This window comes from Cydia strobilella, chromosome 13 (genome assembly GCF_947568885.1).
Source record: "Cydia strobilella chromosome 13, ilCydStro3.1, whole genome shotgun sequence".
Classification (NCBI taxonomy): Eukaryota; Metazoa; Arthropoda; class Insecta; order Lepidoptera; family Tortricidae; genus Cydia; species Cydia strobilella.
In genome coordinates this window covers 16,305,701-16,377,789 of record NC_086053.1, presented here as the reverse complement: position 1 = coordinate 16,377,789, position 72,089 = coordinate 16,305,701, and the positions used below count along the sequence as shown (strand labels likewise).

The 72,089-nt window shown below is 37.6% G+C and overlaps 2 protein-coding genes, 1 long non-coding RNA gene and 1 other non-coding gene across 4 annotated transcripts; 2 read left to right on the top strand and 2 right to left on the bottom strand.

The window, feature by feature from the left end:
* Positions 1-37,776: 37,776 nt before the first annotated feature.
* On the bottom strand, positions 37,777-64,754 carry LOC134746938 (uncharacterized). Its single transcript, XM_063681510.1, has 8 exons — positions 64,603-64,754; positions 63,645-63,809; positions 60,816-61,049; positions 58,423-58,492; positions 57,840-57,926; positions 40,370-40,521; positions 38,796-38,891; positions 37,777-37,861 (listed from the first exon to the last, which is right to left on the bottom strand). Exons 1-8 carry the CDS (start codon positions 64,731-64,733, stop codon positions 37,789-37,791), a joined length of 1,008 nt encoding a protein of 335 aa, XP_063537580.1. The 5' UTR covers positions 64,734-64,754; the 3' UTR covers positions 37,777-37,788.
* On the top strand, positions 40,639-40,711 carry Trnae-uuc (transfer RNA glutamic acid (anticodon UUC)). The gene has a single exon. It is a non-coding gene; the product is annotated as a tRNA-Glu (tRNA).
* On the bottom strand, positions 46,131-55,865 carry LOC134746767 (uncharacterized). The gene is made up of 3 exons (XR_010128265.1): positions 55,535-55,865; positions 52,890-53,067; positions 46,131-46,880 (listed from the first exon to the last, which is right to left on the bottom strand). It is a non-coding gene; the product is annotated as an uncharacterized LOC134746767 (long non-coding RNA).
* A 510-nt stretch (positions 64,755-65,264) lies between the features above and the next one.
* LOC134746823 (uncharacterized) lies at positions 65,265-71,842 on the top strand. Its single transcript, XM_063681386.1, has 4 exons — positions 65,265-65,674; positions 65,881-66,501; positions 67,379-67,600; positions 68,944-71,842. The coding sequence occupies exons 1-4, from the start codon at positions 65,641-65,643 to the stop codon at positions 69,102-69,104; spliced, it is 1,038 nt and encodes a 345-aa protein (XP_063537456.1). The 5' UTR covers positions 65,265-65,640; the 3' UTR covers positions 69,105-71,842.
* The last annotated feature ends 247 nt before the right edge of the window (positions 71,843-72,089 follow it).

The window sequence follows — 72,089 nt, the reverse complement described above, 5'->3', positions numbered from 1 at the left end:
TAAATACCTCATTCGGAGCAGCGGTGCGAGTGAAAGAAAACGGCGACGTGATATTGACAGCCATCAGACTCATATCTGACGAATGTGGCGATGCTGTACAATTTAGATACGTCAGTAGGTACAGTAAGTAATATAAATACCTCATTCGGAGCAGCGGTGCGAGGGAAGCATAATGGTGACGTAATATTGGCAGCCGTCAGACTCATATCTGACGAATGTGGCGACGCTGTACAATTTAGATACGTCAGTAGGTACAGTAAGTAATATAAATACCTCATTCGGAGCAGCGGTGCGAGGGAAGCATAATGGTGACGTAATATTGGCAGCCGTCAGACTCATATCTGACGAATGTGGCAACGCTGTACAATTTAGACACGTCAGTAGGTAGAGTAAGTAATATAAATACCTCATTCGGAGCAGCGGTGCGAGGGAAGCAAAATGGTGACGTAATATTGGCAGCCGTCAGACTCATATCTGACGAATGTGGCAATGCTGTACAATTTAGATACGTCAATAAGTACACAAATAGACAGAAACGTAAATAGAAATAAAAGAAAAGTAGAGAAATTCACTGTCACGACTGTGGTTCGAACTCACGACTCGGAGATGGGATACCAGTTCTCCCATCTTTTTACAGGCGTTTCTAAGGCGCTGCTGAATTTCCAAAATGAAGCATACCATATAGATGAAACTAAAAATAGTCAAATCGGATTACCGTTTATCGAACTTTTTTATATTTAAAAGTTAGGATACTGAAGCCTCTTGGTAAAGTTAAATCGCTCAAAAACAGTCCCATCTAACAATACACCAAAGAGAATTTTAACAAATTACAAAATTTTCATGGAAAATTCTCGGTATTTTATCTGATTGTTTATTGCCAATATAGTCTCGATTGTGTAAGATGTTCCTTAATATTTATTTGAAACACTTGAAACAGACGCTACTGTATGGATGGTATAGAAAGGATGCCAATCTCTTATGGCAGAATTGTTGCAAAAGTGACCGCTTTTAGCTTTAAATAATAGTTCCTAATCTCTCCGGTGGCGCTAGTTAGGCTCTGGGACATGAGTATAACATGAACCAACAAATAACCCGACCAAATTACGTAGGTTATTTTTGGTAGTATTTCGGTGTATGGTGGCGCCGCCTAATTACTGTTTTTTGATGGACACTTTCCATACATAGAGATTCGGCTCCTTTATATAGTCTCCATGCGCTACTGTATAACGTAAATATCAGTTTTTTTTTCTAAGTGGAAACTGGCATAAGACCTTTCTCATGAAAGTTTCTAGGAATTTTAGGCAATTCTGAGAATGTCTGCAAGTGGCACATTGGCATTGCTTAGTCCCGTCGTATTTTTTTAGTCTGAAGTAGATACAAAATTGTGATAATTTATTTAATTGATACTTAGTTCATACTTTTTAGTTAAGACAAATTATATTAGATCTTAAATCTTATATGACTTTTTTATAGCTTGATAGATGGATAGATAGATAGATAAACTGTTTATTTGTTTGCCACAATACACACAAAATATTCAAATACAGAAATGACATAGGTACACAGAACAATCCAGTTTTTTTTTTTAATTTTCTTTTTATCCCGTATCTGTCATCTACGCCATCTACAGGAATGCGTACAAAAATATTGCTAGGTTTACGACAAGGCTTCTCTTGGCGTGACCGGAATTACCGACGGGAACTAACCGCGTGATAATGTGTGTGTGCTTATTCCTTTGGCAGAGAGGCTATTATTGCTTGTCTTAGTGGGAATGGGGTTCCTACCGCTAACACCGAAGTTCGTAGATTGCGGGCATCTTTCTCTGTCACTCTAATTACGCCTTAATTGGAGTAAAAGTGAAAGATACCCGCAACTTGCGAATTTCGGTATTCGCGGTAGGCTCTCAGGGTGAATGGATAAGGTAATTCAGTTCTTTTTCGGTTGAAACAAAGATAAGATAAAGCTTAAACCTGAAGCGATTATTTAGTTATTTTAAATTCACCAAAGGCATCCGGTTCTTTTAAAATTTCATATGAGTATGAATAGATTTTAAATTTTGCGTCTAGGTATGTTCGCTAGTTAAGGGGCCCACTGACTATCAGTCCGCCTGACGATATCGGCCGGTCAGTTGTTCGGACCTGTCAAATTTTTGTTCTAAAGGGGCCCACTGACTATCAGTCCGCCGGACGATATCGGCCTGTCAGTTGTTCGGAACTGTAAATTTTTTGATCTAACTGACAGGCCGATATCGTCCGACGGACTGATAGTCAGTGGGCCCCTTTAGGTTAGCTAGCATAGATAAAACTGCAAGTTAATACTAAACACAAGGAAAACAAAAATTAAAAATAACGATGGCTTACCTTATATTTCATGATAAGCGCTATATTGAGAATTAGATAGGTAGTGGAGGTATTCCCATACGCGTAAATATTATGTCAAATGCTTCAGAATGCTATATGGAGTCCATAAACGTAATATCAGTATGATATTGCACACAAAAGCAAACATAAAGCACATAATAACTTCAGTATGCTATCAAAAGACCCACAACGGGAAATGTTACAAAACATACATAATTGTTATTAAAATTTCCGCATAATCTTGTGTAATTAGGACGAAATGTTAAAATATTTAAAGGTCCTTACGTAAAACTCAATTAAAACTCTTGAGTAACACGAAATTTCCGGGTTAAAAACAAACAAAATTACTTCAAGCGTGAAATGGAGCAAATTATTTTTTACATAACTTTACGAAACCCATATAAATCTGTAATGTTTCATTAAAAATTAAACTTTGCACGCTCTGCACAACGGTTTATTTTAGTTTATCAAAATAATAAAAATACGAGTTTCCTACAATTATTTTCAGTAATATGTGTGTCAAGGAGTGTGTCAACTTATGCTTTACGTATCAACCTGAAATGATCTTAAACTCAATGTTATAAGGTATCATATCTAGACACACAAGTTGTGCGGTACAATATGACACATGAAGTACTAATACGGCGCAATTTGGCGGGCAAATTACACTCGGGTGCAAAGAAATCGGACCACCCGGGCATTTCTAACATTTTTTCAATTTCTATAAAAACTATAAGTAAGTAAGTACAAGTAGGTAAGCTCTTTATTTGCGTTAAATGCGATTAACAAAAGGTCTTAAAAATTATAAATTAAAAAAAGTATCACACATTTAGTTGAATTGCAGCATGCAAAATATACGCCTAAATCTAAAATCTCTCACAACATGCAACTTGTACACAAGTTATATACAATTAACATATCTAAGAGTTGAGAGCAAGAAAAACAGAATTTCAATCATTAATAATTTGGCTATTTTGAAATGTAAATTTATATGAATTGTAAAAATAAGGCAATAATTAATACTAAATGTCAGAATACTCAGAATACGTAATAAATATTAAATATGTCAATTGCTAAGAATTATTATGATTAAATATTTTTTTTTAATGAATAGTAACATTCTTCAATTAACCATGTCTTGTATAAAATTTGTGTCTAAGTAAACTAGTAAGTAATAGATTTCGGCACAGTATTATAAATTTTGCTAAGCATATAATAGGAGTTCTTTTTAAATAGGCTCAAATTTATTAAGCTCGATCATGATAATTTAAACCCCACGTGATAGATAATTATCTGCCCTATCAAATGACATCGAAAGAAATGCGATCGAAGAAGAATGGGCGGGCATCCCTCAAAGATACTGTGAAAAAATTCATAAATTCAGGTAGATGAATACCCCAATGAATGCCTATCGTAGTGCTAGAAGAGGCAAAACACAATATTGAAAATCTGAAATTTGCTTTAATTATCCCTAAATTTCCTTAGAAACACAGTTTTCCCAGTAGGCATTAGATAAAAAAAAATTACTGTTTATTTCGAAAAAAAAAAAAATCTACTCTCAGGCTTAGCCTAATTTACACTATAATAGATTGTTGTAGTTTTATTCCAGTACGCATTTTTAGGGCGATAACGTTACAAGCCCTGAAAATCTGAAAGTATTAAAAGAAAACTTTTGAAAAGCACATCAATTTATAGAGTAAAAGCCTACCTTTCATAATATATATATATAATATACCACGGTCACACGGTTAACAGTTTTTACAGAAATTAAAAAAATTATAAAAATGCTGAGGCGGTCCGTTTTATTTGCAACCGAGTGTATTTTCAAAATGGCGACCGCGTAGCACAGCCGTTTCAGATGGCTGCGTAGCGCCTACGGCGTAGCGGTTCGTAGCATATTTTAATTAATGCTATACTGTAGACGCTATGCTAAAAAGTAGGTGTTCCCTTATTTTACCGACTAACTTTTTGCCGAATTTTGTCTTAACGAAAATTAAGTATTCCTAGAATGAAGGAATCCTAGATTTATCTTAGAATTTTGAAATTAAATTGTTTCTTTGAATATTCATTTCATAGAAACATACTCGTATGAAGCTTATGAAAGTAAGTGATGATCCGAATGTTTTTGCATTGATTTTTAAATTAAATAGATATAGTTGATTGTAGAATTATTATTAATCGAGTATTATTTGTACGACACCACAGTTCACGAAATATTTTATACCAATATGTTTATTTTACAAAATTAATTATCATTCATAAAGTATCCATTTCAATAAAAGCCGTCAACAAAAACGATATATTCATAAAACCGAGCTGTGTAAGCAAGTTTCAAGCGACCATATTTGTAGTAACTGCGATCAGGTGGCCGTGGTAAAAAAACCGGCCAAGTGCGAGTCGGACTCGCACACCGAGGGTTCCGTACTTTTTAGTATTTGTTGTTATAGCGGCAACAGAAATACATCATCTGTGAAAATTTCAACTGTCTAGCTATATCACGATTCATGAGATACAGCCTGGTGAGAGACAGACGGCGGAGTCTTAGTAATATCCCCGTAGTAGTAAGATCCCCGTCATATCTCTTCGAGAAGTTGTCATGGATGTCCACTCGTAGGTCACTTGGAGCACGCAATTGCAGTGTACAATTGATGACACCTCAACATGCGTCGGCGGCTTTTCGTGGGAGCTTTAGGTATGTAGCGACCAAGTGCTGGAACATTATCCCCCCTCCAATCAGGAACCTACAAAGTTTAACAAGTTTTAAAACTAAACTTAAAATACTTATACTTCAACACCAGCAGTCACAGGAGGCATTACGACATGACACAAGTTGCTTTTAATATAATTTTAATAGAATATAATGTAATATAATTTTAGTCATAGTTACGTATTTTACATATAGCCAAGTCAATAATAATGTATACCTGTTTTTTCTGTCCTTTATACACGGTCACCCAACGCGTCTGTATATAGTTGTTGTTGTAATGAATTTCTTTGCTGTCCCACATTACAATTGCCCGTGTGGTTATATTTTTGTAGCTATCTCGTTATTTATTTTCCTTAATACGAGTATATGTAATTCCCTTAGTGCACAGTATAAACTCCCAACTATATCACTCCATGGTCAACTGCTGAAACTTTCACCTCGACAAAGTAAATATCACCACTTTTGTTCTGTTGTACTTGTTTTATCTCTTTTGTTAATTGTACATTTAAACGTATGAAAGGCAAAATATATTTTATCGCGTTGTACGGCATAGCCATTTCTTATTCTCATACACATGTTGTCAATAATGACATTGTCAAGTACTGCCATAGACAGTAGACAAGATGGCGCTGGTCGCTGCTGCAAAGGCTGCGTTCAGCTTATGGTTGGGCCGTGTCGTACGGCTGCGATCGTGACCCAAAATGGTCCCGCCGGAAGATCAGCGCTGACCTTCGGTTCAGCATTATGCTGAGGCGAGACCATTTCGTGGTAAACTTCAACTCCTACCTATTTTATAAGTTTCCATAGCTTTAGTATACTTTTGTATGTAATTTTAGTTTTAAGTTTATCATGAATAAAACATTTGAATTTGAATTTGAATTTAATAGGGTCCCGTTTTTACCCTCTGGGTACGGAACCCTAAATACTGCTTACTCGTGCATGTGACCTAAATATTAACTTCCACAAGTGCCATGCCATGTCAGAAGTAAGTTACAAGATACAACTAACCCACAACACGAGACCCAAAGGCCCTCATATTTCCCTTTATGAATGGGACACTTAATGACGCACTAATTATATATCTCATATCTTTTCCATTTCGAAAAGACGTAAGCTACATAAACGTGTCATTACCTATAAAAAGGAACCTTATGCTAGTTCGCACTTACGTCATTCGTAAAAGATACTTTCATAATAATACTACAGTATTTGACATAAGCGCCAATTTCAGTAATGTCCCTTTTCATAAGGAATGACACGACGTAATATTTATATGATATTTTGGTACAGAAAAGGTTTTCTATGTGCGTGATATGCCAACGTTAAGTTTTGCTAAAACAAAACTTCATGCGGTCACGTAAATGTATGTAACTTCCTACTACGTTCATGGACAAATTTAGAGGAACGTAAAAAACCTTTTTTTTGCGTTCCTGTAAATTCGTCCATAAGTATAACAAAATCGCAATTTTACTTATTTTCTATACATTCAAGATAGGCTCTCAGTGACCGTGACGTCACGTTCACTTATCGTTTTGTTAGGAGCGTTTCGCGAGTGAAGTACGACTATCGGACTTTGACTATCATTTCTGACTTCTGTAAACTACTTGTTACGAGTGTCACGCATGTCGACACAAAGGGTGCGAAATTGAAATGACTTGCTGGCTCAGTTTTTGGCCCTTTTCATATTCTCCCTGTATGTGCCTGTATGATCTGACGTGTGAGAACGGTGTGCGAACAACGTTCTGGCAGGTGTATTTGGAGGTAGGCGGATAGTTTTATTGTAACTTTTGTGGAAACCCGAAAAATGGGACCCTCAAACCCTTTCCCCCGCGGCTCAAGGGCTACGGCCGGGGACTTTTGATTATTCACCTCCGAACTAGTCCAAACCAAGTTACGAAGTCAAAAATTGTGTTCCAAGCATTTCCCTCTATAACTTCTTTTGAGCATTATTATTTTTATCTGACCTAAATTTGATTTGTTCCCTAAGTTTTATAGATAAGGTTTAGATAAGTCTTTATCGTAAAAACGGGTTACAGAGGTGCTATAAAAATAAAAATCATTTATTTCGGACCACTATAAAATCCATATACTTGAGGTTAGTTCGCAAGTACATATTAGTCCCTGCAAGTACTTAAAACTATGTTAGTTACTTAGCTTAACACTAAAAACTATGTAACTACACGTGTAAGTTACGACGGTAACCCAATTCAAGTATACAGTATACACTTAAAGCAGACTAGTGGAGCAAAAATAAAAATGTATACTCCTACATCATAAAAAACCGGCCAAGTGCGAGTCGGACTCGCGTTCCCAGGGTTCCCTACATAACACAATTTAAACAATGTATTTTTATGTGAAATGTCTTTAAAAACCCCGTAGGGGTCGGATCAAAAAGTAATTAAGTCCGACTCACGCTTGACTGCACATTTCTAATAGGTTTTCCGATGATCTATAGGTAAAGATCTATTTTGTGTATTTTTTTCAACATTTTTGACCCAGTAGTTTCGGAGATAAATGGGGGGGAATGGTAATTTTTTGCCTATTTTCTTGAATAACTTCTAAACTATTTATCTTACAATTATAAAAAATATATTTGAAATTCTCACAATGAGCTCTTTCATTTGATATGTAATACGATATAGTTTGACAAACTTTATTTTTTAATTTTCTCATTTACCCCCCAAAAGTGGCCCCCGTGGGTAAAATCAATTTGTTTACGTTACATGTCCATCTTTGGGTCACAAACTTACATATGTGTACCAAATATCAACTTATTGGTCTAGTAGTTTCGGAGAAAATAGGCTGTGACAGACGGACAGACAGACAGACAGACAGACAGACGGACGGACGCACGAATGATCCTATAAGGGTTCCGTTTTTTCCTTTTGAGGTACGGAACCCTAAAAAGTGAAATTTTCTATGAAGGACAACCTGACGGTACCGATTTAAACTTCCAACTGAATATTAATCTCAATTAGACACGACTTATATTTAGACTGGGAGCTCTAATTGGTGTACCGGGACTATTGTGTTAGCCATTTTATTTTGCGGACGAAGTCGCGGTCAAAGACTAATGTTGGAATATGGAATATATTAAAAAAATAGTGCGTAGAGACCCTCCGCACGAAAGAAGTGAAACTAGCATCAATACTACTTTCGAGAAATTACCCTTTTCAACTTACTGGTCACACTCTTGTTTCGAAGTTTGATAATTTATAAAAATTTGAGCGTAAACCTCCTTCATAGTTATGTTCACCTGGTACATATTGTATGTATATTCAAACAGGTATACACAGAGAGAGAGAGAGAGAGAGAGAGAGATAAAAGACACCGTGCTGGTCGAGCGAAAGTTAACTTTAGTGAGTTAATAATAGAGTATAAAATTAAATTATCTATGGTAGCGTTAAACGTTTAACGCAACCTAGTTGGAAGTCGCATTAGAAGTTTCACTTCAATATTTCAACTAAACCAAAGTAATCATACCCGAACATTAGTTTGTTGATAGCGTACAATCAATTCACGTCTCCACCTTTTGTCGAAGCCATTGATTTCAATGAGTTTCATTTTTACATCACCCAGCCTTGCCCCATTCCCAATTCCCAATGCAGAAGTCAAACGAAAGAAAGACGAAAGCTCGTACCTTGCGCCCGATTCAGATGTAACCATTTTTTACGGTTTTGGTCTTACAATACAATATAGAATAGAATAGAATAGAAATCATTTATTCAGACAACACATCAATACAACACATATATAGCAAATACAAGACAAAGATAAACAAAACAGTAGAAATAGAGATGTGAAGCCGAAATGGTCTCCACTCAGCAATGCAGCTGGCACGACTAGCGTGGTCAACGGCGCTGGTTTTCTGTGGAGCCAGCGGAGTGTGCGCGACAGCATAGTTCTGGACGGGACACGTTGTGGACGACGTGACATAATAACATAGAGTACTACTAATATAAATATATACATCTAATTTATATATATATATATATATACAAATATACATAACTTAACTGGTGAATAACTACAATACAATCATTTATTAATAAAATTACAATTTTATGATATTCTTATTTTGATATGAGCTTGAGGGCGCGTGCTAGACGCAAGCGGCGCGCGGCGCGGCGAGCGGAAAATCCAGACAGTTCATACATGTCGAGCGCAATGTATGATTCGCCTTGATTTACCGCTTGCCGCGCCACGCGCATTTTGCGTTCTGTACATGTACTGAAGATTGCTCAAGCTGATTGCTGCATGCGAAATGAAGTGAAAGTCGTGCGTTGAATGCGCGCCTATTATCGTATGAATTTTCTCAAATGATTTTTACGCCTCACACCCTAATCTGTTAAACAAAAGCCTTTGTTTCTTTTGTTCAGCGGTTACTAATGCTACCGCTACTGACTGAACGGGAACAAACACGTTTAAAAAGAAATTTTACCATCCTATTTATATGGTTCAAATTTATGTAACTGCTCATTCTGAGGCACACACATGCAACCGAACGTCCTTCATTACACAAACTCGTTATCTCAGAATGAGCTGTTACATTTTGAACCTTAATACTATCACGATAGTTGCTTTTTAACGACATGGTTGCTTTGGCACGCGCTCGGCACGCGACTAAGGCGCCTCTCCATAAAAGAAACAAAGGCTTTTGTTTAACGGATTAGGATCTGAGGCCTAAAACTCATTTGAGAAAATTCATACCATACCAAAACGATTGTCACGGTCGTATCAAAACCAGTTCAATCAAACCCATAACAAATCGACCTCCAATACTTAATATGACTTAGAAGATTAGTCTTTACTTTACCAATATTTGTCCCAGTTTATTCGAAGACTCTTAAGGCGGTTCCCTGAGCCAGAAGGCGAAAAATCTCCTTATATGATCATGTTTTTCTAAGAGGCGTTGATATACGTAGACGTGGAAAAAATATATGTAGTTCTTGACTATATTATCTTTAACAACATAGCTTCCGATACACGAATTATGACACTTCGCTCGATACAATTAATTCCCAAAGTAACCTCTAACTCGGACTTTTAATCGTACTTTACTGGGTTATTTATTATGTGATATTATAAACAAAAAAAGAAGAAAAAACAATCTTAACTTAAATAGTAACTTCATAGCTTTCGAATTTCGATATTGTAAGGTAACATTTTTAAAATAAATAAAAATCGACAAAATTCGATCAAAATGTACACTTGGCGCGTATGATCTTTTCCGTTCTTTCTTGCGAAATGTGACAGTGACAGCGGCAAACCGATGGAACGGCCTTAACGAGTAAATCTTACTTATTTCTGGTCCACTAGAAAGTTTGACTCATACAGTGACAATAACAACACGCCTTGGCTTCATAACAAATGGCGCCCTTTGTGTTTCTAACCCGTGAGGGCTCCATACAAATTATTAGGGCACAATGGGGAAAAAATTGAATTGGGCCCAAGCCGCTCAAGTCCAGCAATCACTTTGATGGGAAATCCTATTTAAATAAAAGGACCAATTTTTATTCATCGCTTTTGTATGAGGAAAATATGAAATGAGTATTTCACGGACTTTGATGTTACTTTGGCTTTGGTTGTTGAAATGCTTAGGGATTGCTAAGACTTTATGAATATAGGGCGTGTGTTGTTTTGTACAATATCAGTGGCAATATATGCTACATTTGATGGTAAACAGAATCTTAAATGCTAGATATCAATTGGCACTTACAATTCCAGAGATGTTAGTTTTAACGTGCGTTGCCAGCACTTTAAAAACTTACTGAAGATTGTTTCATCCAACCGCCGGAGCATGGAGACTATATAAAGGAGCCAAATCTCTATGTATGAAAAGTGTCCATCAAAAAACAGTAATTAGGCGGCGCCACCATACACCGAAATACTACCAAAAACGACCTACGTAATTTGGTCGGGTTATTTGTTGCCTTATATGGTTCATGTTATACTCATGTCCCAGAGCCTAACTAGCGCCATCGGAGAGATTAGGAACTATTATTTAAAGCTGAAAGCGGTCACTTTTGCAACAATTCTGCCATAAGAGATTGGCATCCTTTCTATACCATCCATACGCCGGAGCGTTTGATTTAATAACAACAGATATATTAATTTCTTAGGGTTATGTTCCAAAAAAGGTAAAACTAAAAACCTTATGGTGCGTCTGTCCGTCCATCCGTCCGTCACGTCTCTAAATACCTCGAGAACTACGTACTGAAGATATCATTATGAAATTTAGAATAAGTTATTTTTTATTAAAACTAAAAACCGGCCCAGTGCGAGTCGGACTCGCGCACAAAGGGCGTACCATTACGCAAAAAACGGCAAAAAAATCATGTTTGTTGTATGGGAGCTTCACTTAAATATTTATTTTATTCTGTTTAAAATACATCATCTGTGAAAATTTCAACATTCATGGTTCATGAGATACAGCCTGGTGACAGACAGATGGACAGACAGACAGACAGACGGACAGCGGAGTCTTAGTAATAGGGTCCCGTTTTCACGGAACCCTAAAAAGGTCAAATTATCTAACACAATGATCCCCATTTCTACCTCAGAAAATACGAGTACAACACTTGAGAAAATTTTAAAGTGGAAAAAATACTGCCTTGGGTGAGACTTGAACTTAATAGCATCGTCAGCAGACGTTTCTGCTTGTTAAAAATTAATTTACTACACTTTTGAAGATACTGAACGCATTGTTATTTGTTATTATTACAATCATTAGATAGAATAGTCCCCTCGGGGAGTGGCAGGAACAATAAAGTTATAATTATGCAAGTTTCCAAGTAATTTCAACGTTCATTGAGCGACCCATGCCGAAATTTCATCAACGGAAAGCCGCGGCCATTAATTTACTTAAAAAACTGGCAGTATTAAGTCGTTAATTTAGTCGTAAAACTGACAGTACGATACGAGTATCAAGTTTGCTTATCATTCTAAAGAAAAATAGCCTCTATCCGCCCAGAGGCCTATAAAAAGGACTCCCATTTCATTATTTAAGACTGCGTCGAGCAAAATCAACGAAAAAGGCAGTCAACGTTTAGTTACTAGCGTTCACATCTCTTAATAAAAACCGGACAAGTGCGAGTCGGACTCGCTCACCGAGGGTTTCGTACTTTTTAGTATTTGTTGTTGTAGCGACAACAGAAATACATCATCTGTGAAAATTTCAACTGTCTTAGCTATCACGGTTCATGAGATACAGCCTGGTGACAGACAGACGGACAGACGAACAGCGGAGTCTTAGTATATAATAGGGTCCTTGGGTACGGAACCCTAAAAAAATATAATAAATGTAATTATTATCCTAAAGAGTGTATTTAGATTCAATCACTCTTGAAAATCCTAAATCTTTTACTATAATAAATACACTTATGCAAAGTTGTACCTAAAATGAGATGAACGAGTGTCAGTCAGCGTTTAGTAAAATTTGTATAGAAAAATCGATATAATCGTATGATTTTGAAAGCCAGATAACTAGACTTCAAACAATTAGCCTTTTCTTATTTTTCCTCTTAAAGGCAACAGAGAAATTCAATCGTAAATGTCAACTTTCGTAAAAAACGTAAAATTTCCGTAGCTACATCATTATTTTGAAAAATCAAAATTGCATTTTGTTTTGGCAAGTTGCAATATTTAGGCGGGTAAACTCTTTAGGCTAGGTTAGGATACCACGATATCTAGTACTGTGACTAGTTACTTAGTTAGGTACCTACTTAAAAAAGCATATCAAAATGAGTAATAAAATAATTGGATTTAGTTCCAAACTTGTAAGAAAAATATACGCCAATAGTAGATTGTTAACCGAGGGATGAAAGGCACTCATTTCTGCCGAGGTATTTTGGCGCTCGAACGCAGTGAGAGCGCCAATAGTCCGAGGCTGAAATGATGCCTTTCACCCGAGTTAAACACTCTACTTTTCATTTCGAATACGAGGAAAGTAAAATGCATGTGTTTTCTTTAAGACATGACTAAGTATACATTTTTATGGTATGGTATGGTATGGTATGGTGGTGGTTTTTTTAAGGGTACTTTCAATTAACAATTTATGCAAAAGTATCGTTATTTATGGAATGGACAGTCTAATATCAGAATGGAAATTGTATAACAAATCCATTTAAACTCAAATTTCAATTGCTTATCTTAAAAAAATCGTACTTCGAACGTAAAATGCTCTAGTGCAGACACGTATCATTTTCTGCACACCTTTTAGAACAACAACGACCCTCTTTCAGAGCATGAGAAATGAAAAAATACTAAGCGCCTGTATTCGACATTGTGTCAACTGACCTCCGTTTCAATCTCTCCCGACCTCGCCGAAAGAGCTGTCTATTTCCTGCCCCTAGCAACAGAATACAACCTTTGTACATTCCCAACATTATAATAAACATCCTTCCTACAAATGGAATTTATATAAAACGTACATTTCTACTACCTTTCTTAACCTCGTACCTTTTAAAACGTTCACACCCAAAATGCAACCTTAACAAAATTAATGAAGGTTTGGAATCCCTTGGCGGCGATGCGAGATACGATTTTTGAAGAGATTATAGTGTTTCGGGACCGAAAATACATTATTATCCTCGGAAATTGTGCGTATCCGTCAGGGCCCTTTTTGGGCCTTTTTTCAATCGCAACTTTCCTCTAAAGATGCGCACTTGACGATTCCTAGAGGTAGGAATAAGAATTTATATTTCTTATCGTTTTTCGTTATTTTCGTACAATATTCTGATGGAATTTTGATTTAAGTCTTATCTTCAAAGGTTTACATTTTTGAGCCAAAATACTTTTACTTTTCAAACGAAATCTAAAATATAGCTTAAGCGTCAATTTAACTTTAGGTGTATTTTATTCCTTTGTTCTTTAAAATTGCTGAGAAAATTTATTTAAGTATTCAAATACTGTTAAAAGCAATTATAAAAGTTAGACGTGCTCTAGTTAATCTTTGATAACTAGACTGAGAAAAAATTTACAATTAAACGAGGGTTGTCTTTTGAGGTTTAATTTGGCCGTCCCCACGTAACGCTGTTTAACATTGTTTAAATAAAAATAATTTCTAAGAATGAATTCCGAGAATTACGGAAATTTTACTTGACTATCAGGAGGCTAGCCAAGATGACATTGGTTGATAGAAATCGAAACTTAATGTATGGAAATAGTCACGTGTCTTTTCGTAGCATCTGTACCCCTAGTGTTTACATTCGATAGCGTGACGTACGTTGCGTTAAGTGTCATTTTGTAAGGGATCTTGAGTTTCCAAAACATCCCGCTTGGAGCGCTATTCAAAATCCCGTACAAAAATAGACATAACGCAAACGCGGACGCTCTTCACGCTATCACTTCACTTCACTCCTTTGTCTATGGCCTATGGCTACCGCGCAGTTAAGCACAATTCTGTCAAAAACGAGTATCGAGCTTCACACGGCTGACATAACAGTAGATAATAAATAATCCGATCGAGAGATGGCATTAATATGTATCTGAAACAAAATAGAACGGACACAATATAACATCAACCACCACCAATTTTGTACCATTTGTCCAAAAAATGAGACATTAAAAGCACATGAAGGATTAACAGAGATGCACATAAAGTATAGATTAATTAGAATATACTCGTACATATGTATATTTATAGTTTTATGTTGTTTTTAGTCATGAATTTGCTTAGGGCACAAACTTTTTTGGTATCAGATATCTATCGAATGACTAGGTATTCTGTCATCGCGATACATGTTTTCGTTTGGCGTTTGTGATCTTGTCTTAGGTTAGTAGATAATGGCTTCGCAATAATGATAAGCGTGGACGGTATTTGGCCTAACACCACTAACCCTCTCGATACGAGTAAGTAGACAAAGACATTAAGATATCGAACAAGATGGATGATGTTTGCCGCCTTGATAGATGGCGATGGAGACACCTTGTGTTGACAGGGTTTAGTGTAATAGATGTCGGTAACCTTAGGATAAACTAGGGAAAGCCTTAGCAATATCATGTTTTATGATTTATATTTTGGAGATAAATAAGGGCATTCCAGAAAACTACTTACACTACATTACACTGCCTTAATAACATGCAGAAATCTGTAGTATTAGGTGTAATCGTTGACTTGAAGCTATCAGAATCAGACGTTATCATGCCAAATGTCGTAATATTAAATAATTATGTCTTGCCCATCATGGAACAATGGTGTTCCGAATCTTTGGGAGGCGTGCACGGAGCCGAAGCCAACACGTAGATGCCCTTTTTTTTCTTACCAACAAGTTTATTAAACTTCATTATGACTATATTCCAACAAATGTCTCGTAACCCGTTCCACTTTCCCTTCTGCATCCCTCAAAACTACCTCATCCAGTTCCATAGCCCTCTGATACAGGGCATAAGTCTCCCTCGTAGAATTCTGTAGCTCCCTGACACTGTCAACGAGTTCTTTCAAGTCGGGTTTGCCGTCGAGAAACTCAATGTCTTCCTTTGTCATTATGCTGTAGTTGATTGGGTTTATTTTGGATTTCTTTGGCAATTTTAGTTGTAATTCAGTATCACGTAGAATGGCTCATCTATCCTGAACCTGAACCTCCTTTTTCCATTGATCCTTCTCACTTCGCAACTGTTTGTAGCATTGATTTAAATAGTCCTGTTCTGTTCGTTCCGTTTCATCACCATCACCGCCCGCTTGATCATTTCCATCAGCATCAGTGACACAATAAATCGACACAAAAAAATTCAGTCACAATAAATCGACGCTCGAAGAAGCTGGACCGACGCGGGCGCGGCAGCGGCTCCGAATCCGCGGAATTCTCTGTGTTACAATTTTCCACATTGTCTGCTGTTAATGCATTCATATTGTAATTGTTTCTTTTATTTCACCACTGAATAAAATGATTGATAAAACAACAATGTTCGACGTTCGCTGACCGTTGTCGTTTTGATACTTTAATGAAATGTATGACTTTGTTCCGACAAATGTATCATAACCCGTTCCACTTTCTCTTCTGCATCCCTCAAAACTACCTCATCCAGTTCCATAGCCCTCTGATACAGGGCATAAGTCTCCCTCGTAGAATTCTGTAGCTCCCTGAATCTGTCAACGAGTTCTTTCAAGTCGGGTTTGCCGTCGAGAAACTCAGTGTCTTCCTTTGTCAGTATGCTGTAGTTGATTGGGTTTATTTTGGAACTTAACAATGTTCGACGTTCGCTGACCGTTGTCGTTTTGATACTTTAATGAAATGTAAGGGGTACACCGTGCGGACTATTGAGAGTTGAATAAACTAGGTTATTTAATGAAAGCGTTGGACTAAGTACTGAGCTATGAGATAGAAAACCGGACGCCTGCCTAATAAAACGGTATGCAATTAAATAATTTATTAATAAATTAAATAATTTTGTGGGTAGTCTTTTATTTTTAGTCTTAGGCTCTTAGGTTTAAATGAGAAACATGATTCGAAAATGTAAATTTTTTATAAATACTTAGTTTAAATAAAATTTTATTTGGATTTTATTTTTATTGTTAATGTTTTAAATGTAATGACTGTGTTTTAGCCCTTTCAAATGATATTCAACATCCGGCCTTCACCACTGGAGGGCTTCGTCACTTTTTCTTTAATATATGACATCTATTACAGTTTTTAATTTATATATAGTAGTGTGACTACTTTAAAAAAAAAACACAAATCAAAATATTTAATAAAATAATTGTATTTGTTCTCAAACTTGTTTCGATATTCAACACGTCATTATTACTTTTTTTTTTTGGTTCGTGACTTTATGACCTCTAGAGGGCGCTGTGTTCAATTTTATGGGACGTCATATAGCCTATAGCCAGCGGACAATGAATACGATTTGTAAAAATAATGTATTTTAATTGTAATTTTATATTATGTGAATAAAAATCTAACTGAAGGTAATCTTCAAATGTTTTAGTATTAGTATGAAAAAAGAATTTTTAAAATTGTATCCTTGGGGTGAAAACGGTATTAACGACCCCTACGCGGCCTAAGTCCATTATAAATTTTCTAATATGCAAACATCAATAACAAAAGTCCAACCTACGTACTTTCATAACAAGCTACTTATATCACTAACGAGAATTTGCCGAAACTTCCCACTGAAGAAAATGCTCAAGGAAAATAATAAACTACGAATTACTCCAAAACGGCGTAACTACATATAAGCTTAAGGTGATATAATTCTTTATTAACTTTCGTAGCCAAAAGTTTTTACAGGAAAAATCAAGTAAGCCGTAAGAAAAAGTATTTGTTAGGTTATTTATTATTTCTTGGCGCAGGAAAAACATTTATTGAACAAAATTCACTATTTTAGTGCAAAGTCTTTATTCAGCTTGGGATTGCCTATTTTCTCTTATTATTATATTTTTTTACCTGCCAGTGTAAACAGACTTTTTTAGAAAGAACCCGACAGCTGGGATGTTATTAGAAAATATAGAAATAGATTATGATAGGATTGACAGGCTAGCTTACCTAAATCGAAACACATTGCAGTAGTTATAGTTTGTCAAAGTACTGTCTCATTTAAAACATAGACAGAGATAATCATACTATCTTTATCTTACACTAGTACTAGCACCCAAAACAAAAAGGATGAGTATTTTTTTTGTTCTAATATATACTGACAATTTGGTTTGACCAACTATAGTAATGAAAATCATCGAGGGATATATATATACGTGTCGAAACTGTCGGAAGCCGGTGTTGCTCGAAGGATAATTATGACTATTGGAATTGATCTGAAAGTCGTAATTTTTTTCTCACTATATAACCAACGGCAGCCTGAGAAATCTAAGAATTTCAAAGAAATACATAATAAGATTCAAAATCAAAATTTAATAGTCAATCGATGTAAATGTTGCACAGTAACACGGTAAACAAACTATCGGAATACATTTAAATTTTCCATATCGTTTAGCCGGTGCTTGACTTGTATCCTTGGGCTCTCTTTAACTCACAAATGTGCTTAGAACACTGTCAACAACATTATAATGGCTGCTACATGGATTTAAACTTTAAATCTCTGTAAAAGAGGTGGAATTCTATTATTTTCAAGTAAATAACTTCAGGGTTCTTGTTGCAAGTGTTTTAAGAGGGGGCTAACGTATTTTTTTTTTTTTCACGTAATCAATGGCAAAATTAACACGGAAGCTATTTACATTTACTAGGGCAGACTCCAGAGCCAGATTCTTAATACATTTAAGTTGGCTTGGTAGTAAAAAGATAAGTAAGATTTTTTTACACAACTTCGGAAACAAATCAAGATATTTACAAGTGCGCCTGCAACCCTGTAATGCATAGACATAGTATATACAAGTAGTTATAGACGCGCCACCGAGAGACCAGGGGTAAGAGACAGAAAATTCATACAAAATTTGGGCAGCATAGGATTTTTTCTCTTTCACTTTTCGCCATCGCCTCCTATGATGCCACCCGGTCGGTGATAAGGACAAAGCATGGCACTATTTTCTCTTTCCTTTTATAGGAATTGCAATAAGAATATCCTTCTCTATCAAAGAGTGTCAGGCCCTTGCTGTAATGCGAAGGAAATCGCGGTGAACGAAAAATGGCGATGATACTTTCACGAGCCACCCTACTTATCTCAGAAACAAATAGTCATGTTATTGATAATGCCTGTGGAAGTCCACTCAGCTCTTCACCACATTACAAATGGAAGAAACGGGGAAAGCTCTTGGAGACAATCCTATTCAACCGCATACTCCTCTCCAGTACCGTAAAATTGGGTGAGTAGGTTTCGCGGGGAGAGGTTATGAATGGGGAGAGGTTTGAAAGGGGGGTGAGATGGGTTTTTAGGGCTACAGCTATAAAAACAATGTATTCCAATTTAAAATCGAGCTATAGTTAAACACTCATTAAAAAAAATGATCCAACAATCTTCCAAAATCACCTTTGTATGAAAACCCATCTCACCCCAATTACGAGGGACTACGGGGTGAGGTGGTTTTTCCTGTTTATCGTCAAAGTTATGAAATGGAACTACTCAATATAAAATAAAAACTAAAATACAAACGTCCGGAACACTTATTATACACACCGTTCAGTTTACATATGTGAAAATAAAATGTTATCGAGGTTTGAATGTCAGTTTTGCTCCTACTCACCATTTTACGGTACCGTTCATAACCAAGTCTCCATTGGTGCTAGCTAACAGCTAGTTTTAATATAATAAGCTATTAATATAACCGAGGGAAATGACGAGCAACATTTTAAACAGAAAAGTATTTTCAGTAAATGAGAAAAAACGTTAAAACCCGCATTGCCTTATTTTCCGTCGCAAATTTCGCGCACATCATCATGTCTCTATTTTTCTTCGGATTTCCTGCCTTTACGCCCTCTTAAATTTAACATTTAATTTGTGATATTTATAAGGAAAATTGTTGTATAAACAAACAATAACACTCTTAACTGCCCATAGATGGACCTTATGTCACTGAAATAAGGTATATAATGTCAACTGGTCAACTGACAGATTGTACACAGACTGTGACAGACAGCTAGTGAACTGTTTTTCTGGGTTTTCTCTAGAAAACTTCCGGATTCGGGAAAACTCCTACGCAAATGTTATTGTTACATTGATGTAAAAACAAAGAACTAAAGATAAATTTGATTTAATCAATTAAATCCGATATCAGATAAGTAAGAACAACATTGTTCCTATAGGAACGCGAAAACTTGTTTATATTAAGTTGTTGCCAAGTTTCGTGTAATAGGGCGTATTACTGCAATATTCTGCCGCCAGAGTGCAGCACTAGTGCACATACTAAACCATAGACTAATTTATACATACTAGGCCTTAAACAGTTTTTTGACAAGTTTTCAATATGACATTGATGCATCAAGGCGGTTTGTTTACAGGTGGCCTACCGCGAAACACGAAAATCGAAATTTCGTTATCTGCCTCTCTATCGATCGAATAGACAAGAGTGATAGAGAGGCAGAAACCGAACTTTAGATTTTCGTGTTTCGCGGTAGGCCCTGTGAACAATAACGCTAGTGACGCCCTCTACGCAGTTTTGCATAATATTATATAAAATGAGTTTATCTTATCCGTATTTTCTAATTCCTAGTTTTCCTAACTTTTAATTCCTTCACAACCTGACATTGGCTAACCAAACAAAAGCCATAACAAGAAAAAAAATAGTTTAACTTCGATTGTATAGCGGCGGCTAGTTAGTGACGTATCGTACAGAACCAAGGGCCTGACACTCTTTGATAGAGAAAGATAGTCTTATTGCGATTCCTATAAGAGGAAAGAGAAAATAGTGCCATGCTTTGTCCTTATCACCGACCGGTTGGCATCATAGGTAGGAGGCGATGGCGAAATACTGAAATGTATAAGAGTGAAAGAAAAAAAATCCTATGCTGCCTAAATTTTATATGAATATACTTTCTCTTACCCCCGGTCGCTCGGTGGCGCGTCTACAACTACAGCCGGGCTAGCACATGATTGGCGCGAGAGTATGTCCGCGACATAGACTACCCGTCCCCCTTTAATTCATACAGTTAGTAAGAGACGGGTAGTCTATCTCGCGGCGAGATACTGTCGCGTCAATCATGTGCTCGGCCTACTGGTATATATTATGTCTATGTACAGAACCCAGTTTAGTAACATTTAGGAATAAACGTATACAAAAACCGCCACCAGGTTTCAGGGTCTTGTATAATCAGGATAGTGACCCGCTGAAGGTGACTCTACAATAAGATGATTTGCCTTGCTATGTCAAACAATAGTACCTGAGATATTTTTAACGTGAGACAAAAACACGTAGAAAAACCGGCGAGTGCGAGTCGTATTCGCGGACGAAGGGTTCCGTACAATTACGCAAAAAACGGCAAAATAATTACATTTTTGTTATATTCCCATATAACAAATGTAACCCCCACTTAAATTTGCTGCCATTCCTCAACCCACCAACGGAGCGGCAGCTGACGTTCACGAGGGTTCATCATACATAGCCGTTAACCGCTATACCAGTTTTCGCCCGGGAGGCGATGACTGACGAAATTTGCGCCTGGCTCGCGGTCTATTCGACTCCTGCCGGCCAGTGAGCTTTGTGAGTCAACTTAGACATAGAAAGTGCCTCTTATTTTTTAATTTGTGTGAAAGGGTTTTATTTTAATTTGCAGTTGGTTCTTAAGCGTTTGCTTATTCCTGGTCAATTACCAGCATACATTAGTACGTTGGGTGGACGACATTCGGAAGAATGCGGGTCATTTCTGGATGAGATTAGCTCAGAACCGGAGCAAGTGGCGTACTAGAAAAGAGGATAGGCCTAGCTCTAGCTAGGCTCAGCAGTGGGCGATAAAGGGCTGATATGATGATGATTAGTAGGAAAAGACCCCATTTTGGGGGAAAAAGGGAAGACTACATTGATGCAGAAATCTGTGCCTGTGATACAGAACCCAGTTTGACAGGGTCTCGCAATCAATAAATGTGGACATACACTCCAGGCTCCAGGGTCTTGCTGGCTGCTGACCTGCTTAATAACGACGATAATTGTAGTTACCTAATCATAGTAATCGTATTCTCTCTTTCCCTATGTCAACTTAAAATTAAATTAACTTAATAAGCATGTTTAATTGTGTTACTATTAATGTTAATTCTGAGCAACAGAGATGTATTTATTTATTCATTCGTGGTAACTGTGTGGCTTGTGAATGTGCATTCTGATTTTACTATGTGTGTTGTATTTTCCTGTTTGTTCCCAAAGGTTTAAATAAATAAAGATCTACAAAAAGATGTTATGTACAGTTTTTTACTGTGCAAAGTTAAAATAAATAAATGCTAGGCAAATCGTCTCATTCTGGATTCAACTTCGGCGGGTCAGCACCCCCATTATGCGAGACCTTGGAGTCTGACGGTGGTTTTGTACACATTTATTGATAGCGAGACGTTGCTATGTCGGGTTCTGTAACAATCAATCTATGTATTGGACCAGGGCAAATGAAAAAAGTACACTCGTGCGAAAAATCGCTACTTTAGGTATGTATATATGTACCTTGGCATAGCTAGCAAATCATCTTATCGTAGTCACTTTCAGTGGGTCAGCACCCTCATTATACAGCGAGATGAAATAGATTCCACAATCTACTATCATTATTTTGTTCCGATGGTATCAAAAGACGAAATCGTATCATAAGTAATGAAACTGAAACAACGACGTGAATAATTTTAAATTAAAAAACTTGATCCCGACTAACTGCCTTTTATATTTTGTTATCGTATGAGGAGGCAAACAATTTTTAGGAATACTTGTTAACTTAGGTTACTCATGAAATAAAACTATGAAAACGGATTATATCGCGTATATTGAATTTATAATACACCCCGCCACCCGTTGACCACGAACGCTGTAAAGTGTTCGAAACGTCGGGATGTATTATAAATTCAATGTACGCGATATAATCCGTTTTCATAGTTTTATTTCATTAACTAGATACACTATCTTTTACAAAATATAATCGGTTAAGTACAAGAAAACTTCTTTCTAAATATTCTCCTTTAGTTTTGATACAAAACCGCCAATTTTAGATAAAAATGGAAGCTTGAAATTTGCATTTAGTAGATAAGTCTATTAACCTATGTATATTAGGCAGTAAGCATCCCGAATAAAATAAAAACAATATCATCATTATGCACAGTAAAAAAACTTTGTCAACGCATTTTTGGCCACCCTGAATTATTATTTTTAAAAACTGTAATAGATGTCATATATTAAAGAAAAAGTGACGAAGCCCTCCAGCGGTAAAGGCCGGATTCGAACCGGCGTCTTTAGCTATCGCGGCTAACGCCATGAACCCCTAGGCCACCCCCGCCACTTTAAAAAAAAATACAAATCAAAATATTTAATAAAGTAATTGTATTTGTTCTCAAACTTGTTTATTTTTACCTACTTTTAATCTGCTGCTCCATATAACAAAAATCATCGAACAGACTATAAATGACACATATAACATATAAATAATGACACATATAAAATATAAATCAAAAGCGTATATGTATTGTGCGTAAAACGTGTAACCCTCACCAATCGTCGACACATTAAGACAGACGGACAAACCAGGCTAATGGCTTGTTAATCTAATAACACGGCGCGCCTATTCCGGATGTTCAACAATAGGTGGAAAGATAATAAAACTGTATCGCTTCCTTGGCTGGAATAAACTCCTAAAAGAGGCATTAAAAATCTAGAAAACATACTTCTCAAAGATCTTGACAGTTATCTTGAACTCTTCAAGCTGACACAAATGGTATATTTGCTACAGCAAAAGGCGCCCAAAATACTCAGCCAAAGGCTGTAAATTAGCTGGATAAACGCTAAAAGCGGCGCCATTAGGCTATATAAGTGTATAAACGGTGCTGATGTTGTTCCTAATCCTTTTATAGCTCCTCCTCCTTACAGAGCTTCTTATAGAGAATTTGAGATTAATTAAAATTAAATTAAATAAGCCTTTTATTTTTCTCATTTTTGTACATGCATAACATTTTTTTCATTTACATGCAACAAACAAATAAATATTCACTTAAAACGTTTCAATTTACAGTGACATTATTATTATTTTTTTATTTGAATTTATTATTATATTAATTTGATGTTAATAGTTTTTAATCCAGATGCTAAAAAATGGACACATTTTTATGCAAAAGTTTGCTTCCATTACGTCACCCCCATACAATTATTTAGTCGTATTTAAATAATTTAACTCTACAAATTCACCACTTACTAGGTATCTAGGTCCTTCATTAAATTAGGGATATTTACATGCATAGAAACAAAATTTTTGAGAACGAAAGAAATACATAAGGCATCTTATAAATTCAGTAAATCTTCTTTCATCCCCCGGCTTGAATAACTCAACGTATCAAAACAATAATCCGAATTATCCAGAATAAGGCTCCGGCGAAGGGAGTCGTAAAAAACCACTTGCCATTTATCTTAATTCCGTGTTCCAAGCAATAGCGCTCCATACACTATATACACCGTGTAACTGGTCATTGGGCTGAATGTTCGCTTTTAATGTCCTTGTAAGTCGTAAATTCGATTAGAAACAGCTTTTGTGGATTAGATGGTGATTAAAAGTGGTTTTGGTATGTTATTTTTTTTTATTTACAGTAATTAAACTAATTAGTGTTTAGAGATTTTTTAATGGGAGTGTACTGTCTTAATTAAGAATTTTTCAGGTTGGTATTTGGACTGACTATAATGCGGCCTGATTCGAACTTTACGATACGTCAAAACTTTCCTAAAGATACGATATGGATCGGATGTCAGTGTCAAGAGTGACGTTTTTGTTTGAAGAAGCGTCACTTTTGACCACTGACATATCTGATCCGTTAAAGTTCGAATCAGGCCGATTTTCTTATAGAGATAAGTATCTAACGAGTCCCTAAAATGATACCTGCCTGATACCATTTTAGCTTAATGAGGGCTAACGCGTATGAATTCGCCGCTAGGGGCGCTAGTGTAGATGGTGGTCTTTTCCATAGTTCGAAATGTCAAATGTCACTTGTCACTTCAATGACTGACAGCTGTTCTTTAGTCTTTGGGACCACCATCAACAGAGGCGCCAACTGGTGAGCAAAAAAACGATAGCCCTCATTGTTTTTTTACACACTTTTGTATAGGTAGCTTGCTCTGTTTGATGTTTATTTGTTGATGTTTGGGTCAAATCTTGTAACTTAAATATAAACCATATCCTGGTATCCGATTAAGCTGAAATTTGGAGTACGTCCTTAAAGGATGACTCAAGTTAGACCGGGCCGTGTCCGGACCGGAGCTTCCGGCGCTTACTTTTCTATGACATGACAGGTGATCACGTGATGCTTTCCATAGAAAACGAAGCGTCGGAAGCTCCGGCCCGGACACGGCCCGGTTTAACGTGAGTCATCTTTAATTCGGCACTGTAATAATATGCTAACATGGAGCTAATCTGATGATGCAGTCGGAACTCGGAAGGTGGCAAACGGAACACGTCGGCGTAGACCAGCACGTGGAACAACACAAACACATCGAGTTTAGGTTAATCAGGAAGGTCTCGAGAAGCGCTGGTGGCCTAGTGGTAAAGCGTGCGACTTGCAATCCAGAGGTCGCGGGTTCAAACCCCGGCTCGTACCAATGAGTTTTTCGGAACTTATGTACGAAATATCATTTGATATTTACCAGTCGCTTTTCGGTGAAGGAAAACATCGTGAGGAAACCGGACTAATAATCCCAACAAGAAGACCTAGTTTCTCCTCTGGGTTGGAAGGTCAGATGGCAGTGGCTTTCGTAATAACTAGTGCCAACGCCAATTTCTTGGGATTAGTTGCCAAGCGGACCCCAGGCTCCCATCCCATCCCAAAATGCCGGGACAACGCGAGGAAGATGATGCGGAAGGTCTTGAGAGGTACTTGATAGATGCAAATGAGAATAAATACAGTCAACAATTAAAGTATCACTTTGTTTTTGGCAGTAACTTGTTTTGAATTCTAATCGACTTTAGCTGCATAAATGATTGTAATTTTAACATTTTATTACAGGATGAGTGGGATGACCCAAAAATAGGTTGGCCTTTTTTTACTGTGGCATATTTTTGATAATTATAATTAACATTTGCGTTTGTGTATGTTTGTGTATTTGTGTGTGTGTCTAAAATATAATATTTTGAACATAATACGTTTTGTTAAAGTTAAATGATTGTGATTAATTTTTTTAATAACATTGTAAAAGACGTGTAAGTAAGAGAAATATTCCTAAAAATGCTTAACGTTTTTTGGGCGACTGTAATATAATAAGCCAAAAAAGATAAGTACATAACACGATAACACTAACTGATAAGTATATCGGAGATATCCTTTAACTATCCCCTTCAAACTATTCTCTTCGCCTGTTTAACGGTGTCCTGACTTATTCATCACATTAAACCTGAATGTGGGGAATCTGGTATTAAATGCTATACGTATACATTATCGTCGTCTCGGCATAATCTGGGGACATTATACGGGTCAGGGGTTCGAACCTGGAGTGAGTGACCCCTGACTAGTGCTGACATTTTCTTGAAGTTAACAACTGAGTTTATGTTAAACGTTGGGATGTATTATAGATTCATTATACGCGATATAATCCGTTTTCATAGTTTTATTTAACTGAGTTCTGCTTTGGGATTTAGAAAAGAACTGGACAAGTGCGAGTCGGACTCGCGCACGCAGGATTCCGTACCATTACGCAATAAACGGCAAAAAAATCACGTTTGTTGTATGGGAGCCCCACTTAAATATTTATTTTAATCTGTTTTTAGTATTTGTTGTTATAGCGGCAACAGAAATACATCATCTGTGAAAATTACAACTGTCGAGCTATCACGGTTCGTGAGATACAGCCTGGTGACAGACGGACAGACAGACGGACGGACGAACAGCGGGTCTTAGGAATAGGGTCCTGTTTTTACCCTTTGGGTATGGAACCCTAAAAAGCGACGAATTAGTGCAGTTAAAAAACACAAAAAATGTTTTTTTAGCTATTTCACATAGTGATGATTTGATAGGAACTAGAGTTATTTAAGAACAAATTTGAAGGGCTTGACTCGTTTTTACGAGACTGCGCTAAGAAAAACCGAGTCTTTTAAGTCCCGAGTCAAGTCCTTTATTTATTGTGTCTTTTGCGCAACTCAAAAGGACTGGAGCCTCCAATGAGAGGGAAAACTAGGCCTATTGAGTCCGGTTTTCTCACAATGTTTCCTTCACCGAAAAGCGACTGGTAAATATCAAATGATATTTCGTACATAAGTTCCGAAAAACTCATTGGTACGAGCCGGGGTCTGAACCCGCGACCTCCGGATTGCAAGTCGCACGCTCTTACCGCTAGGCCACCAGCGTTTCAGTAACTCGGTGGTAAAATTGTGGCAAAATTTTATGCAAAATTTAAAGATTTTCCCAATATGAGGACTAATTAACGAACAACATTCGAACCTTTGGGATTTAACTGAAAGTTAATCGAAAAACTCCCCTTCAATGTTTTAAGGGTTCCGTATCTGTAAAACGGAACCCTTATAGGATCAGTCGGGCGGTCGGTCTGTCACAGCTTATTTGCTCTGAAAACACTGGATAATAGGTTGAAATTTGATAAATCTGTGAACCAAAGACGGACATGAAACGTAAATACTTTAATTATAAACAATGAAGTCAGTTTTGGGGGGTAAAAGTTATTCAAGAAAATAGGCAAAAAATTACCATTCCCTTTACCGCTTATCTCCGAAACTACGGGGTCTATGATTTTGAAATACACAGAATGTTATTTACCTGAAGATTACAGGAAAACATAATTAAAAGTCTACTGCCAAGCCTAAGTCGGATTAAAGGAAAAAAAACACATTGATAAAAAATATGCGAAGTACGGAACCCTGGGGTTCGACTCGTACTTGGCCGGTTTTTTCTTTTTATTATTTCACATTCTGCGCAACCCCTCTATTATATAACTGAATAATAAGATTATGCCGAGAATCAGTTGGCGTGAAAATTCCATTTTTAGGGTTCCGTACCTCAAAAGGAAAAAATGGAACCCTTATAGGATCACTCGTGCGTCTGTCTGTCTGTCCGTCTGTCTGTCTGTCTGTCTGTCCGTCTGTCACAGCCTATTTTCTCCGTAACTACTGGACCTATTAAGTTTAGTTAAGTTAGTTTCATGACGTATTGGTTTACTGTAAAGTCGTGTAAACGTATTTATAAAATAAATAAAATAAAAATAAATAAGTTGAAATTTGGTATACATATGTAAGTTTGTGACCCAAAGCCCAAAGACGGACATGTAACGTAAACAAATGAATTATAAACACGGGGGCCACTTTTGGGGGGTAAATGAGAAAGTTAAAAAATAAAGTTTTTCAAACTATATCGTGTTAAGGGGCCCACTGACTATCAGTCCGCCGGACGATATCGGCCAGTCAGTTGTTCGGAACTGTGAAATTTTTGTTCTAACTGACAGCTCTTTCATATCAAATGAAAGAGCTCATTGAGAATCTTAAATATATTTTTTTATAATTTTAGGATAAACAGTTTAGAAGTTATTCAAGAAAATAGGCAAAAAATTACCATTCCCTCATTTATCTCCGAATCTACTAGGTCTAAAATTTTGAAAAAAATACACAAAATAGATCTTTACCTATAGATTACAGGAAAACCTATTACAAATGTGCAGTCAAGCGTGAGTTACTTAGTTTTTGATCCGACCCTTACGGGTTTTTTAAAGACATTTCACTCACGTTTCACATAAAAAATACATTGTTTAAATTGTGTAATGTACGGAACACTTGGAACGCGAGTCCGACTCGCACTTGGCCGGTTTTTATCGTACAGATTTCCATTTCCAATCCTCAATCAACTGGCAAAGGGATTCCCGATTATCCATTTTAGGGTCCGTACCCAAAGGGTAAAAACGGGACCCTATTACTAAGATTCCGCTGTCCATCTCTATGTCACCGGGCTGTATCTCATGAACCGTGATAGGTATAGACAGTTAAAATTTTCACACATGATGTATTTCTGTTGCCGCTTTAACAACAAATACTAAAAATAAAATATTTAAAGTAACAAACGTAATTTTTTACAATCAAATATCTGAACACGCACTCTAGCGCCTTCACAATAGAGGCGTGTTCAGATATTTGTGAGCACCTCGGCCGCTCCGATATATCTGATGGCAACCATATAACTAGTTTCATGAAGCACCTTTTAATTTTGTTTTATTAAAAAGAGAATTTTGGCAATTAAGTACCTACAAGCTACCTATTACCTGTCTTAAATTACGACTCACCTAAATACTATCCCTAATCTATAATAAAGGATATTCATCGAAGCACAATTCCTCCCCAACTGTAATTCCTTCGCCGGGCTGAGGGGGGACAAAAGACAGGAAATTGGAACGCCATTGAATAGACGAGGGGTCTATACTCTATGACGACGTGGAACGCGCTAAGATATTATCTCAATCACTGGGGGTTTTCAACGTCTTGAGAATAGGGGCCTCGCCAAGATGAAAATCATTCATCGACAAAAGAAAACAAAATGTATCGGACGATGCAACGAAAAATCACGACTATTTTCATACACTATTTAGGTTTTGATTAGCATTTTCTATCAAAGTTATCATTTTCTGGGCCCCCTGGTGATGCGAGCGTCTTCTAAAATGGAGGTGGTGCCAACCCCGTGGTAGTGATTTTCCAATTTTGAATATTATCTAATTTTGACTGTTGACCACGAACGCTGTAAGGGTTTCGAAACATCGGGATGTAATTATAAATTCAATATATGCCATATAATCCGTTTTCATAGTTTTATTTCATATCTAATTTTGTTTTGTTTACCAGTTGCTTTTGCGTAAAAAAAAACATTTATTGTTAGGCAACAAAGGCATATAATATATATATATATGTACAGACAAACATACATATAAATGTCATAAACTTAAACATAAAATAGTATTTTGGCAACAGAACATATAAATATTTGGTTTTGACGAATTCAATACAATTATAGTGAATATGAAATTTTTGATAAAAACTTAATAACATTAAAAGGGTCTGAACGAGTTTTGGAAACAAATCAAATTATTTTATTAAATATTTTGATTTGTGTTTTTTTAGTAAGTTTGTTTTTTCACACTACCACCACCACTCCGGCCTTCACCACTGGAGGGCTTCGTCACTATTTCTTTAATATATGACATCTATTAAAGTTTATAATTAAAATAGTCTGACTAAACTAATACGAACAGAGTTCAAATGACATCACCATCAATTCCCCAAAATGTTCTCTATCGAATAAAATTAACCTCAAATCGATCACTTACGTCACAAATTACTTGGACGGATTTTCCTCCACAATCTAGTATCTAAATGTGACGTCACTGGGACTTTTGCGTAAGTTTAAGAAAATGCTGCGATATCTTGTATTTTTACGTGCCATTCGGTACGGCACTACCTTCGGCGTTCATCTTCCTCGCGTCCCGGCATTTTTGCCACGGCTCATGGGAGCCAGGGGTCCGCTTGGCAACTAATCACAAGAATTGGCGTACACACTAGTTTTTACGAAAGCGACTGCCATCTGACCTTTCAACCCAGGGGGTAAACTAGGCCTTATTGGGATTAGTCCGGTTTCCTCACGACGTTTTCCTTCACCGAAAAGCGCCTGGTAAATATCAAATGATATTTCGTACATAAGTTCCGAAAAACTCATTGGTACGAGCCATTGCAATAAGGTGAAAAAATGTATATATATTTATGAACTCGACTGTACATTATTTAAGTTTCGATCGGTGTTTCCCATTAACGATTGTCAACTTGGTTAGCCCCCCTGATACTTACCGTAAATTAAGCTTAGAATACATTTAAAAGCGGAAAAATTTACTGTCTTATTTATTTTTATTTTTTATTTTATTATTTCAAAATAGTTGATGTGGATTGAGACTCACGACCACTAGAAGTGCTCTGCTACCTGAGCTACCAAGACCTCATCCACAGACAGCAAATATTTCCAAAATATGGAACTGGTCTAGTGATCCAGTGGTCGTCAGCTCAAGTATCACCCAAGTAAATTTTTCCTCTTGAATTTACAAAACTGTATTGAATACGGAATTAACGACATGACTGGACAATATGTCAATGTGACAATTAAGTCAATATATACATGGTAATTTTGTAAGCGAGACACATTTCTTGAGTTTGATGCTCTTTCGGACCGGGAAAGAGGTCTAGTCTCATATGTCATATGTGGTATTTTCTACAAAAAGGGACCTTATTGTCGATGGCGCTTACGCCATTATAAACGATACTCCGATATAAATACAATGCCGCGCGACGCTGTGCGGCGTAAGCGCCATCGACAATAAGGTCCCTTTTCATAGAAAACGCCCCATATGATCACCTATTTTGCTCAGTGATACGGTTCAATTTTAACTGGCAAAATAATAAAAGTACATTCGCTTTCGCGACCCGAGAATCCAGCTGATGACGTAGGTACATTTGAATGCACCTTTAAAATGTCAATTGAAAACCAGATGAAGTTCATCGGTCGGTTGTGAACTCGTTTAACATAAAGCTGAACAGATGGCGTTGGGCACGGTCAGGTCAGCGTGACGATGAGGACAGCGACCCGCACGTTTACCCAAGTGATAGGGACGAAATTGAGAGCGAGTTTTTTTTTTTTTTTTACAAGGGGACAAAAACTCTCGTGCCTTGAAACCCTCGCAACGTTCCTTTTCGCACCACTCGCTACGCTCTCTTAGGTCTTTCTTTTCACCATTATAACACGCTCGTGGTTCAGTTTTTCAATCTTTCGCATGCTTGGGTATCAATATGGGGCATTTTCTATGAAAAGGGACCTTATTGTCGATGGCACTTACGCCGCACAGCGTCGTGCGGCATTGTATTTACATCGGACCATCCTTTATAATGGCGTATGCGCCATCGACAATAAGGTCCATTTTAATAGAAAATATCACATTTAGCACTATACCTCTCACGTGGGATGATGATCGGGATGGTCCCTATGGGATGGTTCCTTCAAGTCGGGCTTAATTTAAAATATAATTGAAGAATTTTTTTTACCGTATTTTTATTAATTTAAATTAAATGTTACATTTCTAAATGTGCTTAACCCTTAAATGCAGTGATGGATGCAGCCTACACAACAAAAACAAATAATTTAATGCATAATTAGATAAAATCCATTTGTTCCTGTATTAATCGAATTTAAACTATCGTGAGACATACTAACTTAGCTAACTTAGCGGTTTCACTCACGTATTCAGGCACTGTTAGTGCTTGAAAATGGAGACCTGGTCTCTCCGAAAAGAAGAAAAATACATTTATTTGGCGCCACAACATAGTACATAATAAAGAAGAAAGGCATGCAGACAAAAAACATTTGGACGCCAAAAAGGACGATTTTGATAGTAAATTAATACATTTTCCGTTTTTTTATAGAAATTTGCACAATATTTTAGTGGCACCAGCTAACATGAGGTACCAACTCAAACTTTGCCTCAGATTACTTTGCCAATAGCTAGCCATACACGCACGGATTTGCCCGTCGGATCTGCCTGAAAGATGTGTCTGGCGGACACATCCGTCATTCCGTCAATGTGTGGCGAGAAATAGACACAGATTTGTCCGCCGGATGCCCGTCCGCTGCCCATCTGTGTCTATTTCTCGGCACACATTGACGGATGTGTCCGCCAGACACATCTTTCAGGCAGATCCGACGGGCAAATCCGAGCGTGTATGGCTAGCTATTCTCGTGGACAACATCGAGATGACAGATGCTACGAAAAGTCACGTAGGGTCAAGGAGGGAACAGTGGCTCGGTAAAAAAAAGGCCGAGTGGCTCACTAGCAGTGGCTCACTCAACATTATTTCATCAAGGCGATATTTAGGCGATTGAGCCCTGTTCGAGCTGAGCCACTGTTTCCGCCTTGACCCTAATTATTTCCGAGTTTCGACTGGAGTTTTCTATCAACGATTGTCATCTTAGCTAGACCCCCAGGTTCTGACAAGGAAATCTGTAGACGAGTCGATAAAATCTTTTAAAAGAATCGAGGGAAAAAAACCGGCCAAGTGCAAGTCGGACTTGCGTTCCGAGGGTTCCGTATTTTTTTTTTTAATTTTAGACCTAGTAGTTTCGGAGATAAAAGATCGGGAATGGTAATTTTTTGCCTATTTTCTTGAATAACTTCTAAACTGTTTATCCTAAAATTATAAAAAAAATATATTTAAGATTCTCAATGAGCTCTTTCATTTGATATGTAACACGATATAGTTTGTAAAACTTTATTTTTTAATTTTCCTATTTATCCCCCAAAACTGGCACTGGCACCCATGTTGAAAATTCATTTGTTTACGTTACATGTCCGTCTTTGGGTTACAAACTTACATATGTGTACAAAATTTCAACTTATTTGGTTCAGTAGTTTTGGGGAAAATAGGCTGTGACAGACGGATAGACAGACAGATAGACAGCTAGACGCACGAGTGATCCTATAAGGGTTCCGTTTTTTACTTTTGAGGTACGGAACCCTAAAAACAGGGAGATTTCTTCTATAAAATAATACCAAAGATAGATATAACTCCGTAATAGATGGATACAGTCTAAGGAAAAAACGTGCCTCGAAAATCACGAAAATTTGATTCTCGATCAGAGGGCGCCACTAGTTTTGGCCTAGTCTCGTATAGAGGGCGTTGACAGTTTCGTTTGTTACTTATAATTTTAACGCATATCAGTGAAAGAACATGTTGAAAATTCATTTGTTTACGTTACATGTCCGTCTTTGGGTTACAAACTTACATATGTGTACAAAATTTCAACTTAATTGGTCCAGTAGTTTTGGAGAAAATGGGCTGTGACAGACGGACAGACAGACAGATAGACAGCTAGACGCACGAGTGATCCTATAAGGGTTCCGTTTTTTACTTTTGAGGTACGGAACCCTAAAAACAGGCAGATTTCTTCTATAAAATAATACGAAGGTGTTTAGAATAGAGTAAAGACAATGGACGTCCGTTTACATTCCATCACACTGCCGCTTTATTCCACAAAACGGGAAGTCTATGAATAGGAGAGTCCATTCTATAGCTCCCATGTCGACCCCATGGATTTAATGTTCTCACGTTCATTGTTCAATCACAGACCATATTTGAACTAGACATAGCAAATGCTCTTCTAAGTGCGTACTTTATAGCCGCCACGCCGCCACGTACCGCTCAGCGAGCGCAGCACAGTTCCATTTTAAAGTAATTGTCTCCTAATTTAATTGTAAATTATAGTTATAGTTGTAGCTATAGTATATTGCAGTGCCCAACAGGGTTCACAAAGACCTAGCTTATAAGTTTACCACCTGTACAATTACTTTGTGAATTTGCAATAAAATATTGAGTATTGAGTATTGAGTATTTTTGTCGTCTATCACTATGCCCGTCACTTTCTTATAAACATACTTGTTAGAACGTGACAGGCATGGTAACAAGCTATAAAAATGCGACCGTGCTACCCCCGCAGGTGTTTGTTGCTACAAAATGTGTAATTTTTTCAACCTATTTAATTTTGCATATATTTTAGTTGGCATTATTGTTAACCCACTAACATTTATTGAGTTAAATCTATTGTTTACCATGATTAATCAAAGATGGACAAAGATTTACCACAATTATGAATAAGGAGTGAAAATTCCCGATAAAAATGCTTGAAATCCCCCAAACTTCTATGCATTTACTTACTTACTCCGTTGGCTCAGCGACCCAAAATGAGACTTGGCCTCCGACACAAGACAGCGCCACTTTTCTCGCATTATTATGCATTTGACATTTCGAAAGACCTTCATCTACACCAGCGCCCCTAGCGGCGAAATTAAACGCGGTAGCCCTCATTGTGATTCTAGTCTTATCTATAGTCTGTTGGCAACCCTAAATGCAGTGACCACGTGCATAAAACATGGCGCACGGCTGATTTCGACTCATGTATAAAACACGATTTTATTCATAACGCCTTTCCATATTTAATACATTTGTATCTTTACACGTGCATCAACCCTGACCGGGTAATTGGCCGTACAAATTTAAAACAAAAAAGTTTGACGAAAAGAGATGTTTTAATACTCGTACATTTTTCACTTTTTAGTTTGCTTTGAACATTAAAGTAATATATACACACACACACACACACACTTCACACACACTACACACACACTAACACACTACCCTACACACACAACACTACACTAACACACACGAACACTAGAGGCGGCCTCTCCAAGAAAATGTTTCCGCACCTCAATGAAGTCCATGCACTTCATTGCTACTGGCTAGCTGCGCTTATTCTTTAGCTTAGTGACAGATATCCGCAGCGGTTGTAAACAATCGCTGCAATGGATATCAAACGCAAAAAATGGCGGACACCTCGCGGACACAATTTGTTCTCGACAGCTTGTCTATACATTATATGTCAGTGGCTTTGAATAAATCGGGGTAGCTCAGAATTAGGGATGAAACTTCCGAAAAAACGAATATTTTTTTCGGGAATTTTACTAAGTTACAGCCTAATAAAGGTCATGGTATAGTCTAACCGGGGATCCGGGAGACCACGTCGGCGATGGCGGGATAACTTGGACTCCTTCTTGAGAGGCTGGCCAGATATAGCATTAAATAGAGACGAGTGGAAAAAGAGGGGGAGGCCTGTGCCCAGCAGTGGGACACAGTGGGATCTGAATAATAATAATAATATAATAAAGGTCATGGGCGTCATGTCATGGCGCAAGCTAAAGATACTTCATTTTCGGCCTTGGCCATTGGGGGGCTTGGTCGCGTTTTTTTTAGTATAATATGATATTTATACCCCGAAAACGACACATATCTCAACTCGGATCTAAGGGAACTTCAGCATCCATTCCCCTTTTTTAAACATCCTCTCCGCAAAAACTTAACTCGAGTAGCCTTTAATATTTAATCGCGTTGCATAATACAGCGAAAAGATTCCAGGGTCCGGGTATCGATCGGACCGTTCGATTCCGGACATCGCTCAAAACAGTCCCTAATGGCTGACCCCTGTCAGTAACGCTGTGTAGAGCTGAGGCTTGTAAATAGAAGACTGACAACCTCCATAAGAGCTCTTTCCCACTTGCGTTCAGTTTTTTGTGGGTACGGTTTTTTCAGCATCCAGTTTTCCAGTTTCTAGTTTTTTTTTAGGGTTCCGTACCGTACCCAAAGGGTAAAAACGGAACCCTATTACTAAGACTCCGCTGTCCGTCTGTCCGTCTGTCTGTCACCAGGCTGTATCTCATGAACCGTGATAGCTAGACAGTTGAATTTTTCACAGATGATGTATTTCTGTTGCCGCTATAACAACAAATACTAAAAAGTACGGAACCCTCGGTGCGCGAGTCCGACTCGCATTTGGCCGGTTTTTTTGTAGTACGTGTGCAGTATCCCGCCAACAGAATGCTCGGAACGCGGCGCGCTGCAGTACGTGACGCCCGCCCGTCGTGACCGCTACTCACTCAGGCGCTGTTAGTGCTTGAAAATGGAGACCTAGGCTCTCCGAAACATGAAGCGCTGGTGGCCTAGCGGTAAGAGCGTGCGATTTTCAATCCGGAGGTCGCGGGTTCAAACCCCGGCTCGTACCAATGAATTTTTCGGAACATAAGTACGAAATATCATTTGATATTTACCAGTCGCTTTTCGGTGAAGGAAAACATCGTGAGGAAACCGGACTGATCCTAACAAGGCCTAGTTCCCCCTCTGGGTTGGAAGGTCAGATGGCAGTCGCTTTCGTAAAACTAGTGCCTACGTCAATTCCTAGGATTAGTTGTCAAACGGACCCCAGGCTCCCAGAAGCCGTGGCAAAATGCCGGGATAACGCGAGGAAAAAGGAAGAAAGAGGCTCTCCGAAACATGTCGCGCGAGTGACCAAAAATACGTGAGTGAAACCGCTAAGTTAGCTAAGTCAGAATGCTTGAGTAAACGTTACTATGTTAGCACGTATACTACTAAAACGGGATTCTGTAATAAACCGTACCCGCAAAAAACTGGACGCAAGTGGGAAAGAGCTCTAAAACTTCGAGTTTCCCGCGTGCCTCGTATTCTTATAGGTGGCGCTATTTATGATTATCAATTCAATTCAATTCAATTATTTATTCATAAAATTTTACATTTTATACGTCCGTCTGTTTACGATTACACATTACATTACATATTAAATATACATTAAACAACTATTACTATTACAACCTAAATACTTATTTACAAAAAGAATTCGTCAATGGTGTACAATGCATCTTTGACTAATTTTGTTTTCATTTGTCGTACAAATGAAGCATAACTCGGGGCCTGCTTTATTGCCGGAGGGATCTTATTATAAATCTTTGGACCAATGAAGTTAAGGCATTTTTTAGTTTTAGCCAGTCGTGTGTGTGGCAAGCTCAGGTCATGTCGCCGTCGCGTGATGGAGCCGTGCGCATCAGCGTTGGTATGGAAGTCTTCTATCTTTTTGTGGGTAAGAAAATTGGCACCTTATTAACTAAGCTACTCGAAACTCTGTACCTACAGACGTTGTAATGGCAAAGTATGGAGGTGTAGTAATTAACGTCAAACTTCTAATAATGAAAATATGACGTTCATAAAGACATTTCCATACTTTGTTCTGTCATATATGCCTATATGTTTGTGCCTATGACAGAAGACAAGAAAATCGTTTAGTTGTACCGCTATTTACTACAACTTTGTACTTTGTAGGAAGGTTGTCGGTCTTTTTATTCACTAGCCCTTGTTCCAGAGGTTGTCGGGTGAACGTTAAAAATGAATGCGCGTAAATAAAGTATCAATAGTAATGTTTTATTCCGGTCCCCGGGTCCCTGAGGTTGACTGAAATATACTGTTTTTTCCTTGACCAAGTATATATTTAATCTTTGAGTTTTTCAGCTTACAACACAGGTAGTATGTTTTTTTGTGTAAAATAGTTATTTAATACAAGTGCGGAAAAGAGGAAATTCGAAACGAGTGTCGATAAATTAAAACACGACCGCAGGAATTACCTATTCGCACGTGTATCGTACAACGTTTTACAGTACATATTGCCCATTTAATTCAATTTATTTATTTGTATTCAGGAAAATGATCACAGCTAGTATTATATTATAAGGTATTAATGAACCATATTATATCCAACATGTCACTTTTTCTTGACATTAACTTTCGGCGCAGAATCTATCTTCTCTGAAGATATCTCGTATTGAGTGTCCAGTCTACAACAAACCAACATATATGATAATGATACTTGAACAACCTAAAGGCAGGCAACAAGGCCAAGCACACAACAACAACAACAACAACAACAACAACAACAACAACAACACACTGCAACAAGGACACTGAATCAGAATGACATCTAACTGATATATGCCATTGTATTACGTTCGAATAGGGGATATTACTGCCATGTTCCGCCACCAGAGTGCAGTACTAAACTTTTTAGTAAACCATAGAGTAACTTATACACAGTTTAACAGGTTTTTGACAAGTTTTCAGAGATAATAAAATGTGACATTGATGCATCAAGGCGGTTTGTTTACAGAGGACCTACCGGGAAACGCGAATCCGAAATTTCGCTATCTGCCTCTTTATCGCTCGAATAAGAGTGACAGAGAAGTTAAATAACGAAATTTCGATTTTCTTGTTTCGCGATAGACAGATTGTGGTAGTGGCGCCACCTACGCAGAGTTTCGCGTAATATTCCCTATTGGCCTGAACCGAATGACATTAGAATGATATTTTAATCATATTCAAAGCGAACTGCACGACATTTGAATGGCATCAGTTTAAGTCAATCTGATATCTGTGTACAGTCGAAGGCAAAAATATCGATCTAGACAAATGGCTCAAAAATATGTAAACACGACTGTATTGTCTAAGGTGGAAGAGCGTATACATGTCTTTGAAACTTTGGGAATGTATATATATTTATGCCCTTGACTGTACATTCTAATTAGTCTGTAAATCGTGCATTTCGCTTGTACTTGTCCGTACATGTATTGGCGCTGGCAAGACGCGCGATAACTAAATTACATGGTTCAAGTATCATTCTGCTGTCAGTGTACAAGATTACAATCCATAAAGTTTTAAAATGAGAGCGACACTTCAATTGTATGGTTGCGGCTTTTGAATGTTGACTATAGGTACCTGAGGCTTCTCAGCCGACAGTCTGAGATGACAGATGCTTTTGATCGCGAGTCGGATTGGAGAGGAGGCAGAGAGTTTTTGGACCTGCCCAGCATGCTGAAACAGAAACAGATTAGTACATTATTATATATATTAAGGGCGGTAAACAAGAATTAACGAACGAGTGTGAATTGAAGCCCGAAGCCAAGGCGAGGGCTTAATTGACACGAGTCCGTAATTCCTGTACCGCCCGTGGCACACAATAGTAGAAGGTGTAGCTACTTTCGAAGAAGCTCAACTTGAACACCTGGACCAAAAGCGCCTTCAACGGAAGTCTCGACCTAAGCCGTCCTACGCATATACTTATAACGAACAAGGGAAGCTTTATTGTACACAGTGCGACCGGATATTTAAAACAAAGTTCGGTTTTGCGAGCCATATACGTGCTCATCAGAGGAGTTTGTAAAGGTCGCCGTTGTCGGACACGAGATGGACAACTATATATAGTAGATTGTTAACCAAGGGATGAAAGGCAGTCATTCCTGCCGAGGTAGTTTGGCGCTCGAACACAATGAGAACGCCAATAGTCCGAGGCTGAAATTATGCCTTTCACCAGAGTTAAACAGTCTACTTTTCATTTCGAATACGAGGAAACTAAAATGCATGTGTTTTTTTAAACATGACAGTATAATTTTTTATAGTAGGTACATATTTCTTGAGGGTACTTTCAATTAACAACTTTGGCAATAGTACCGTTATTTATGGAATGAGGAGTTAAATATCAGAATGGAAATTTCATAACGAATCCATTTAAACCCAAATTTCAATTGCTTATCGTAAAAAAATCTAAAAGTATCGTACTTATTTGGAACGTAAATGCTCTAGTGCAGAAACGTACCAATTGTTTACATAAATAGTAGGTATTATAAATTGCAAGTTAAATAAAAGCTTGTAAAAATAAGCGATTTTGACTTATTTACAATATTAGTGGTGGTAATTGTTATAACTGTTTCAAATTTTAGCAGGTATCTACGTCAAATGGTCTCTGAGAAAAACGCATTTAACTGATTTGCAAGACCGAAGTGATCCCATAAGTGTTCCGTTTGTCAAAACAAAGTTTTGCACGGAACACTAAAAATTGAGGGTTGCCCCAAAAATCCGATGAAAAAGTGGTTACCTAATATTTGAACCATCCTAATATACAACCAAGGCAAAGATAGATATAACTCCGTAATAGATGGATACAGTCTAAGGAAAAAACGTGCCTCGAAAATCACGAAAATTTGATTCTCGATCAGATGGCGCCACTAGTTTTGGCCTACACTCGTATAGAGGGCGTTGACTGTTTCGTTTGTTATTTATAATTTTAAGGCATACCAGTGAAAAAACATGGGTCAAAATCATATAAAAATAATTAATGCAAATAAAAAAATCATTTATCCATATTTAAATACATTTTATCGTATTTTTATAAATATTTATTTTTAGTTTTAAAGTGTGTCGACAGATGGCAGTGAATTTACTGGGGTTACAAAATTTATTATGACAGTACCGCTCTAGTATAAGTTACTCTATGACCAAGGTTCGTGGCGTACCTGGATCGGGTAAGGATCTTGCTCTTGTTTGAGTGGGATCGTATTTTGTGATGTGTGGCCGAGTCCCCCCCTCCGTGGAGAGAGCTTAATGCCTCTGTAGTTTCCGTGGTTGTTCCCTTTTGGGATCCGAATGTCGTTATGGTCATTGACTCCTACAAACAGTTAAAGATTAATTTTTAACAAGCAGAAACGTCTGCGGTGGAAAAATTACTGCCTTGGGGTGGGTGCCTAGACCCATATGGTGGAAAGATTCGCTGGCTAGGTATGAGGTCTCGGTGGCTCAGTTGGCAGAGCGCTGGAGTTTCGATCTAGAGGCCGTGAGTTCAAATCTCACCCAAGGCACAGATTATATAATACTAGTACAGATACCCAATCCCATAGTAAAAAAGCGCACCGTCCTAAGTAGCATATACTTGTAGGCTATTTTTTAGTTCACAGTAGCGAACTAGATGGCGCACGGAGCTAATACAACTCTTACGACTAACATGCGTTGAAACACCTCTCTTGCGACATCTGTTGTAGCTTCCACGCAATAAACCAATACGTCACATTCACTTTTAAGGTAAATTATTACTAGATGGCGTTTCAGATATCAGCGACAAAATTAAAATTTATTTGCATGATTTTGAAGTTTGATTGGGTACTTTAGTAAGGCGTCAAAGTTTCGTTACAAACACTAATTAATAAACTAGTGGATGCGAAATGACTGCTTTTAGTATAAAAACCAGTGTCGCTAAACTCACACATTCATAGCCATGTTAAAATACATTACACACTTACAAAATTGCTTTGATTCGTAGCAACTTTCCATACCAATAGGTTATTACCGGTTGACATTTCTCGAACGGTTATCAACTGTAGGCTACACGAGCGACGGTCTAAGGTATAATGTCAAAGTTATAAGACATACGACTTTAATTATCTCATTCATCTCACAAAACCTCACTCAACGTTCACCTAATACAACTACTGAACACCAGATGGCGCTATTTTTTTATAGTTTTAAATTCACTTACTTATTATAGGCGAGAAAAGGGCTAAAGTAACCAGTATAAGTAAGATCTAATTACGCATGGTTTGTTACGGATCTCACGGTCACGTTACACTGGTGTTTTCGAGATCTCTACACGCCTGCGAGTAGCTAACCGTTGGGAACTTCTTTCATTCGATGTAGGGAGGGGACAGTGTAATCCGAGTGTTTTATCGATATTTGTGTGTTCGGTTAGGAATTGATATTTCATTACCGTATGTTTTATAACATTTAGATTATATTTTATTTATGATTATAATATAGGTAGTGATAATCGTGATTGTATGAAAAATAATATGTAGTACAGTACAACAAATATCTAACTAAAAATTTGTTTCTTATTTATTGACCAACTAGGTTGTTAATGTAAACATTCAGATTCAGATTCAGATTCAGATATTTATTAATAAAATTTAGTATTTTACACGTCATTTTCAGTATAATAAATAGTTATATTAAATTATCACTAATTAATTTACATTTTTAGTATACATTTTACAAATATAGGTACTTAACTTACGTATCTATTTTTATGTGGTTGGGTTGGCTGCCCTACTGACAAAGTCGTCGATGGTATAGCACGCCAGTTCAGTTAAGAGTGCCCTGAGTTTTTTTTCAAATGTTGTATCGCTTGCATCAATTATTTCGGCAGGAAGCGAGTTGTACAATTTTGCCCCAACAACAGCGAGTGACTTTCTAGATTTAGCTAGTTTACGTTGTGGGACAACTAAAAGGGGTCTCCGGCGGGTGCTTCTTTCCCTGGTAGTAGAGGAGACATAGTTGTGTAGATTTGCTCTTATATACTTGCACGCAGTGAGGACATAGACACTTGGAAGCGTAAGTATTTTCAATTCTTTAAATAATTCTTTTGCAGGATGGTCGTGACACTTTCCTGTTATGATCCTTACTGCGCGCTTCTGCATTTTAAAGGCTCTGTCACGATCAGCTGCCAGGCCCCACAGGTCTACACTTTGCGTTAGTATTGAATGGAAATATCCATAGTACGCCTTAAGTAAGTTAATGCGCGATAGGGTAGGCGCGAGTCTGGATAAGGCATAGCACGCTGATGCTAGCCTGTCACATTAAATATATCTTAAGGTTAAATAGATAAAATCATAGTTATTGTTGTTATTTTGCAATCACAAATCTGCAATTACCTATGTCAGTATTCGTCTTTAATAATTTGTAGCAGCATTTAAGCTTAATCTAGACGGGACAACCTGATTCAATTGTCAAATTAATTGTATGGTGTGTAAGCAAACATTAAACTGGATCATCGATCCCATGCCTATCAAATCAGGAAGGGGCGCTGCAAAATTCCAATATTTGACGTTAGTTTGCGTGGTAAGAAACACTTTTTATTAATTTAGTGAGCCCGAATGTCACAAATAATTACTAAATTAGTAATTAAGTTTTAGGCGTGTGGACGCTAGATGAGATCAGATGTATGTCAATTTTATCCCCAAAAATCTTTCTCTAAGAAATGCTGCGAGCAAATGGTGCTTTATTTTTGGGGAAACTAATTTTCTTGCCCAGTAGCATTAATCCATTTATTTTTAATATCGGCATCTTTTGGAAATCTAAAACATTTAATAATAAAGAAATGGAAAATATAAATCATTTATTCATGGCACGTTGCATGCATTGTACGCATAAGTACATTAAGTACCTAGTCTAATTATATTAACGATGAAAATATGATGGGTGTAAAAAACAAGAACAAATAAATGTATATAAAGGAATACAAAGGTTTGAAAGGTTGCCATGAAATGACCCCGACTTAACTTAGTGCTTGATGACCAGAGCTGCCATATTTACTTATAGACATTGATTATCCCAAATAATAATTTATTACCTACTAACCAAACATCAAACTTGAAATATCGTACTGTTACGATATTTCAAGCTTTAACTTTATCGATATAAATATCGACATTGCGCAGCATTTAAGTTATTTGACATTTAGGATAGCGAATATTCCAGATAAACGTAAAGAATAGTGACAAAGGATTATGAACTCTAAGTTTAAACAAATAAAATATAGTTTTACTTAACGACAATCGTAAATAATGCAAAATAAACAGACTTTTCGTATTTATCGGATTATATTGTAAGAAATAACCACCGGTGATAGGAGATACCTCCACGTGAAAGGTTTTTTTAAACCGCTGTGATTTCTGCAGCTTAATACTGCACAATATGGCATTTTAAATTTAATTAGGTATAAATTTTTGTTAGACGAGCGTACGTATGGCGTGAATGTCATTCGAGCATGAAATTTACACAACAAACTGAGCATAGTCTGTGCATAAAGTGAGTCGACCGCTCGCTACTATTACAATTGTGGTATTTTCTATAAAAAGGGACCTTATTGTCGATGGCGCTTACGCCATTATTAACGATGCTCCGATATAAATGCAATGCCGCGCGACGCTGTGCGGCGTAAGCGCCATCGACAATAAGGTCCCTTTTCATAGAAAATGCCCCAATTACCGGTCGGTGTCGGTACCTACTACCTAGTACCTACCCATCGTTTCATCGTCTAATTTGTGCAGTAGACACGCGAGAGTCAATTAGCGTGACTCGCGCCATAGAACATTGTGCTAGCCTCGGGCCTCGCCGCACTTGCCGCTCTCGCTCTCGCTGGGCGACTGGACGAACGGGTGTTGCTTTGCGTGGTTTTAACTCTAAGATTGCATTAAAAAATGAAACGCAGAAAACTTTTTTTTAGGATTTATGGATTTTATGGACTACTACCTAAGCGTGTTTTGTGGCTTATTCAGTGCGGCTACCATGAGTTGACATTAGAAGTTTATGCCGATCGCAGTCTATTAAGCTCGTACCCCTATAATATATTTTTTAATACAGTTGCTCAAAAAGTGCTACTTTACGTAGCGGTTTAGCGTGCGGAAAGTTGGTATTCGCTTCGCTTTTTACTTTTCCAATTTTTGAAATTAATACTTGTTTTAATTCATGACTACTTATTGATGAGTGTTAATATTAGTTTCCTTTAAACGTCGTAACCAACATAAAAACCTACTGTTAATGTAAGAATACGAAAAATATACATATTTCATATTTTATTACTTACCTCTTTATCATTATAACACGTTTATTTTTTAATATTGAAAATTGAAAAACCGTTCTTAATAAGTTGTCTGTATGGAACGGAATAGCTCTGGAAGGTAGAGGTAGGAATAGCTGCCGAAACGCCTGTCAAAGAAGAAGCGTTTTTTCTTACTGTTTCCAAAGGCAACATGCGATATTGTTTTTATTCCTTACTTGTTGTTTTTCTTATTTGCGCCGTTTTCAACCAAAAGGGTAGTTATTGTCGGTTGTCAATAACGTTGGTTCTTCCCATAAAGCTTCAATTTGAAATCAACCTTATCGACAACCGACAATGTGGTACCTTTTAGTTGAAAACGTCACATTTTATCGCAACTGTATTAAAAAACGTCGTTCGATACACGTGCGGAAATGTCATTCTTCACTCGTCCCGAGTCTTGCCACTCGCCTACGGCTCTTGGCAAGATATCTCGGTACTCGTAATGACATACTTTCCGCACTAGCATCGAAATGTACTATAAAGGCTCCGTCACACACGCGCGTTTTGCGGACGGAGCGGACGCCGGCGCGACGGGAGCGCTTTCATTGCGCTCCGCTCACGCTCCGCCCGCAAAACGCGCGTGTGTGACGGAGCCTTTATGCGGTTTTCACCTATGAATAAGTAGGGTGATTCTCGAGGAAAGTTAAGGATGGTTAAGGCGTATAGTTTGTTAAGGTTTTGTGTAAATTGGTTGAAATATGAAGATATTTGCTAATGAAGTCAGCTTTCATTGGTTTACCTACTAAAAAGTCCGCGATGGCACGCGATGATGTATGTCTATCTTTTAAGGATAACTTACTAAGTATACCCATTCTTATCTTCTACAAACAGAAACAGATTTCATAGTATGTGGTATTTGCAAAACTATTTACACGGATACAGTATTAATAATTATCAAATTAAATACGTTAGTTCTATTAAGCATTTCATACAGATTACAATGGTCTCATACAAGATACAATTAAAATGAATATCTCAGGAGTAATCGTAAATTAAAGTTTCACTTCGACCCATATAACTTGTATGAAATGTTAAAGACGCTAACGTCCGTTAGTTGCCAATTTTTACCACCTTATGCGCTGCGATCGTTTTACTTACCCCCACCATAATCTTCGCACGGTGCCAGTTAGCCAACATGAGGAAACAACTCAAAATTTGCATCAAATGCTTTGCCACTTTGCTCAGTAGATAAATAAAATACAACTGTCCCATATGTTTCTTAAACATATATAGAGCCTTCAGAACTGGTATGTCAAAAAAAATATCCCTACCTACTTTTAAAAAACCGAACAAGTGCGAGTCGGACTCGCCCACCGAGGGCTCCGTACTTTTTAGTATTTGTTGTTATAGCGGCAACAAAAATACATCATCTGTGAAAATTTCAACTGCCTAGCTATCACGGTTGATGAGATGCAGCATGATGACAGACAGACGGACAGAGGAGTCTTAGTAATAGGGTCTCGTTTTTACCCTTTGGGTACGGAACCCTAAAAAAGCAAAACATGATAATATCAGGTTCTGTGTGATTCTATTTCTTAAAGATAAACACAAATTGTATTCCTATAAGTAAATTGCTAAAACATAGAATTAAATAAAAACAACAACAAGAAGTTAAGGAGGATATGTTTATTTTTGATAGCTAAAGATAACCGTGGAGAAGACAACCTGTCATTTAATGCCTCAAATCCCTTATAAGCATTTGATTACCTTATTTGTGTTATAGGCTCGCTCGCTCACTGAATACATTGCAGGTTCAATATAATGACGCATTCAGGGTGTTGTTGCGGCTGCCGCGGCAGCACCCTGAACGTCTGGCATGTTTGCGCACGCGCACGTGGACGGCTGGACGGTTTCCATGCGACGCCACACAAGCGCTGCGCCGCGACGCTCTACAAAGTCTGCGTCAGCCGCCACACTCATAGCCTCCTGAGCGTAGTAGCGGGTAGGTGGGACAGTGGCGTAGTCAGGAACTGGGCCTCGCTTCACAGACGCACAGCTGTCCATAGCCAAGACACGACAACGGATGATCGCCCTACACGGTGAGGCGCGACAGTCTCCAAAGCAGAAATGCGGACGAGAACTCCCACATGCACCCTTCCACAGGAAGGGTGTCGAATGATTAGGAATAGATTAAGCGCTTAAATTTATTAATTTCTTATTCTGATTTTTTTTCTGCAATCGCCTATGCTTCATTCTTTCTTTCTTTGGTATCTTCAATAACAGTTTTTAATCTTTTACAATTCGGTGTGTCGCTATCGGCTGGTCGCTTGCGTTTTTTCGGTGTCGTAAATATTTCCTCCTCATTTTCTTCTTGATTTTTAACACCAGGGTAAACTTTTTTGGTGTTAATACTTTTAATTCTGTCGGTCCTTGGCCTAGAAAAAAAAATAGGTACATAATATTGTAACGAACTGCTATATAATAATATACCTACTATTTTTTAGGGTTCCGTACCTCTAACGGAAAAAACGGAACCCTTATAGGATCACTCGTGCGTCTGTCTGTCTGTCTGTCCGTCTGTTACAGCCTATTTTCTCCGAAACTACAGGACCAATTAAGTTGAAATTTGGTATACATATGGAAGTTTGTGACCCAAAGACGGGCATGAAACGTAAACAAATACATTTTAAACACGGTGGCTTTTGGGGGGTAAATGAGAAAATAAAAATAAAAAAGTTTTCAAACTATATCGTGTTACATACCAAATGGAAGAGCTCATTGTGAGAATCTGAAATATATTTCTTTATAATTTTAAGATAAACAGTTTAGAAGTTATTCAAGAAACGACCATTCCCTCCCTTTATCTCCGAAACAACTGGGTTAAAAATGTTGATAAAAAATACACAAAATAGATCTTTACACGCACATAGGAAAACCTATTATACATGTGCAGTCAAGCGTGAGTCGGACTTAATTACTTAGTTATTGATCCGACACCTACGGGTTTTTTAAAGACATTTCACATAAAAAATACATTGTTTAAATTGTGTAAATGTACGGGACCCTTGGAGCGCGAGTTCGACTCGCACTTGGCCGGTTTTTTTTTATCAGCGTAATTTAGTGTCCCACTGCTGGGCAAAGGCCTCCCCAAAACGCTGCAAATTGTGTTAAAGTTATGAAAATCGGCAAGATTGATCTTTAGTCCATATAAATAAATTTGACCCGAAGCACCAGAAAAAAAAACAGGAGTAGAGTCCTATCGTAACGTGTGTAGTATTCAATAAAAGGGCATCTTGAGCCGGTTCTAAAAATATATCACATCATTACATTGCAGTGACGATAATTTTCAAAACATACCAAGTTTGGGCTTCTTCAGATACGATACCGTTGAATAATTTTTTGTAAAGTATATTCTGGGTATAATTTTCTTTTCTAATCATACGCAATATAATCCATTTACAAACAATAATTAAAACTAATAATCTAAAACTAATAAACTAAAGGTCTAATATGCGCCTCCACCCTGCATCGTACCCGGCTCAAAAGTTCCCATGATGCCTGCAGCATTCCCTCGCTGCACTGCAATTGAGATCTGTTGAACCAGGTACGATCCAGAGCGGGGGTCGCATTGTAAAGTATATCTCAAATAATACCTAATATCCAAGAAAGTAATTTTGAAAATAATTTCATTAGTTTTTTTTAACTGGACAAGTGCGAGTCGGACTCGCCCACCGAGGGTTCCGTACTTTTTAGTATTAGTTGTTATAGCGGCAACAGAATACATCATCTGTAAAAATTTCAACTGTCTAGCTATCACGGTTCATGAGATACAGCCTGGTGACAGACAGACGGACAGACAGACAGACAGACAGCGAAGTCTTAGTAATAGGGAACGAGACTTATGGCACAGAATAACTAATAGAACTACCGTACAGAAAATTCACTCCTTCACAAAAGCCAGATTTAGGTATAAAATTATACCTACACTCGCCGCCTGCAAGCAAAATTGAAACTTATAACCGCGCACGAACCGTGAATCTTCTTTGCGCGCCGCAGTTTTATGACCGAGCTGCGAGTGTCGGCACGGGGTTGTCACGCGACAAGTTTTTGTACCTATACCTACTGATTTATTATTTTTAAGATAAATATGTAGGAATTACAAACGTTGATTCTGTAAACATAAAATTTTTAGCCGGAGATAGTATGTCTGATTCTCACGGAAGTAGGTATGCCACATAAGTACTTATTCCTTTGAAAATATGTCGGTCAATATAGTCCGGAATTTTAAAAAAATGTTTTTTTCTGCTTCTTGGTTCTTCCGTTTATTCAGACATCCGTAAACAGAACATTATCTTTTATACAGATTAGATCGCGATTTAGGTTTCGAAGCCATTGCGTATTTTCAAATTTTTCAATTTTGCGCGAGCGCCACGTGAGCACGTGACACGACTATCGTGCGAGCCGAGCGGCAGCCCACTGCCATACACCTGCCCGGGCGGTGCGCCGGCCAAATATACCTAAACTGCGCAGTGACACCCCCCTGCTTATGGATAGTCTCGTAAAATAGGTACTGAAGCAGAACTGTTACTTTGTAATATTGAAAAAAAAAAAAAACAATGGAATTATTTTCAAAATTTCGTTCTTGGGGTTAGATATGAGGGTATCACGAATGATTTGTACTAGGGCTCCCGGTATCCGTGTTACACGCCGATACGAATACCCGTGTTCTTAAGCCCGGCGGTACTAAGAACCCGGTTTACACGGAACCGCCGGGATTCGAAAACGTTTCGAAGGAACGTTCCCAAGAAACGTATCTCAGACACGTATCTCCGTTTACACGGGTACTTAAGACCGTTCCGAACGGGTCCAAATACTCCGAACCAGTTTGAGCCAATGTACAATGGTAACAAGGTCCACTATTATTATGTTGACTTCAGAAGTTCAGATGAATTCGTTTGTCGTACGATTTTTAAAGTGAAGCTTTTATTCTATCGCCCCAATTTATTAAGTTAAGATAAAAACCGCGATTTTAATACCGTAAATCGAATTAATTTCCGATTTTTTTTAGTTAAATGCCTACAATCCGAAAAAAGTTTCACTTGCATCGTGGTTTCATAAAACCGCACAATTACTTTTTTTTTATTGTTTTTAACCGTATTGATAAAACATAGGTACTGAGCCATCTTCCTAATCTTCCTATGTTTAATAGTAGGTATACATAATTTTTATTTTAAACTATTTATATCATTTAATAAAACCGATTGCTTCTAAGCTAATTACAAAAATTTGATATTGATCATAGTTTTTTTTTATAATTACATAATGGTATAGTATTTTCGTTAATAATAGGTGTGCAGACAGAATACAATATTAATTAAAAATAACAGTTTAATTATTTCGTGGTTATTTTTATCTCGGATCTATTACTGCTTTGCGAAAACAACAAACCTGCCAACGGCGCAAAAAAGTTATTAGTAGGTACACAGAAGCGGGATTATCGAGTAATTTTACCCAAGAACCATAAAAACCCATACTACCTTGGATAACTTGCGATAATATTGCTAATTACATTAAGATAGATCTTTAAATTGGTAATCATTCATAATTCACTTTGGTCACTTTCGCACTAGCGTTCAGGTAATAAACGTAAATGCGCACGTTGCCGACCGGTGGTCCATCCATCCATTGTTTTCCAATATCCTTTTGTTTGTCATCGTCGAAAACATGTAGGTTCCCAAACTATTATCACAAGTGTCACCGCCAATTACAAGCTTTATGTCGTTGTAATAAGGTCCAAACATCTGCACAAGAAAATGTTTTCAATTGTTTTGTAGCTGCACCGCACTAAAAAGCGTTTTACTGTGGTAAGAGGTACCTAAAGTAAAAACAATTAGAATTTATTGAGAAGGTGCAATTTTATCAAGTTGATTTAAAGTGTTTATTAATAACTATAGCGATCCGCCCCGGCTTCGCATGGAGAGTCAAGCATAATAAAATACATTCTGTAACAAGTATTCACTTTATCTCATGAACCGTGATAGCTAGACAGTTGAAATTTTTACAGATGTATTTGTACGGAACCTTCGGTGGGCGAGTCCGACTCGCACTTGTCCGGTTTTTTTAAAAGTTAATAATGGGTTAATTATTCTTAAAATATAGACAGACAGCCATCGCGCACTTTTTTGTAAACCAATGAAAGAGAGACAAGTCCACCATACATTGATATCAAATAGAATGGGCAGCGTTTTCGATTAAGCCAGCGTGATTTTTTCTAACTTCATTAGCAAACATCGTCATATTTCTACCAATTTAAACAAAACCTTAACAAAATATACACATAAACATTCCCAAAGAAAAACTTCATTCATAGGTGAGGTCTGATTATCGCGAACATACAGACAGACATACGGACCCGGCGGGGGACTTTGTTTTATAAGGTTTACCTACATTATATGACAAGAAATACAATTTCATATCATGTTCTTAAATTAAACTTAAAATAAAGAAGCAAGTGAAAATTGTATTTTTTTATAAATACTTACTTAATGCCAATTTCGAACATTAGTTTGACTTCCTGCCTACATACTGAACTCGATGGTTCTAATTTTTTTTTAAATAGGTACTAGCAGGTTTTTATATTATATTGCTAACCCGCAACGTAAAAAAAAGTAGCTATTTAAAGTGCTATATAAAATACTATACTTTGATAAGAAGCGTGAATACTCTTAATACCTATTGCAAGCAAAAACTACATGCTCAAGAAAGGAGTTTCTAAACCGTTTATTGAATTTCGACTCTATGACCCACGGAATAAGGTTAAATATGACAGAAACTCGTCATGAATCTTTTGTCTATTCATTTGTAGCTGGCGTTCGTTCCTTCGCTACTATCGTCAAGGACGTGTCCGGAGCCACGGATAAATAAGATACGTATCTTCGAATACCCGTTTATCCGTGTACACGGGTCTTAACTACACGTTTCTTAATTAAACGTGTGGAACGGGCCAGAAAACCGTTTACGTATTATTCGGAAACGGGTATTCGAAACGTGTAAACGAAACACGGATTCGACCGCGAGCCCTAATTTGTACCTATAGTATATTATACAAAAAAAACTGCCATATCGTATCTGAAGTATCGTATCATATCATATCTGGGAGGAGGAGGACTTGGTAGGTATTGAAAATTATTTTTATTTTTATTTAAAACACGTGACTAAAATGTAATGACGAGACATATTTTTAGTACCGGCTTAGAATGCCCTTTCATTTAATAGCATACACAATATAATAGGTTTCTAAACAAAAACAAATTTCTCCTGTTTTTTTGGTGCTTCGAGTCAAATTGATTTATACAGGGTGTCCCTTAGCCATTGGACACAGCCGAAATATACATATGCATTAGGGTATTTAGAACCAGTATACAAAGTAGGTATCATAACAACGGGTGTAGCGGTTACGAAGAAATTAACAAATTACGATTTTTTACTTTAGAGCAGCCTGATGTATGTGTTAGTAGCTCCTGAGGTAATAAATAGTATGAAACCTTCTTCGACCTTTGTGATTATCTTTTTTATTTATGACACTAATACGATTCTGACTTTTGACAAATGTCATCATTGCCGTACATTTTCGAACAAATTGTCAACAGCACTGCCAATGATTAATACAGCATGTTTATTTTTGTTGTCGATTATTGGAAATAACTTTTGTTTGAACATTTATTTTTTTATCTTTTGTTCTAATTAAAAAAATATTAACGTTATAGAGCATTAACAAGTTTTGGGAACAAATCAAATTATTTTATTAAATATTTTGATTTTGTGTTTTTTTAAGTAGTCACACTACTATATATAAATTAAGAACAGTAATAGATGTCTCATATATTTAAGAAAAAGTGACGAAGCCCTCCAGTGGTGAAGGCCGGATTCGAACCGGCGTCTTTAGCTATCGCGGCTAACGCCATGAACCCCTAGGCCACCCCGCCACGGCGGTGCCCGTCCGAATTTCTCGACTATATGCCATCTTAGTAAGACTAGGCGTCTTTGACCAGCTCTAAGGGCAAGCAGTGCGCGCTTGCACCTCCTAAACGAACTCCTTACGGATTTACGTTGTAGCGAGAGAGACTGGTGCTGCCATCTATGAACAAGTTTTGGAAGTTATAGAGCATTCCTGAGAAGTAACCCTACGTGGGATTTCAGGGTCTGTCGAATGGCTAAGGTCACCCTGTATAGACTAAATATCAATCATGCCGATGTTCACAGCTTTAACACCATTTGCAGCATTTTACTGAATTTCGAGGTGAACCGCCAGGACTATACCGCGAACACCGAAGTTCGCAAACGGGCATCTTTTTTCACATCACCAACAAAGACACTGAATATATACATACGATAGGTATAGGTAACGACATGCACGAGCTAATTAATTATAGGTAATCACATACCTTCTGATGTTGACGCAACTGGTGAATCTGGGAAGTTCTCTGTCGATGGATCTCCTTTGTAATGGACAGGTACGGCTAACTTATTCAATCATTTGAATGAACCGCTTTTCGAAATGATCAATGCAGACATATTTGTGACGAAGAGCATCTCGAGACAAGTGGGCAATGGTCATGTTACCTGAAAATGATATTTATTTAAACTCTTTTTTTAGTTTTTTGTCAAAAATTTCATTTTTGATAAAAACTTTTATTGCTGACTGTAAGTACTTCTCTTGCGTTGCCTGTGGAAAGCCCAAACCCAAACACAATTAGGTGGCGTTGTTTTATCTCAGTTCCAATGGCCACCTCCTGTCTCCGTCATCAGATCAGCTCGATGGTACCACAATATTGCATTGTCACCCTTCTTACATATGTATGCAAATTTTCAGCTTCATTGGAAACCGGGAAGTGGGCCTGGGCCTAAGCCTAACTTGCAATACTTGAATACAGACGTCCACCAGACGTCTGTCTGTGTCTACACTACACAGACAGCAACAAGACAGGTGAAACTAAAAAAATAAAAAATAAAAATAAAATATGTTTTATTGCTTATACCAGAAGAAAAATATAAAAACATTGCACAAGAGCCAAACCAAAAAAAAAACATAGAAAACATGCACAGAAAAAAAAAAGAAAATTGAAACAGTAAACTACATCTAGGTCTGTTTGTGGTATAGGCAATGGGTACCAGTCTCAGCTTTTGCTAGATATATGTTGATATACCCAGCGCTGATTTTCAGACGGGCCCCTTTTGGTCGGTCGTTACACACCATTGCTCAAACCAGTATGTACCTATACTGGTCATATTATATATATGCGATCGGCGCGGCTGCTTATAGCTGTGTGTGTGTGTGTGTGTGTGTGTGTGTGTGTGTGTGTGTGTGTGTGTGTGGTGTGTGTGTTTGTGTATATATATTTTTTTATTAGTTATATTGTTATATTGTTTTTTATTTATTCGTTAGATAGTTAGGGGGGATTTCCTTTCTGTATTCTTAGTAAATGTACTTTAACCAGTTTCTTGAATTTTAGCAACGGCATAGGAGTTCTTAGTGGTGGTGGGAGATCATTCCAAATTTTTGTTGCTGCGTACTTGAATCCTCCCCTAAAGAACTTGGTTTTATGTTTAGGTTAAATTAAGCTTGTATTAAAGAGGATTTAATGCAAAAAGGTATTTACTACTACTTATGCAAGGCAAACATTGTGTCAGCAAACAATTATTAAATTATAAGAACAAGAACTTTTCACTGGTACATGTAAATATTAATATTAACCAACTAAAATATGGCTACATACTTTACATATAATATACAAAATATCAACTAATATTATTTCCATATAAATAACTGCTGGTGGCCTAGCGCTAAGAGCATGCAATTTTCCATCCGGAGGTATCCCCGGCTTGTACCAATGAGTTTTTTATAAGTTATGTAACTAACTAACTCTTCATTAAAGGACAATATTTATGTGATCTGTGACAATATTATGAGAATCAGCGGGATTGGAAAATCAGCGGGAAATCACTTTCATTAAAACTAGTGCCTATGCCAATAGTTAGAATTAGATGCCAAATGTACATAATTTCCATTGTTTTTAAGGCTAAATTAGATGCTTGTAAAATGATGTAGGTGGGTATTTGGAAAACTTGATTTCCTAAACATCTATCCGTGTTGAATTATGTTTCATACTTAAAAAATAAAACTATGAAAACGGATTATATCGCGTATATTGAATTTATAATACATCCCGACGTTTCGAACTCTTTACAGCGTTCGTGGTCAAAGAGTTCGAAACGTCGGGATGTATTATAAATTCAATATACGCGATATAATCCGTTTTCATAGTTTTATTTCATGAGTAACTATCGCGGTAACCGAAGACAATATTTTCATACTTAAAGTTTAACTGCCCATAATTAATACTTTCCAACACAAAAGACAAAAATAAAATTTCAAAATGCAATGGATTGGAACACCTTTTAATTGGCATCTACACAACGATACACTAGGATTGCATGATCTGTGACAATAACATTATTTGTCACTGTATCTCTGTAATATGTAACATACCTGTTACCACAAAAAATTATAATTTATTGAAACAAAATCTGTTTAGGTATATTTTATATCAATAGACAAATATGTACATTGTCAATACAACATACCTAAACTGCAAACACTTTTTAAGAGGAAAGGGGATGGCCGTATCTCCATACTATGTTAGTCCCCATTTTCCTCTCTGGATATTGACATTATGGAAGATATTTTTACATAATTGGATGTACATATGTATATTAACCATAGCTATGCCCCTATGTTTGACTATTTTGAAAATTAGGAGCGAAAACAGATTTCATACAATTTTTTTTTTTTTTTCTCTTATAATACTTAATTAAAAATTCGAAAAAATCTAACATAGCTGTGGTTTATATACAAAAAATTGTGTCAAAATATTCTCAATAATGTTAATATCCAGAGAGGAAAATGAGGACTACGTTTGTATAAAAAGGCGATTTCGCGCGGGTCCTCCACTTTCGTCTTAAATCAATTATTGAATTGGTTAGAGGAAAGTTTAATGTAAGAAAGCTTTAGAAAGTAGTAAAGACTTACCACAGTTGTCAATCCAAGTTTGCAATCGAGCACTGTCGCCAGTTGGGAAGCGGAACATCGACTTCTGACCGGTCATGGCCTTGCATTGGTAATACGAACACGTGGGCGGCATTTTTCTGCATTACTTCTGTTTTCGAAAGCGTACGGTACGGCGTATCAAATTGTAGCGGATTTTCGAGTCCAAATCCAAGCCAGGTCGTCGTGAGTAATTGTCGGAGTCCTATTAATTGCCAGTCGCGTATGTGGAATGTCCGTCAAAAGTCCGTTTGAATGCCAGGTCGTCGATTGCAATTATTGGTTGCAGGAAATTAGTAAATAAAAAGGTACCTAAGGTGCGCGTTTGACTCGGAAACCAAGCGAAGTGAAAACTCCAAAAACTGGATTCTGTTTACAAAGTATTCTTGCGTTTTGATAATGCAGTAGTAAAAGACATTGCGCTTTGCGTTTTTAATTTGTATTTTAACATCAGGCCTACTTTAAAACACCCATTTAGATTATATGTATTCACCGGTCCCTTTTTTACATTTTGTGATAATTTTCGTAATTTATAACTTATACGTAATTATTTGAAATCAAACATAACATCACACCTTAAAAACGAGAAACAAAACGCAGGATAGATGGATGAAACGGAACGCACACACTCGTCCCGTTTTGATGAACATAAACAGAGGGCCTACCGCGAAGCACGTTCGATGTGTTGCCTCTCTGTCGCACTTGTAAATTCGTATGTAAGTGTGACAGGGAGGCAACACGTCGAACGTGGTTCGCGGTAGGCCCTCAGAGCAAAGTATGTTATCTTCATGCAACGTGATACAAGATACAACGCACCGCGCGCGGTTTGTATGTGTGCGCGACTTGTATCTATGGTCGCCGCACGCACACTGAAACAAAATCTCGACCCGCGTTTCTCAGTGCGCAGGTCGGCTCCATCTAGTGTCAATATTCAATATTATTTGGAAAGCCCAAAAACTGTCGCATGCTGTTACTTATGTGTGTTTACGTCGAAGACGTTCGCCATATAGTTGTGATTTATAACTTCTAAAATAATGCATTGAATTCGTGCTTTTATTGATGTTTGTATTTAATTTATAATGTTTTGAATTAATGACACTTTAAATACCATTAATTAAGTCTTAATCTGTAGGATAAAAATTTCGTAATGGTCGATCGTGACAGTTGGCGCCATCTATTGATATCGATTTGAAAATAATTATAAGGCCTTCGGGATGGGAGGGCATGCCCAAGGCAGTAATTTTACCACTTTTAAATTTATTCTAAGCTTAAAGTTAACGATTGTTCATGGATGCCATTAGGAGGTAATCGCCATATATCAAAGTGGCCAAGGTGCCCAAAATTATCTGAACATCTGCCGCTTCGATATATCTGATGGCGACTGTACAATTTACGGTACAAATTGATTCAATTTCTTTAGTTAGCGATTTGTAACTATCAGTGAGTGGCGTTTGATGTCAAATTGGTCAAGAAATAGCTTGTAAATTATGCGGGTTTTCCGTATCATTAAGCACCTTTATCGTACAGTCAAGTGTAAAAATATTTGTGCACACATCATACTCAAAAATATGTCCCATAGCTCTTATGTCAGCGAATTAAGAACTACTCCTGGGACATATTTTTAAGTAAGTTATATGCATCCATATTTTTACACTTGACTGTACCTTAATTTTTAAGTCCAATATGAAACCACGTCTAAAGGTGCATCCATTTTGCAACACGGTGACATGAGGTAACTTTATAGTTACTTACTGTTGCGCTGTGTTGCTCCACAAAAGTTAACTATGGAGTGGATGCACCTTATCAGAAGAAAGTGGAAGTAGAAAACAAGGAAAGCAAATCCACCAAACAGAGGAAAAATTCCCAAGGAAAAGAGAGAGAGAAGCATCTTTGACTGAAGTTGGTTTACTCAAAGATGATGACTGGTCTACTTATTCGGGTGGGGACTTTAATTTAATTAATTTCCTTGGAATATTTAGACAAACGGTTTTTTAAACTCACGCCAATTATTCGTCACTATTGGCGACATGTTTCGAACCAAGCGGGGGACCTTCCTTAGGCCTCAGGCTCGCGCGCAACGATCGGTAAAGCGGGCGGCCCGCACAGTGCGGAGTGCAGCAGTTTTGAGCACTCAAGCCTGAGGAAGGACCCCCGATCGGTTCGAAACATGTCCCCAATAGCGACGAATAATTGACGTGAGTTTAACCATTTGTCTTTAATTACTTTAAAATAAATATGTCTGACGAAAGTTTAATTTTGTTCCTTGGAGTAGACAAGATCTTGGAGCTACCTTGTTGGAAGTCTCTGCTGGAGTGTAGTTTGTGACCTTTTGCAGAAGCTCACTGTCGGTGGCCATATCCGAAGAAACGCTCTCGTCCTGTTTAGAAATTTAGGTTATATCAACTTGTTGTATGAAAAACACAAAAGTTGGAGTGACTGCTGAAACTCGTTAATTGATGAAAAATAATGACACAAAAATCGACGACATACACGAAGATTGGAAACTGCAATCACAATGAGCGTGTGCCCACACGAGCGGGCTGAACAGCTTAGTTCCCGCACCTAAGGAATGTAATAATGCACTCGCTGAGGTCTAAATCGGCTAGGAGAGAGAGAGACAATTCACTATGGCTCTAACTTTGTGGTAGTAATGGTAATAGCTGAGTTTTAGTTGTCACCACGATATATATCAATTTTAACCCTTTGAACAAGAAGAAACCTTAAAGACCTCGTGAGTTGTCGTGCACATAGCAACCGCTCATAAATCTTATGGCGTATGCTAAGGGCCACCCCACACATAGCAGACGCTCGGGAGACGCTAGTGTGAGGTGGACCTATAAGAAAATGGCTGACAATGTTCTAGTATTACTCACAAACGTAATGCTGTCATAATCGTAACTTTCATCGTCCATGTAACCTGGCAGCATCACTTTACCCGGAAACCTGGTGAAACATGCAGATATTCAATTAAAACAATAATTTTTAAGAAAAAAAACCGACTTCAATGGGGGATGCCGCTGAAAGTTCACTTATTGTTGATGGTGCACTCTTAGATTCCAGACAATGAAATGAAAAAGACAGCATCTTTTGCCTAATAATGTAGAAAAGGAGGTAAAACCATCCACTTTTCTAGTAGCATTTCATTTCTGTAAGGGTCGCAGTTCTAACCTAACCTAACCTACTTTTCTGATATAGCATTTCGTTTCTGTAAGGGTCACAGCTCTAACCTAACCTACTTTTCTGATAGCAGTTCTGTTCTGTGACCCACCTAAGCCACTTTTCTATTAGCATTTCCGGGTCCGGATCAGAGTCCAGGTCCGTGTCCGGCTGTCCAGGTCCAAGTTTGGGTCAGAGTTCGGTCCGGGTCCGGGTCCGAGTTGGGGTCCATGTCCAGACCCGGGTCCGGGTCCGAGTCCGGGTCCAAGTTTAGGTCTGGGTCCATAAGGAAGAGAACAAATCGCCAAACGTGAACTATGTGTCATTGAAGAGTTCCATTCTGATCATTATCAGCATTTTCCATTTCATCAAATGTCACTTTTTTAAATGTAAATGCTGGATTTGTTGATAAAAAAAACAAAAATCACAATATGTATGCCTTTCACATTTGAGGAGTTCCCTCGGTTCCTCGTGGGTCTCATCATCAGAACTCGAGCGTGACAAAAATATGTCTCAAAAACTTAAGTTGCTTAACAAACATAAAGAAGAGGACAAATCGCCAAACGTAAACTATGCGTCATTAAAGAGTTCCATTCTGATCATCATCAGCAGTTCCACTTCATCAAATGTCACTTTTTAAAATGGAAGTGCTGGATTTGTTTATAAAAATACAAAAATTACTATATGTATGCCTTTCACATTTGAGGAGTTCCCTAGATTCCTCATGGATCCCATCATCAGAACTCGAGCTTGACAAATGTTTCTTGAAAACCTAACTTGCTTAACAAACATAACGAAGAGGACAAATCGCCAAACGTGAACTATGCGTCATTGAAGAGTTCCGTTCTGATCATCATCAGCAGTTCCACTTCATCAAAGGTCACTTTTTAAAATGGAAGTGCTGGATTTGTTTATAAAAATACAAAAATCACTATATGTATGCCTTTCACATTTGAGGAGTTCCCTCGATTCCTCATGGATCCCATCATCAGAACTCGAGCTTGACAAAAATGTTACTTGAAAACCTAACTTGCTTAACAAACATAACGAACAGGACAAATCGCCAAACGTGAACTATGCGTCATTGAAGAGTTCCGTTCTGATCATCATCAGCAGTTCCGCTTCATCAAATGTCACTTTTTAAAATGGAAGTGCTGGATTTGTTTATAAAAATACAAAAATCACTATATGTATGCCTTTCACATTTGAGGAGTTCCCTCGATTCCTCATGGATCCCATCATCAGAACTCGAGCTTGACAGAAATGTTTCTTGAAAACCTAACTTGCTTAACAAACATAACGAAGAGGACAAATCGCCAAACGTGAACTATGCGTCATTGAAGAGTTCCGTTCTGATCATCATCAGCAGTTCCACTTCATCAAATGTCACTTTTTTAAATGTAAGTGCTTGATTTGTTGATCAAAATACTAAAATCACTATATGTATGCCTTTAACATTTGAGGAGTTCCCTCGATTCCTCATGGATCCCATCATCAGAACTCGAGCTTGACAAAAATGTTTCTTGAAAACCTAACTTGCTTAACAAACATAACGAAGAGGACAAATCGCCAAACGTGAACTATGCGTCATTGAAGAGTTCAGTTCTGATGATCATCAGCAGTTCCACTTCATCAAATGTCACTTTTTTAAATGTAAGTGCTTGATTTGTTGATGAAAATACTAAAATCACTATATGTATGCCTTTAACATTTGAGGAGTTCCCTCGATTCCTCATAGATCCCATCATCAGAACTGCTTTTTGACAAAAACGGGACCAATCTGTATGTATATACTTACAAACAAAAAAAGAATTTTTAAAATCGGTCCAGAAATGACGGAGTTATGGAGTAACAAACATTAAAAAATAAAAAAAAATAAAAATTAAAAAAAAACATACAACCGAATTGAGAACCTCCTCCTTTGAAATCTTGAAGTCGGTTAAAAATCTAATCTTGATGACTTGACAGATTCCTTTAACGCTTTCTTATTTTCGTATTAACGTTTTCTGATTTGATGGTCACTTATTCATCATCTTTTCTTGAAGTCATTACTGTGAAGGGTCATTCTTCAAAAATCTAAAGGGAACAGACTAGAATAAAGGAACCATACCGGCACTCTGGCGGAATTTCGTCCACCACGGGCAAGTCTACGGACTGCGAGCTCGGCCACTTCCTCAGCGTCTCCTCGACGACCTCCTCCACCACGTTCAGATTCATCCGGCCCCAGGCATCCTTGGGGGAGGGCAATGGCATCACGTCTGGAGTCCAGGATTCCACGCGCTTTGGGATGAAGCAGGGAGGGTAGGCGGAAGGATCTTCGCCTGGGTCGTGTTTGTAGAAGTGCCTGGAGAGATGTGTGTAAGGATGTTTAATGTCCTCTGTAGCCGCCGTGCAGGTCTCGACGACAAATAAAAAGACTTCGATATGAAGTAAACTTATAATATCGAATAGGTGCTGGTTACGTTACAAGGTACAGTTGACGAAAAGGGTTAAAGGGTGTAGAAGTGGTGGTTATAGGCACAGATTATATAATACTGTTATAGTATGGAGGCTGATGCGAGAGTGATTAAGCGAAATATGAACAGCAAAAAGGTAGTTTAAATTTAGGTGCCTCTAATTGGCCGCGATACAAGTTATGTGGAGCGCTCCTATAGGTTCTTTAAAAAAGCCTCCGCATACTAATTGAGCCCGACTGCTGCGTTTAGCTACTGCATTATACAAATAGGTAAAAGGTTGCGTTCGCAACATCCTCAAAGCATAGACTATCGAAGCTTCGGACTTCGCACTTTTCAAAGACTTGCGATCACTTTTTTTTTTTCGCATAATATTACAAGCTGCATTATGTTTGTAAACAGTTGTATCTTATATATATTAAAATTAGCCATACCATAAAACTATAATACCCAGTTCATAAATTCTGAATCTCGATTTGGGTTAAAGTTATTGATAGCTAAGTTTACAAAGACCCATTTCATAAAAGCTTGTAGTCTTATTGTGTGACACCACAAACACACACACACACACACACACACACACACACACACACACACACACACACACACACACACACACACACACACACACACACACACACACACACACACACACACACACACACACACACACACATTCACAGGCAGTTGCCTTCTTCAGAAAGGGATTTCTGCTGGTGAAAATCAGAAGCTTTCTGAAACGAACTTCAGATCGTCAGGTGTTACTTTAATCATAATAATCATTTATTTATTTCTTGAATGCGGTACAATAACGATGTATTAATAAAACATTTTTTGATCAGCACATTCTGCCTGAATAGGCATAGAAATAATAAGTATTACCTATAACTATGACTAGATTCTTATGACCTATCATGCAGCATGCAAAAATAATAAAGTTCCGACCTTATACTACATTATAATCAATTTAATAAATATGCTAAATATGTAAATATATAACATTTAAAACTTTCGCGGTTTAAACACATATTAAATCACATTTATAAATTCGCGATAATCGCGAGTGTCTAATATATGTAAATATACTTTCATATTTAGAACCGTCAATGCGTGGTGACCAAGAGTCTTGGGTCCAAAGTTTAGAAATATAATGTCAAATGGTAGGAAAAATCGCAGCTATTCAAAATGTACGCGATCAATCGTCGAGTCGATTCGAGTCCTTCAAATCTTTTATACAGATTGACATTTTGTGCAAACAGCAATTGGTAGAGGCCATAAAATAAATTGATTTGGCAGGTATTCGATCGCACGATCTATGAATAGGCACGACCTCTCGACAGAATCACTTTAGGCGGCCATTCAAATGTAAAACAGGGTCTTGGCCCGTATTATAAAAGGACTGAAATTTGTAACACTGTGGACTCTTTTTAAATAACGTATTTGTTAGAAAATAAATGTTAGAATAACTACATTTAAAATGTATATCTACCCTACAAAATCATCAGCACTACCTATTGAGGTAAAACAAACTAATAAAAACTTTAACTTTGCTTTGCCCCCTCTGCCCATCCCCCCCCCCCCCCCCCAAGTTACGCCACTGCCTTCGGCTGTGGAATGAGCTCCCTGCCGAGGTTTTCCCGAGGGGCTATAGTGTGGGGTTATAAACTAACTTCATAGTAAAAAATTAATGATTTTTTAAAAGGGCTTCTGTGATTTTCGATAGCCGGCTGATAAAAGTGCATATAAAATCACCTACAAATCAACCACTTTCTACCCCCAAACCCTTGATTTGGGGGTAAAAGGTGGTTGAAATGCAAGTCCATGAACATTTTGGCAACAAATCAAATTATTTTTCAACACAGGTAAAAGCTCCCTTGATTGTTCAAAAACTGATGATAAAATTTTGAGTAGTCTTAGGGCCATTGTGGGCTGGTAGAATTGGCTTTCAGGTGATGATTTTGAATGATAAATATTTAAAAACATTCATTTCGAATGGATTTGGTTTGATATTATACAGTTAGTATTTTCCTTGCTTTGGTGTGATAAAAAAAATGTGTTTCGCTAGGTGGCAAAATTTGTTTAACCCTCGTTCCTTGAAACCCTCTCAACGCTCGAGATTCCACTTTCCGAACCACTCGCTGCGCTCGTGGTTCAATTTTGGGATATTTCGCTTGCTCGGGTATGAAACAAAACTTCTTGCACAAAACTTTAACAAATGATACACCTAAACCTTCCCCAAGAATCACTCTATTATTGATAGGTGAAAACCGCATGAAAATCCGTTCAGTAGTTTTTGAGTTTATCACAAACTCGCAAACATACTAGGGAATGCAAAACCGAATTTTAATTGTATGGAAAAATCGGTTAATAACCGAATAATCACCGAATTTTCATACAAATAAAAACCGGTTTTGCATTCCCTAGACATACATACACACAGACAGACGCCGGCGGTGGAACTTTGTTTCATAGGTGTAGTGATTTACCAATCTATTAGTTTAAGCCAGGCTTGAGCGGCGCAGTGAGCGGTGAAAGGCGCCGTTTGGCGCTCCATGTACCTCCCGTAGCCGATCTTAATCGCTTCCTCGACGATCTCTTCCCGCATCTCGAGGACCATCAGCTCTGTGTCCTCTTTCTGTAGGACCTCGGCCCTGGACAATATTTATGGTTACATCAATGTTGTCTATAGTAAAATACAATAAGTTTTTCTGAGTTGCCATATGAATTTGGTAGGGCAAAAAAAGACCACCCTATTAACATTATCTTTTTGTTTTTTTTCTTGTACAGAATTTTTAGGAGTATCGATTGTTTTTTTTTAGTCTTGCCCGTTCAAGGGATAAAAGAGGTCCTATCTATATATTTTTTTCGGTGGACATAAAGTAAAATATCGAATTGCTCATATTTACAAAAATTAAAATGTACTTGCACGCCTAACAAGAAAATGGTCCTAAATTAGGAATGAGAAACTGCAACATTGCTCAGTCAGTTTCATCAGGCGCTTCTAAGCGAAAACAACGATATGGGAGCTTTGATAGGGCTCTTATATGATAAGTTACAGGGAATAGTTTCTGATTTTACTAATTGGAAACTCGGCAAGTAAACACCTTTATCTTTATACTCAATAAGGGGATAGTGTTCCGCTTTAGTACAAATCGTTCATCACAACCAGGTATATAAATACAATGTCAGAATGGTGTGCCTATTTATAAGCCAAAAGTTATTTGTCATTATAAAAACATAATGAATCAAAACTATTTTTTATGAAGCAGAAACTTCTGCGAGCGTTACTCCAAATTTTTAAATTAAAGAAAAAATGCCACCCTTAAGGCGTAAGGTAATTCGCACACATCTGATAGGTTCGAGTCCTCGGAGTCCTGCCGGTGTAAATTTTTCAAATTTTCCTTTAATTTAAAAATAATGAAGTTAAACGGCAAATACTAGTACCAAGTTCGTTCAGGGATAATATCTCTTGGCAGTGCAACGAGCACTTTCTGGTCATCCACAGATAACTTCCGACCAAGACGAGACACAGTGTAGTTATTCAGAATAAGAGGCATGGATCTGCTGAGTGGCATCACGACAAAGCAAACATTTATCCAGTATATTCGCAATATTTTACGATAATTAATAAAATTGAATAAATATAAAGCCAACTTGAAGCTTGACATTGACAAATAAATAAAAACTTTTTAAAGGAAAGTTACCTACAAAGTTATGATGAGTTTCGCTTTTTCACTTTAAATTTATTTACGTGATCTGTTCCGGTAGCCGGTCAAACAAGTTTGTCGGTAGAAAAAAGCGCGATTAAATTTGCCGCTTTTTCTACTGATGGAAATGGCTTGACACACTATACTTTGATGGTCACTTATTTTCATTTCAATATTTTGCCATATCACGCCACATATTTCAAATATAGTTTGTCAAAGGACTGTCTCATTTCAAACATAGACAGAGATAATCATACTATCTTCGTCTTACACTAGTACTAGAACCCAAAAAAAGGATGAGTATAGTATTTTTGGTTCTTATTTACTGCCAACTTGGTTTGACCAACTATAAAGTTCAAGGTTAACTAGACATGATAACTTTATTTAGGCAGGATTATTCCCCTAGGTGATAATATAATCTCAATAACCAAGCACTTCAACTGATAATAATTCTAAACCATGAATATTCGTAATGCGCATCGTGTGAAACACCTTAAAACCATAAAGCAAAATAAAAATTTAAAAACCTCAAAAACGACGCAGGTGGCCAGACACTCTTGAAGTCATAAACAAACGGCTGACAGCTGTTTGAATAAGTTTGAAGGTGACAAAAACCAAGCGTAAAATTTTCACAAAACCCATTGTATGTTCATAAAATAATATCTCAAAGTGTAGAATATGGACGTTTACAATCATTAGAAAGTGTACTCAGTACAGTGTACTTTAAATAATGAGTGTGTATTTTGTTTCTGAGCTTTTGTTGTAATTGTTCAAAATGTATACTCTCAAGGGTATATTTCCAGAACCAAGTAAGTACAATTTATTTAGCTTTATTAAATTTTCATCTCAAAAATGTAATGTATCGTATTTGGTGTATAAATATCCGTAACACGTACTCGATTTGCCGTCACTAGCATTGACAATCAATCAATCGTACTTAAACATTAAAAGTCGTGTGTGCGTCGTTTCAATTGTATTTTTACTCTTTCACTAAGCAGAAGTACAATTTTTACAGAAAAGGAGCAGAAAAAAAACTTCATAAGGGAAAATATGAAACAGCTTAAATATATTCAGGGCAAGTCGCCCAAAGAGTCACAACAAGGTCTGTCGAGCGTCCCTCCGCGGGTCTCTAGGCAGCCAGCCGTAGCCCTCAGCAAGGTGAAGTCCTCACCCTCCAGCAAGAGCGGCAAAGCTACCCTCTCAATTGGGAAATCCATAGGCATCTCTCGGAAGAAATTCACCGATGTCCGAATAAAGAAAGGTGATATGGCTGAGTTCTTAGAGAGAAAAGAGAGACGTGCCAAGCAAGTTAAGGAAGAAGAGACTGAGGAAGAGGATGTCAAATCGACAGATTCATCTGGATGCCTGAAAGATATAGGCTGTCAGACTATCGAGTCTACTTTAGCCCAACAACTAACCGAATGCACTAAACTTACAATGATATATCCTAAGAAAGAGGATGAGGAAGCTAAGTTGAAAGCGAGCGGGGATTCTGGCCTCCATAATAGAGTGACAACACCTAAGGGACGTAAGGGTAGTGATGAGATGAATATTGATTCGGAACGGAACCGCAGTAGGCTAAATGCAATCTTGGAACGGAAGGATAAAGATAATAAGGATCCTTATCTACCATCAGGTAACTTAATTTTTGCATTCTGTTAGTTTTAGTTAGGTTTTCCATAGTGTTTTCTTTACACTGTTTACACTGTATATAATAAATTTACACTTTTAATTTAACGTAAAAGTTTATGTAAATAACAATTTGGTAGTAGTAAAAGTTTTGTAGGATATGAGATTTTGTTTATAATGAAGTAAAAAGTTTATAATTTTTAGAGAAATTGATCCTCTCTGCCTAGTGTATAAGAATCTGGAAACTGTTTATTGGTGTAGGTCAAATTGGTTAGCTAGCAAATAGGTTGCAGAATCAAGCCAAGCTAAAAATAGTTTAGAAACTGCAGAGGTTTCTCAGTCCTGTAAATTTCACGCCTATCTCTGGGGTTGGGGGTGGGGTAATATTTTCACCTAATGACAAATTTGTATCATAACGAATTTATTTAATATTCTTTTGATTTATCTCTGGTTCCAAAACTGTTCCAATACACCCGTATAGAACTTGCAAATAATGTAAATAAAACCATTGTACCTTCATTGCTTTGTAATATCGCTCTTTAAAAGGACAACCATGACCTTATCATATCATATCATTTATTCAATGCAACCATGGTATTTTACAAATATGTTAAAAGTCTACTTAAGTAAGTACAAACATGGACCCTACTAGGGTGTAGCAGTTTATATTATAATTATTCTTACCCAGTAGGTAGTGGTGAATAATTGAATATTCGCTTATAACTACAAAAGGAATACAATCTTATCATTATCAACAGTATATATACTATAATGTGCTAAATAGATGATATATTTTATATGTATATATCTATAATATATTTAATTCACCCTAGTACTTATAATATGTGTGGGTGTTAACCTTACTCGTTTGTGGTATATACTAGGCTACCAGCGCGGCGTGGTGCCCGCGTACCTGCGCTCGCGCCGGGAGGGTGCGGGGGCGGGTGCGGGTGCGGGGGCGGGGGCGGGTGCGGGGGCGGGGGCGGGTGCGGGGGCGGGGGCGGGGGCGGGCGCGGCGGGGGTCGAGTCCGGCGACGAGTGCCCGCCCGGCCACGTGGCGCTGCCCGACCAGGAGCGCAAGGAGACCCTGCGCATGCTTAGGAATAGTGAGTACATCATTAGTAGTATCATCTAACTAGATCATAGGTTTCAACTGGGACCGAGCCCGCCGTCAGGAGTAGTGGACTAGAAGCCTTCTCAAATAGAACTCTCTTTCTCATGCAAGGCACTCCTCCTCGAGTAGCAGTGGCGTAGCCTAGCCGTGGGCGAAGTGGGCCCTCGTCCCCGGCCTCGCTCTTAAGGGGGCCTCGCGGTAGCCAACCCCGTTTAGGATTCCGTACCCGAAGGGTAAAAACGGGACCCAATTACTGAGACTCCGCTGTCCGTCTGTCTGTCACCAGGCTGTTTCTCATGAACCGTGATAGCTAGACAGTTGAAGTTTTCACGAATTCTGTTGCCGCTATAATAACAAATATTAAAAAGTACGGAACCCTCGGTGGGCGAGTCCGACTCGCACTTGTCCGGTTTTTTTCTTATCTTGGGAATACACAAAATCACGAGGTTTCAAGCGAAGGGTTAACTACCAAACATACAAACTTTACCCCCGAGTAAAACACAAAATGTGTTGTTTCCAAGCAAAAAGTCCCACTTTGTCGCTTGCCATAAGGACGCTTTGACAGGTTATTCGTATAAAAAGGTACTAGCAAATCTAGACTTCGACTATATACCATATACCAACGCGACGAGAAATATACTAACTGTAAAACATAACAAATCTAATTGAAATAAATGTTATACATTATTTTATCATTTAAAATCATCTAAGCTTAAGAATCAAATCCTCATTTTTTCATTTTTCATTTTTTTTTGCCACGGCTGATGGGAGCCTGGGGTCCGCTTTGCAACTAATCCCAAGAATTGGCGTAGGCACTAGTTTTTACGAAAGCGACTGGTAAATATCAAATGATATTTCGTATATAAATTCCGAAAAACGCATTGGTACGAGCCGGGGTTTGAACCCGCGACCTCCGGATTGCAAGTCGCACGCTCTTACCGTGCTCTTACCGCTAGGCCACCAGCACCAACAACAACATAACCTAACAATGCATGCATGCATGTAACAACGTAACCTAACAATGCATAATTGTAACCGCGCTGTTAGCAGACCTTTTCAATAAATATATAAATTGGAGTCCTTTTAAATAAACGGAGTTGCAGGCGTACATAGGCTACGGAGGCTGCTTAACATCAGACGGGCCATATGCTTGTTTGCCACCGACGTAGTAATCTAAAAAAAGTATTAAAAGTCAATTCTACCAGCCAACATGAAAAAACAACTCAATTTGCATAAGATTACTTTGCCACTTGTAGATAAAATGCTTTCTCATCAGTTTATGTGTAAGAGACTTCGCGCTGGTGTGGTGGAAATAATTTATGTCAAACTTTTCAGGTTTTGCAGAGCTAGTAAGCGAACTAAATAAGATGCCCGTGAAAACCGACACCCTCCGCATGCGGAACCGCAAGATGGAGCTCGAGAAACAGCTCACCAAGCTCGAGGAGGGCATCAAGGTGTTCTCGAGACCCAAGGTCTTCGTTAAGATCGGGGAATAGTTACAGTGTTTACCTGCGTAGGGTTCCGTCGCCTGAATGGTGGTAATGGTCTACGGTCTTCACATTGGATGAGAATTCGCACGTCGCCATCGCTAGACTAGGACCAAAGATACATTGATTGAGTAAGATGCTCAAAATCTAAGACAATTTCGTGCTTCAAATTTGTAAACGAGATGGCGCTGTACAGCTCCATACATTTCGCGGTATATGGTATTTGACTAGTCAAATCAGTTTCTTTTTTCGAACTGTCAAAACGATTTTACTACTATGAAATTTATATGAAACACTAGCATGTGACGTCACAATCAAATTACCTACTCTTTATAGTTTTATAGTGGTGATAAAATAGAAATTGTGTCTCAAAATTACTGCTGTCTACGTTTCTCTATTAATCTTTTGGTGCTTTATTTCATGCATGGTGTAAAATAATTTATTATACAGTAAACTAATGTGGTAGTGTGCAGTGAATGGAGAATTAATTTTGAAGCGCGTTTAACCACCATCTTGGAGTCAACGGCCGGTAGTCCACGTGCTTCTTGTAAAGTCTAGCTATCGATTTACAAGAGCTAATAAATCACCGTACACTGTCTTGTACAACCGTACAATTTTTGTCGTTTTTAAACCTATTAATACCTTGATACTGGCGAAATAGTCCCACTGGGCTGAAGCCATAATTTTAAAAGAAGAAGAAGACAAACTAAGGGGAACGTTTCTTCTTAGACTAACTCTATCACAATCAATTCTTTGCTAGGACCAAGCTAACTCTGCATGGCATTTACAATGAAAAGTGTGGCAATATCATCATTCATGTCAAATTTCTATGAAAGTATAACGTTTATATTTAAACTCACCGGGTAAAGGTACCTTATTACGCCGCTCCAATATTATTGCGGCGTTATGCGACGTAAGCGCCAGCCGCCACAAAGGTACCTTTTGCCGTGGAACGTCACATTTCATTGTTCGGTATGGCTTCTCTATAGTACCAATGAGGATATAATAAGATAGAGCGGTACTGTCATAGTAAATTTTGTAACCACTGTAAATTCACTGCCATCTTTCGACACACTTTAAAACTAAAAATGAAGATTTAAAAAATACGTTAAAATGTATTTAAATATGGATAAATTATTTTTTTATTTGCATTAATTATTTTTATATGATTTTGACCCATGTTCTTTCACTGGTATGCGTTAAAATTATAAATAGCAAACGAAACAGTCAACGCCCTATAGAGGGCTCGTATAGACGAGAGTAAGCCAAAACTAGTGGCGCCATCTGATCGAGAATCAAATTTTCGTGATTTTCGAGGCACGTTTTTTCCTTATACTGTATCCATCTATTACGGAGTTATATCTATCTTTGATAGTACCTAACAATATCTCAATGCACCGGAGCGACGTGCGAATTCGCATCAGTATGATAACCGCGTTATCTAGGTGCACCAAGAATTTATCAGAAATTCAGAGACTGAATCTCTATGGTTACTTGTCTTGTATTGTCACTTGTCTTTTTGTATGGAAAATACACTGTTCATGGGATATCAGGCCGGATTTTTTTATTTGGATATAATTTGGAGAACTCATTCTGGGCAAATTGTATGGAGGATTTTTTGAGAAATACGGTGAATTAGCGCTTATATTTTACAGAACAGGGAACTATCAACAAAATTTTATCTTAACCTTTTCGATGCTGTGTCAAACACAAAAGCTGTCATCCAGACGCCACGCCACGCTCTCTGTTGCTCTGTGGTCTATGACCGATTAATCGGTCTTTGGCGTTGAACCTACGACGCGTATATATCGGTCATTGGCGTCCAAAAGGTTAATCTGACAAAAAAAAATCGACAACAAAATGGGAGCTCCGTGATTCAACTTTTTGAATTTCTGATCAATTCATGGTGCGTGGTTCTGTCACTGTCTGTCTGTCCGTCCAATTTACTACTTATTTGTATACCTATGATGCTGAGTAAGGGATTCCACCTGTCAAATATTTGATCAAATTTGGATTTGCGTCTCAGACTTTGCTTAATGAGAGACGCAGTGAACATTTGATCAAATGTGTCGTTCTCGAGTAAAGGTACCACAATGACGCTCTGACAGGTTTTTCCGTATAGAGGTGCAAGCAAATTTCACCCTTATGGTAAGCGACAATGTGGTGCCTTTGACTTGAGAACGACACAAATATTGGACAGATGGAATACCACCCTAAAGGACTCCGAAATAAAACTAAGTACAAGCAAAGCGAGGGGTTGTAAAAGTGGAATCCTCAGTGTCAGGCAAATCCAAGCTGAACATACTAATAACAATAGTACCTTCAAAATATTGACACAACAATGAACGCTGAAAGATTTATTAACATAGGAAAAAACAACTCAAATTGAGTAAAAATATTTTTACTGCTCAAAAACAGTGGAGTATAATTATACCATCAGAGCTCCGTGGCCTCAATAGGGTCCTGTTTTGATATTAAGGTTCCTTGATCCAAATGAAGCCAAGGGGCCCTTTTTCTTAGCTACACCACTGAGCACCTTCATTCTAAAATTCATTTAAAAACGTTATATAAATTAAAAATAATCTGTCTTAGTTTCTGCTTTAAATTCTCGTAACTAAGTTACTGGATGTATGTATGTATGCTTGTATTGTTATTTTGTTTCTTGTAATAAATTATATAAATGAGGTTTGTTTCTATGTTTTACAGTGTTTCTAACAGTTTTGGTTTAAATACATTTACATATTTCATTTTGTGTTTCTTTGCATGTACCACTTGCTTTACATCTAAAAAATCTCTGATACTATAGTTCGTTTTTAGGGTTCCGTACCCAAAGGGTAAAAACGGGACCCTATTACTAAGACTCCGCTGTCAGTCTGTTTGTCTGTCACCAGGCTGTATCTCATGAACCGTGATAGCTAGACAGTTGAAATTTTCACAGATGATGTATTTCTGTTGCCGCTATAACAATAAATACTAAAAACAGAATAATATAAA

What these genes read in the sequence shown, in the direction of transcription:
- LOC134746938 (XM_063681510.1), bottom strand. Translation starts at nt 64,733, where the DNA reads ATGCCACTCAGCAGATCCATGCCTCTTATTCTGAATAACTACACTGTG. An exon ending in ATTATCCCTGAACGAACTTG is followed by an intron (nt 63,810 to 64,602) that starts GTACTAGTATTT and finishes AATATTGTCCAG; the next exon opens with GGCCGAGGTCCTACAGAAAG. An exon ending in CAGCAGAGACTTCCAACAAG is followed by an intron (nt 40,522 to 57,839) that starts GTAGCTCCAAGA and finishes AACTGTTTGTAG; the next exon opens with GAGTCAATGACCATAACGAC.
- LOC134746823 (XM_063681386.1), top strand. Translation starts at nt 65,641, where the DNA reads ATGTATACTCTCAAGGGTATATTTCCAGAACCAA. An exon ending in GGATCCTTATCTACCATCAG is followed by an intron (nt 66,502 to 67,378) that starts GTAACTTAATTT and finishes GGTATATACTAG; the next exon opens with GCTACCAGCGCGGCGTGGTG. An exon ending in CCTGCGCATGCTTAGGAATA is followed by an intron (nt 67,601 to 68,943) that starts GTGAGTACATCA and finishes CAAACTTTTCAG; the next exon opens with GTTTTGCAGAGCTAGTAAGC.